Source organism: Nematolebias whitei, chromosome 2, assembly GCF_014905685.2.
Source record: "Nematolebias whitei isolate Nwh7 chromosome 2, NemWhi1, whole genome shotgun sequence".
In the NCBI taxonomy this organism is placed as follows: Eukaryota; Metazoa; Chordata; class Actinopteri; order Cyprinodontiformes; family Rivulidae; genus Nematolebias; species Nematolebias whitei.
The window spans coordinates 3,481,396-3,532,226 of record NC_056499.1 but is presented as its reverse complement, the minus strand read 5'-3'; the positions used below and the strand labels follow the sequence as shown (position 1 = coordinate 3,532,226).

General features: G+C 41.0%; 1 protein-coding gene across 1 annotated transcript; it reads left to right on the top strand.

The window, feature by feature from the left end:
* Nucleotides 1-9,956: 9,956 nt before the first annotated feature.
* lmo1 (LIM domain only 1) lies at nucleotides 9,957-38,819 on the top strand. Its single transcript, XM_037695567.1, has 4 exons — nucleotides 9,957-10,087; nucleotides 24,168-24,381; nucleotides 35,302-35,427; nucleotides 38,476-38,819. The coding sequence occupies exons 1-4, from the start codon at nucleotides 10,066-10,068 to the stop codon at nucleotides 38,579-38,581; spliced, it is 468 nt and encodes a 155-aa protein (XP_037551495.1). The 5' UTR covers nucleotides 9,957-10,065; the 3' UTR covers nucleotides 38,582-38,819.
* Nucleotides 38,820-50,831: the final 12,012 nt, after the last annotated feature.

The window sequence follows — 50,831 nt, the reverse complement described above, 5'->3', positions numbered from 1 at the left end:
CAAGTAATGTTTTCATATTTGTCAAGACCTTTGACCTCCACAGCTGACTCATTACTGTTTGTCATTTAAAAACAAAATGAACACATTTGACAACCATGTAGAGCAGAAAAAGATCAGAGAAAGGAATAGGTTGTTTCAGTTTCCTCAGAATGCCTTTCTGCTGCAGAAATAAACCAAAGGGACATCAAACACTCCTGGCTGTGTCGCTCTCAGAGGGGAAGACAGGCAAAATTATTTGATGCCATCTGAGGCCTCGCCAGTGTTGAGGATTACAACGCAGCAGCTAACACACTGCTGATCAATCATGGGTCTCACACTTATTATTGTGAAGCCACTGAACAATGATGTTCTATAGTGTGAAGTGAACAGTTAGAAGTTGTAACCTGCAACAAAACAACAGTTCTGTGCATTTCACTTAACATGAAAACAACAAAACGGGGGGGGGGGGGGGGGGGGGGGGGGGGGGTTGAATGCAAATGTCTCCATCTCCCTTGGGTGTAGTCTGATTCAGATAAATATTTGTTGCACAGACTGAATATCATACTAAATGTTTCTCTTCTGAAGCTTGGGATTTACTGTAGACATGGATTTCAGTCTAGATGTGATTGTTGCAAAAAATTAGTTATTAAATCATGTGAGTTATATTGCCAAAAGATCTTGGAAAATCATCAAAACAGGCTGTATTAAATAAATTCACAGATATATTGACGGTTAAACACCACAACTCTTAAAACATTAAAATAAACCCAAGGTTTAGTCTTTACTTTTGTGTTAAACGTTTCATAAAACAAGGCAACAAACAGACGGACTGACAACTGGCACCGACAGAGAATCTCAGCACTTTATGTACAGTCCTGCTAAAAAGTTTCCCCTGAATTTCTGCTTACTGACCCATGTCGCTTGTGTTTTACCATCCATCAGACACATCCATCACCATGTCCAGAATCATATCAATACTTGCCCATTTCCCTGTTTGGGGCGAGTGGAGTAGATCAATTCATTTAAAAGGAGCCACAGCCAGACATCCGTTGTAGAGATTAGTGCATATATTGGCCCGTCATCTGATGGAGGACTGAAGGTTCATTAAGTCAATGGAATCCTTAATCAATAGGCAAACTTTACGTCTAGCCTTTTATGGCAGAGTTTTGCTACACGTGTAGTTGTACTGGAAGGGCATGAAGCCATGTAGAGCCTGTTTCTCATTTCAATGACATCTGTATTATTTTACCTTTTGTGTATTTTGTCCTTGGGATGGTCTCACAAAATGCTTAAAATATTTGTAACGATCGCACTTCAAGCTAGTATTTGATTTTTTTCCGTTTCATAACCTTGGTGATGCTATGAGAGTTTGAGCTTCTCGAAGTCTTGACAGAGATCGCATTCCTGTTCCATGGTCAATGTCAAACTGGTAAACTTGGACTGTTAAACACACTCGATAAGCTCAGAGTCAGTCATTTTGCTGCAGCATGGTGCGAATGGTGACGGGTATGAAGTCATCTCAGTTGAAGGGTTTTTGTAAATCTGGAAGCTTCAAGTTTCTTGTGGTTCAGCACATCCCTCTCCAGTTAAATCATGGGGCATGCTCCGGCTGTGATTCTTAAGTGTCACTTGTGTCCACCTGAATTATTGTTTGTGTGTAATGCAGGGAAAGAACTGGGATGCAATGAGAAGTGGTTGTGTCCTCTGATTGATTGTTAAGTGTTGTCCAGGAGCCATTGCCAGACTTCACTTAACGGCCTGCACAGCAGAAAGCAATCAGTGGTTGTTACTAAGGGTCTCGTGGGGACGGCCCCGGTCATGATTGATCTTCAGTGGATCTCTAAAGATGTCTAAGAGAGCTGGCTTTCACTAGAGTGGTGCTCAGGTCAGAGGGAATGCCCTCCAACATCTCGTGTGCAAACTTTTGCTCAGCTCGACACAAATGCAACTTTACTTTTACTGATTAAACTTTGCCTGTGTGGGGAAAGCGAGACGTGTCACGAGTGCTTCAGCCGCATGAGACTTTTTAATTGGCATGACAAATGGGGAGCATTTGCATACATCATTCATATGGTATGTTAACTGCAAATTACCGCATGAAGCAGTGGATTATAGTCAAATACTAAACCCCAGTGGATATAGTGAATGTCTCTAGGCACAACCTGAAGACACACACACACACAGCCACCTCTAGTAGCAGGCAGTAGAGCCGTCTGCTCTCTGGTGGTGTGTCAATGTGTTCAGTGACCACAACGCCTGGTGTTAGTCTCATTACAGAGGGATCAAAGGGACATGAGCTTCGTCGCAGCGGGGACTCTCTTCAGCCCCCCCTGGAAGAGACTTCTCTAATCTCAAAGGTCACATTTAGTCATTCAAATATAAAGCAGCATCACATCAATCACGCTACTGTGACAAATGTTCAGGGGAAGTGGTGGACAACAAAAATACATACCGAATAAATTTGGTTAAAAATAAATAAAAAATGCAGTTTCTGGGACTAATTTTGAAGCTAGGGTAAATAGACGTTAAAAAAATGCGTGCCCCGATCTTCTAAAATGCATTTTATAAGGAGTTTCTTGATTTATGTTCAGTTTTATTTGCACATATGCTGATGAGCACAGTGGAGGATGGGTGGGGGTTCAGCGTTTTGCCTAAGGACAGTTTGGCACAGTGAGGGTGAGGATGAAACCCTCAGAATTCTGAAAGAGCCACTCTAAAACTGATCCACATTGGACGCAGTTACCTTTAGGCCCCCACTGAGCCTTTTTGGGTGCCCCTGGTTATGGTAAGGTCTCAAAGTGTTGTACATTTCACTAAACCTCAGCGGTGGAAGTAATGCGTCACAGTGGAAGGGGAATCAGTCCAAGTGAAGGTTTGATGCATCACAGTGACAACTTTTTACAAATTGACATTTTATAATTTACTAAACTTGTAAATTGCATAATAATTGGGCTGAATTGAACCGTTTGTATTTGATTTATATGACTCTGACTGTATTGGATTTAATGGTATTTAGAAGGATTCAGACTGAGCTGGATCGTTTGTAACTTGATTTGAATTGGACGAGTTTCTTACCGTTTTGTAAATAAAATGAAATGGAAGTGCCATTAGGACTATAAATATTATAAATGACAACTTTGGGCTCTGTAAAATATCAGTGCTACAATAAGTTGAGTTAAAGCATAAACCTTGTAATTATACATCACCTCATTTTTAACTTGCACAATACTTTATTTCAATATCGTCTCCCACAATGAAGATATTTAGGCCTCGTACTTGTGCCACTGTATGACCCCGCGCCAACAATTAAAGTCACGCCAGTGATTTTGATGATGAAATTTAGTCCTCATTCTTTAAATGACACAGTGAAAGGACAGTGATGGTGGCAGCTAATAACGCGGCAGTGCCAGCAGCACTTGCTCTGGATGTGAACAGCTGTTCTGCAGTCTATATTGGTCTGTTCTTCAAGTGGAGGAAAAAAGAGCAACCTAGATGAGAATTTTTTGCTTCAGTGGCTATTGAAAGATGAGGCAATAAACTGCTAAACTTGAGTAATCACACGGTCCCCCAGGAATTCCTCAAATGGGGATGGTCAAAAACCTTGAAATTTGAGCCCCCCCACCCCACACACACGGCTCACGCTTTAACATTTGATGAGATGCATTAATGTACAGAGCTGAACAAGTGTCTTTGATTACAGAGCCCATCATTATAAGTTCCTACCAGTGTGCGTTTCCATGCTAGAAAGTCAATGGGATTAAAATCTTAATTCATTCCAGTCAATTCTCCTACAACAAGATTTCATTAAAAGCAGGCTGAGAGGAAAATGGACTGGGAGGCATGGAAACAGCTGGACTATAAATTATAAAGATGTGCTATCTGCTAACTGAGCACACCTTTAGCTTGCAGATGCATCATTATTTAATGTTCTGAGGAGTTGGTTTTATGTAAATTGTGGTCTTCTGTTCTCTTCAGCCCCCTTCTTGATGCCAGGTACTTCCAAACCAAGCGCAGACAGAGATTATGCAAAGCAATTAACATATGAAAATAACGTATTAATATACTGTCTCTGAACTGTATCCAATCAGTTCCTTTTCACTGGCGTGTGTACAAAACAATTAAAATTAAATTTATACTGCTCTTCCTTAACATATTCTGGAGAAAACGGAATCAGTGAGCAAATGCTGACAAAAGTTTACAGGCCTGTGTTTTTCCTTAAAGGCACACTGACTTGAAGAATATTTATAAGAAGCCGTGCTAATAAATTCCAGTCTTTGTTTCTCCCTAATGATGTGTGCATCTGAGACAAAGCACTGAAATCCATAGCGGTAGCCAGGTGCTAATGAATGGCTTACATTATGCTGTCCACTAATTACTACTGCACCATAAATAAAACACAAGACAATCAATTAGTGGTAGGCGTGTGTTTGTTAGTCTCGGGCAGCAAGATCCTCCAGGCCAAGGCTTTGCAACAAACCAGCCTCTTCAGGGTGTACTTCTAAAACAGATCGGATGAGTGCAGATAAATGGCTTTTTAAATGTTTTCGAGCCCACTTCAGGCATTTTGCTCGTACAGATAGCACATGAATTAATATCAACTGATAGATTAGTTAAATGTTAAATGCACACCAAGCAGAATGCCCCTTCATCTCTGAATTAGGCTGAAGAAGTCCAAGGACAGCTGCCATCTTTCTGCCTTGTGAACAACAATCTCTAAAAATGGCTTTTTTTTTTTCCTCCACCCCGTGAAAGCTCCTCAAGTTTTCCAGACACCAATCGTTTGACGTGTCGCCCTTTATTTGAACCAGAGCAGGAGAAATCAGAGTGCATTTACACTGCATGTAGAAGGCAATAAGTGAATTATCCCAACATTATGTGGCCTCTGGTCCAGCCTCCCTGCGTCGGAGGATGCATAATTTGAGCGTTAATGTAATTTACATTTTAACACAGTCCTAAAAGTAAACCGATTAGTTGATAGTTATCTGCTAATGTGCCAAGAGGACCCACATGTTACTTGCATCCAGAGAGGGGGACAGGATTACACATGACAAGGTTGGCCTTGCAGGAACATAGACAAAGAAATGATGCCTGCCAGAAGGACAGACAGCAGAGAGAGACCGTGCACACGTAAAAGAGTCTCCAGCACAAAATCTTTTGAGGTAAATGGTTGTCGTTTAGGTTTGGTAGTGTTGCAATTCCCTCAAACAGGATCCATTTTTCTTCTTTATTTTCAAGGACCTTTAAAAATATAATGCCAATAAGGAGAGAGAACCGTGACAATAAATCTGGGGGATACAACAGTTGATGCGTTTTCAGTCTTTACACCAACATCAACGAAATCCATGTTCGTGACGTGATTCAAATGCAGCTGACTTGAAATTTAATCAATTTAAAATTCAAATCAAAAACCTTAAAGTGTTTCTGGGACATTAAATGTCTTTTTATCTCTGTCCCAGCAGAGTTTCATCTTTTCATGGGACAAATTTCTGTCCCTGTAGATGATAGAAGTGCTTTTTATAAAATAAATAAAACTAAAAAGCAGTGCGCCAGAGTTGCAGTCCCATGATGCAACCCTCCCAGTGGTTACATCTGCTCCATTCTTTCATCTTTCTCCATTGTTAGGTGGGAGCTGTCACATTAGGAGGGGAATCGTGGCTCCTTCCCACCCCCAAGTACCCCCTTTTTCCCATTCCAGCAGTTGGCAGGGTGGCAGGCCTATACAAAGGAGCATGCACCAGGAGCGCGGAGGGGAGCACCGTTAGAGGAAAAACAGTTTGGGAATTAAGGTCATTAATTTTCCACTTTCAAGGGCTGCCACACAGACGGAGATAAAGTCAGCATAAATATTCTGCCGAAGTTTCTCCTGTTTTTCTCCTCTCCCCATTTTCATCGGCAGCCCATTTATCTCCATGCTGTCAATTAGAGGCAAAAGCAAAGAACTAATTAGGAACTGTGCAATTTTAATTAGCTGTTTTGATAATTAAACTAATTGGTTCCCTTGTGTTTCTGCAATGTGTGCTGAGAACTTTTTGATATCTGGGCAGCAGATTTTCTATCCGCTGGTTAATTAGTCACTTTTGCATTAAAAAGGAGCCTTCCTTAATAGCCTTAATTTGCAGTTGAAAAGAGAATCTACCATCAATAATTTGTGTAATTGGTAACCGTTTGATTGTAATTTAGAGGCACGGCCGGACAGCTCGGCATGTCTAATTCCTAATGACTAGGATTAAAGTTGGATTAGCTATTTGGGAAAGGGATTCACTCTCCCCTCTTCCCTACCCACCAAGTGACACCTTGTCTACATTTGATTGGTCATGAAATTCAAATTGACTAGGTGAACAGCAGGGCTTAAACTGGTTTTATTACTTTCTATACGCTGAGCCTGTCAGGTCACATCAAAAAGATTGCGATGATTCTTATTTTCCACCCACCCGGCGAGGCGCTCCATGAAGAGAATGAAAAGTGGTTACAATTTAATATGTGATGTGTTAAACCGCTTCTATCAAAGCCATTTGTGTACATCTGGAAGGGGAAACGTAGCCAAGTTCAACCACTAGGAGGAGCAGATCCTTAAGTTTGTTGTCTGTTGCATGAAACCATTTTTCTTTATGGGATTTAAACATAAAATCACAAAGAACAGCCACATGTCTGACTTGAAGCTGCATATGTGACCGCTTCTATAGGTACACATGTGTAAAATGTTTTGTACAGTGGCTTTCTTTGAAGAAGCAAATGTTCACAGGTGTCCGAATGGGACTAAAATGCACGTGAACGTAGGTGGAACCTGGAAGGCCTGGACATCTTAACCATCAGGCACCACCTCTAGATTTTTACAACATGCGGCCACATCAGTAGTCTGATTAAAAAGCATCATTCATCCCACTTAGGCAGAATACAATTAAGGGACATGGCTTTTAAAGCCCAGCCCTGAAGCCTCTCCCCCATTTCACATAAAAGGAGCACTCTCCATCGAGGCTTGCCTGTAAATATCATGTTTGATATGAGGTTTTAATCTGCTTAGCCATTCTGAACCATAGAATGGGCTCATCGTCTCCCTGAAACCCCCGTCCAACGGCTGTGCGCCTGAGGACGAACAGGAACACAACACAAGTGTGCTATCTGATTAGGTGGGGTTAATTACAGTGCACTGTTTTGTAGTGGCTGCATTTGAGAGCCGCCCATAAATAGATGGCCATGGCTAATGCATGCTCAGAAATGAATTCTAATTAACTGTGAATCAGAAAGGCCCGCTCAGGGGCTTGTTTCTAGTATTCACTGACCCAGGTGTTGGATGTGGAGTGGGAAAGGGTGTGCACCCAAGACACTTTGAGGGGGCTTAGATGTACATCCTGACCCACAAAAACACAACAAGCTGTGACTTTACACACGGCTCATGTGTGTTGATAAGTTCTTTATTAAGAGCCACCAAAACTTGTTCATATTCACACAAATATAAAAGGAGGGTCATAATATAATCGTGTTAAATTTCTTTCTGTTAGCAAAATATCTAAACAAAATGATGGATTTTACTGAGACTCCCAGAAAGTATTTATTAAATGTACATCTACAACTGAGTCTACCAGCTCAATATGGCCACCGCAGATAATCAACGTCAGTAAACACAAAAGTGGCTATAACTCTGTCAGTTTTACTGATATTCAGCTCAAATTTGGTGTGGTAGTAGCTGAGACTTATTCTCAACACACACTCTGAATGCTAACAGACAGCACATTAACTTAGTTTAAAACTTTGGCATGCACGACAGCAATATAAATACAGGTGACATGTTGATGACATGTTGACTTTAACGGATTTTGTGCAGCACGTGATTTACCAGAGATGTCATTGTTGTAAATTCCCAGCTCCTCAAACAAACCCAATTTACAGGCCCCCATTGAACGGTTTCCACTTTCAAATGTTAAATGGCTTTTTGAAGTAGAGCCCTGATGATATCAAACCATTCTCCATCCTTTCTTTGCCATTTTCTGTGTGATTGAATTAATTATGTGTCACTCACTCAATTCTATAGGTCAGCAGACATACATTCTTGGTCATAAGTCATCAATCCATGTGACCGTGGAGACGAAAAGTCAAGCATGTCAGCCAGAAAGCTGGCTGGAGAGGGATCAGACCATTGATTTCAGGGCCAACCCAATCTTACCGCAGCCTGCTGCCTTGAGAACTGAAATTACCCGTATGGGCACCATGCAGCAAGCTTTTAAATGCTACATTTGTGGCATAAGATCAATTAAGAGGGACCAGTAAAATGTTCATTTTAAATGCAGAACAGGATCATTATTAAACAGCAAAGTTCATACGGGGAAGTTGAAACAGAATCCATAAAAGCATTGCAGTGTGGTTTGACTCAAACTAGTCTCACACATATGCTGAGTTCTAATCTATTTTTAACCTTCACCCTATTAGTGAAATTTAGTTCACAGATGTGGTTCTAAAAACAAAGGTTTGTGCAAGTCTTGAACATTTTGAGCACTCATAACTTTATTTATCACAATTGTTTGGTTACGGAGAATCAGTGAGGATAATGAGCTTAAAGGATGTAATATGTGGTGCAAAATGTAACAGAAGGCAGGGACAGACTGAGCACGCTCACACCACAGACAGCCTGCTGGCTGATGACAAACCAGCATTATTGTAGCTGTTCTCCGCTCCACTCTCCTAAATGGCTAATCTTTGTTGGATCTCACCCTTAATTGGTTAACAGTCTCCGCAGGGCAAGCGAAAGTGGTGCTATTTAAGGCTCTACCATGAAACAGCAACACTTTCATCTTGGCAATAACAGGCAACAATTATATTACCAGATTCGAAGCTGAACCTTCTATCTACCCACTAATCAAAACCGCGGCCCATCTGTTGTGCTCCTCTCTTTTGAAACCCACTGTTTATCTGCAGCCTGTATGATAACTGTGTCTGGACACTAATTAACAGCCAAATAAACCGCAATTAGATGGTCTCAATTCTGCAGAGGGAAAGGAAGTAGAGGAAGAAAACAACAACAAGCGCGTTTTATGTTTGCTCAAAGTCTACCAGGAACGGATGGAGCAGCATCACTCTGCCTCGGCGCGTGCGCGCGCGTCAATACAACCCCACGTGCGTGCGCGCGCTCTCCCGATCGCGCACGCCCAGACTGGCAGGCAGCCTCGTACGCGCGCGCGCACTCGCGCGCACACACACACTCACTTTCCCTTAGCTGTGCTTTTGTGTTTTGTCAGAATTAATGAGAAAAGTTCCCGTGCCCTAGGGGTAATTAGTGTCCTTGGAGTTAAATAAGCTAATACTTAGACACCTCTGGCACAAGCAATTATGTTTGTGTATTGAATAATTGATTCAAAGAGGGGGGGAAGGGCTGCTAATCAGATCTGAGCATAATGAATTGATTTAATTAACAGGGGAATCCGAGGGTCTCTGGAAACTGCGCGCATTTATTCAGCAGCGGCGGAGACGCGAGCGCGGCACAAACTGGAGGCGAGAGGAGGAGAGGCGGCGCGACTTTGCTCTTAGCACTTGACAGATTTGCAATTGGATTTGTTTGAATTTAGTTGCCGTTTCGGAGCAGATGAGCGCGAGACAGGGAGAGCATTAGGAGCAGGAGCGAGGAGAGCTCAGCCGCTCACTTCGAGCGTCTCGTCCGGCCGTGCGTGCGCTCTTCACCCGCAGAGATTTAAACCGCTTTTTATTGTTTTTGCTTCACCTCCTACCCCCACACATTTTTTACCCCTCGTCTTCTTTCTCGCATGGAATCCATCAAAGGCAACAAACGCGGCGCGATCGCGATTTATTTGCGTCCCAGTTCAGCCCGGAGGGGGGGTGCTCGTCGTGTTTGTCGCCGCATTCCGCGTGTGAATTATTTTTGATAATAGGAGGGAGGCAAAACGTGCAGAAAACAGTCCATCTTTCCAGGGTTGGAGTGGGGGGGGGGTGTCTTTTTTGGGGGGTAGGGGTGTCCGTCGAGGTGCAGGCTAGTGAGCCGCGCGTTTCAAAGCCCTTTCCAGGAGCAGAGCGACGCGCGCAGCCCTGCTGGAGCCGAGGACGGACCGCCCGGGGAAGGACTCCTCGTTCCTCAGGACGATGGTGTTGGACAAGGAAGAGGGTGAGTACAAACCGCAACAACCAGAGGAAAACGCTGACATCCCCCACCTTTCAGGGCTCCCTGTCACCCCTGGACCCCGCGCGCTCATCGGCTTCCCTCCAGACGGGATTCGCCGATTTTTTTATTGTTTGGGAGAGAACGTCGCGGCTGCATCGCGGAGTTCTCCCACAACGCGCTGCCCCGCAGCTCAGTTCGGGAAGAGTCGCGTGTTTGTGCGTGTGTGCTGCGTGCTGGTGTGTAACAAGCCGGAGTTGTGAGGAGACTGCGGTGCTCCTCTCTGCTCCTTCCCTCCTCTAAGTGCTTTTTGCGTCTGAAGTTGCGCCGCAGCCCTTTGACATCACGCGATGGGAGATGACAGCAGAGCTTTTAACTTGATTGCAAATTATGGATAGCGCCGTTGCGACGTTCACTCCCTTCCCGTCAAAATAGGCCTGCTTGCATTACTTATCTGTTTCAATGTATTTAGGTTAATGGGTGAGGCAATCTAATTAATTTTAATTAAAATCAAACTCGCCTCTAATGACGTTCCATTTTGGATTAAAGTGATGCTCAGATGTGCACTGCATTCATCATGCTCACCACATGCAGGCTGACCAAATGTTTTATGTGGTATAAAAGAAAGTATTGGTTCTTTTTTTTAAGTGCACGTAGACCACCTGCTGGCATACACACAGTGACAGTCTGCATGCGCCATATGACGTTTTATTTCTCAGTATAGCCTGAAGTTCAGCCAGGTCTCTCTCTTCACATGAAAAGTAATGGATGCATTTGCAACCCATTATTTACGATTGAAAATGGATGTTTCATTTGTCTTAGTGGTTCATCCTTACACTTACACATCTAAAACCAGTAAAAGGATTGAGGCGGAGACATAAATTGGTCTGCCTGGCTGCAGCCATGTTGTGCTAATGTACTCAAATTAACTCAACTGTAAATTGCCTTCTTTAGATGTCTATCTTGCTAAAAGTTTCCCATATGATTCATGATTCAGATTGCTTTTAACAGTTATTGGCTAAGCAATATGGTAAATGTACAAGGTGATGCAAATGGCATTAGTGGGAAAGGATGCACAGGAGCATGTAATGCAGTCAATACTACATTAACTACTGATGCCCAATTACAGAAGCAGGGAGAGAGGCTTTTAGGAGCATTAGGACTTGCAGAAACGCTGAGATCACCTGCTGCTCATTGCCTAAAAGCTTCACCCTTTATTTGCTGGGCCCCAACTCCACAGCTCCAGCATTTTGGCCAGGTTGTCGTCAGAGCAGCTTGGCTTGCTCTCTTCCACTGTGGTGCCCTCTTAGCGTTTATTGGCTCTAAAGTTATAGGCTTGTCAATTCTTGTCTAATGTAGCCTCTAAGTGCCCAAACAGAAGTACTGTATATGGCACTGGGAAAAGGTCTGGGGTTTGTGTTTTGGGTGCCACACAGGTGTGAGATCACTCTATTTTTCTTCATCGATTTACTCCTATACCTGCGTGTGTTTGCACGGGTAGCCAAAGTGTTTATATTTCAGTCCCTTTGTGGTCTGGATAGCAGATATTATCAGAGTTTCTTTATTGTCATTCACGCCTCATGTGGTACATGTGGTGGAGCGAAGTTATGTACATATTATAGCAGACATTGAAGCAGATCTTCAGCTGTGTGCCTGCGGTGTAACTTGGCTACAGTGTAATGATGCTGCTTGACTGACGGACTGTTTTTGAACACTGACGTCTCTTAAACAGCTCTGCAGCAATTTGAAGTGAAACAGTCATAAAGAAAAGTGATGCTTTGTCCCAGTCTGCATCGCACATAAGCATTCCTAAAGCACAGCTGTCAGTTCAGGCGCTCTTCACAACTTTGAATCATATTTGAAACTTTTTGAATCAAGAGGATTCGTTACTTTTAGTTGGGCATAAACGTGCACTTTGCACATCTTTCGCACCACAAGTTGGGTACAAAATGTAAACTGTCTTTTTAAAACGTACCAAGAACTACAAAGGAGTGCTCTGCTCTTTAAAACGACCTAATATGCAGGTTATGGTTGATAATGAACAGCAACACATGTACTGAAATATTCTGTGTCAACATTTTGCCTCACTCTGTGATACAAGGTTCCAATTTGTGTCTAATTTGAGAAGGGGGGAGAAAAAGCAACTCAGCCGTTTTCTCTCTTAACTAGAGGAGAAGAAAGTGGGTCCGTGCTGAAGGCATATTTTTGCTGAATATAAACATCACTACAGTTTGTTCCTTATAGAATGGAGCAGAAGGAAAAACCTCCACCCCGTGATGCATTTCTGGTCACCTTTGCTGGTTAATTTAAGATCCCGTTATCATCCTGTCTGGTGGAATTTGTACCTTCATAACATGTGATTGAAAAGCAATGCTTCAGCTGAATGCAGACTGGCAATCTGTCGGCTGCTGTAATAAAACCTGGGCTCCGGGCTCCGATATTTATTTTGAAATAATAAGAATTGCTTCATTCTTTACCAGTGTTACCATGGCAATACTGTCTTGTAGCAATGTTATATTGATTTAGAAAGTGGACAGTAATATTTCTTTTCTGTTATTCAGTTTCTGAGGGTTGATTTCTAATTTCCAGCTGGAGATTACTTTTAGATGTTCCTTAAGTCTTTTCACTTTTACAAAGTATTTACCATTTTCTCAGCTTATTGGTTTGCTCGTATTTCAAAATTAAACTTGCCCATTTCAAATGCTGAAATTGCATCTTGTTTTTGCGCTCTAGGCCTTGAACAATATTGCAAACAAGCTGCTTTGTGCGGCGTTTCTTGAAACAGGATCTTTATTTATTTGTTTCTTATATGGCTTTTTTTTGGGGGGGGGGGGGGGGGGAGGCACCTTCATCGCCCCTGCTGTACTGTAAATGAGTCTCACTGTGTGTTTCTAACAGGTGTAACTCGTGCAAATCTCCCATTTCTGCTCACATTATGAAACAGAACCAGTATTTACATATTAGATACAAATTAAATGTGCACCATTCATCCTGTGAATACACATATTAAAGAAAAAAAGCGCCATAAAATCATATTAATGCAATTTTTAACTGTGAGTGTTTAATTTCATCTAATCTGAGTCTGATCTTACAGTTGCAGAATTCCCACCAGAGACAATTTTGTCTGTTGCCACTAAAACCTCTAAGATCCCTATCAGCCCTGATCATTTTCACATTTACAAGCGCTGCAGATCTGTATCGTGTTCATGATCCAAGTGGAATTCAAAGGGACCAAATTGAGACATGAGAGACCCTGTTTTAGCGAGCGCACCCACCTACCTTCGATGTAAATGGCTGCACTCATCAGTGTGGTGCACAAACTTAATTATGCGCTCTTGAGCTGTAAGAGCATCCCTTTTATTACTGCTGGAGGCCACAGGCTCACCATGTTTTCCTACATGTTCCCGGTAACAAGATGTATGGTTGCAACACACATGGCAGGGCGCTGATAATCCCTGCTGGCATATTAAAATCTGACCCACAGATTTATTCGCTCTAAAACCATCAGATCTGGATACTGAGTCAAGTTGTGCACGTTAAAGTAAAGCCTAAACAATCCAAGAATGAACAGGTAAACATTAGAACAAAATCTGGTTTTACAAATATACTATATTTTCTGCCGTACACGTGGCACCGCGGTATAAGTCGCATCAGTTCAAATATGTCTAATAAAGAGGAAAAAAACAAAAATACGTTGCATCTATTATGAGCCACCGATGACGCGTCGCGTTTGTTACGCATCACCGTCGACAAAAATCGATTGGCTGCAAAATGGCGGCTGCAGGAGCATGCACGGGAGGACTTTAACAAGAATTTAACAAGATTAACGCCTAAAAACAATTGTTTGTTTGCTCAACATTATAGTAAAGGTGTGTCTCAGTCTAACTTTATTTAATAAAATGCACTTTGACGGTCAAATCAGCTGCATTTCAAGAATAGATTTGCAGTAGCGGGAGCGCAGAGGGCGACTCGCTGTGCATTTCTTTGAAATTTAACAAGATTAACACCTAAAAACAATTATTTATTTGCTCGACTTTACAGTAAAAGTGTGTCTCAATTAAACTTTTACTTAATAAAATGCACTTTGACGGTCAAATCAGCTGCATTTCAAAAGTATTCTGTGCCTCGGTGCTCCGGGAGAGCGCAGAGGGAGGGAATCTGGAAGGAGGAATGCTGCACATTTCTCAAAATTTAACAAAATAAACACCTAAAACATTTTTTGTTTGCTCGACTTTATAGTAAAGGTGTGTCTCAGTTGAACTTTTACTTAATTAATGCACTTTATTGGTCAAATCAGCTGCATTTCACTGAGGCGGTGCAGCAAAATGAAGCTGATTTGACGGTTGCTCCAGGCGAGCTGGACGAAGGTGGCAGGCTATGGCAAGAAGATTGCATCATTAATAGCCACTTTTACCTATTACATGACACAACGGCATGCCATACTACTCGAGCGCCATCTAGCGGCTGAAAATGGTAGTGTTCAATATTTTCATTCAGAATGAATTAAAACGGTCACATCTCTGCCAAAAATTGGTTCCAAATATGGGAATAAAAGACATAAATAAGTCGCTTCAGTGTTTAAGTCGCAGGGCATGAAAATTATGCAAAAAACTGTGACTTACAGGCTGAAAATACGGTACTGGAAATAAAGACGTGTTTCTACAAACACACGTTATTTCTCATAATCCCCGTTATTATTTACTCTGTTCTGTTATTTGCTAAATACTCTACATTCTGACGTTTTGTTAAAGTTACTTTTTGCCTTTAACAATATTTTTTATGTCATTACAGGCTGCAAAACGAAGGAATAAGACGTGAAAAAGAAAAATGACTTGTAGAAAAACTGATTATCTGATGAGCAGAGGTCAATCAGGAGTCCTTTGTTTTAAGAACAAAATAAAACGTCTACTATCTATATGAATAAACTAAGTGTTGAACCATATTTGCACTGATGTGTCATCAAGAAACTAATTTACCTGCAGCTCTAATCACTTATTAATCAAAACCAAATGTGCATGTCTTTCAAGTATTGAATACACTGACGTCCACGCTCAATAATCCAGGTATAAAATCCAACAACGTTCAGTCAGGTCATCTGGATGGTTTCTTTTTTTGTGCTGAGACGTTTCACCCTCCATCCAGAAGGCTTCGTCAGTCTGAGGAAACACCAAACAAAACTTTTTCCTCCGCCTGATGAAGCCTTCTGGATGGAGGGCGAAACGTCTCAGCAGAAAAAAAGAAACCGTCCAGATGACCTGACTGAACATTGTTGGATACTGAATACACTGATGCAGGTATTTTTTATTTATTTTTCACCACTGCCTATTTAAACTGACATTATTGTAGGCAAACATTTTGAAATGTTGCCAGTGGGGATACTTTGTATTTAAGAAAATATACTGTATGAACTAATGTTGGTTTTCTTAGTGGAAGAAAGTGTCGAGCAACAGTGGAAATGTCCCACAGTTGTTGATGTTTACAGAATCGTCTGTTTTTGACAGAATGTTGCGATTCGTAAAGATTTACAAATGAAGCTGCGCAGTTGAACCACAGCTTTGTTGTCCTTTCTCTGCAACTTCTGCTCACGTATCAGACAGTGAGAACAAAATGGACCAGGTGAAGTTACAACCTGTTAATTGAGGCTATAAAGCTTTTTATCTGGACCACATTTTTAATACAATTAATTAAATAAGACTTGAGCCGTTTGAATAAAACAAAGTTTTAATATTTAATGTGGGAGGCAGATCTACACCCTGTTGTTTATAATTCTATTAGAATATTCTCAAAAAAGTTGAGGATGGACATTTGTACCAACGATGATTAGAATACATATAAACCAGCTTCAAATAGCAACAGTGTCATGGATCTAAATCATCTGTGCAGCAATATGCATCTAAAACAAAAATGTGACGATGAAAGGCTTTGCAGATATCACGTGCAGTTTTCTGTGATTTGATCAACAGTAAAAACGGCCTCTGCAGAAACAGTTTATGTTTCAATCAGCCGGTCGGGTGTGTTCTGTCTGTAAAATGTGTAAAATGTCTGACCTCCCCTTGGTTTTCATTTGTTTCTCACTGTGTGAGTGAGTGGCTCACAGAGTGGCAGTGTTGATTAGGTAGTAACACTGAATGTGCGTGTGTGTGCACGCATGTGTTTCCAGCTAACTGCCTGTAGGGGGCGCTACTCAGGCTTCAGGTGCATAATTCCATATTTCAGTTCATAACTCATTTCTCTGCTTTGCTCAGATTTCCAAAGACTAATTGTCAAAAGATTCACTTTAGCTTCTGAAGTAAGACTTTGATGATGTTTATTTATTCCCACTCCCAGATTAATTTAACTTCTGTAACTCTTTTACTTCATTACACTTTAAAAATACAACCAATGTAGAAGTTGCAGTTTGACCTTTTTTTTTTTTTTGCTAAATGGAAAAAGTCAATTTTAAATTCTTTACATCATTAAAAGATGGATTAAACACTTTGACAATTTTTTATACCTTTTAGTTTCTTTGGAAATTGCAGTTATCTGTCTGGTAACTAGAAAAGCCTGAGGTGCTTTAGGAGCTGAGAACTAACCCCTCATTCAATGACCTTCAGTAAATAAAATCTTAAATATCTCATTAAAGCCTGTGATTAAAGAGGGTTGTTCTTTATCCCTGAAGGCTAATAGATTAGGTTCTGGTCATTGAAGCTGATGATTTAATCAGCGCTAGAGTATATTTGTTGCAAACTTCAGAAATAAATGGTCAGTGCCATCCATGCACATTTACGGTGAACTTAACATGAACTTAAGCTTGTTTCATAGAACTACCCCCACTTTCTGTTCACACTGCTTTTCATTTCATTCCATTTCATATGACCGGTACTCCGTGGTTGAATGGCCATTTGATTTTAGCCAATAACAAGAATTGCTCCTGCAGGACAAACGTAGGGTCGTTTCTAATAATACGGACAATTTAAACAAGTTAAAAGAGAATTCATTAAAGCCATATTCATAACGACCAACTGAATGCATCAATAGTATTTCTCTCTGGAGAGCTTTAAGACAGATAAGTTTACCATCCCACATGAATCACTCTGAATCTTTATAACAGCCTCCAAACCACCCTCATTATTTACCCCATCAGGTGTGGGAGTAGGGGTAACTTGAATGACACGCTGCCAAATGACTGCCTCCTGCAGGGAATTTGCATTATTCAGGATTAAAGAACCTCTCACACAGTGCATCGCAGTGTGATGTTCCTTCTGCCCCTCCATTTTCAACACGCCGAGGACCCTGAATGGCACACCTGTCTCCTGGCATATCCTTTGAAATAATAAGCGTGCTGTAATTGCTGGGGAGTGGGAAGTATTTTTGTACATCACTTCCTGACCTCATGAGTGACAAACTTTAGACGGCTGCATTTATTCCTCTCCAAATGCATTTTTAATGTAGAGTGAAAAAGTGTTGGTGCATTTTGTTCCTGGTGGCGGAAAGTGGCAGTGACAGGTCTAAAGGCTTTTATTTTGAATCATGGGGCTGCAGATAAGACCGCCTCTTCTTTGAAAACTTACAAGTGTATAGTTTTGAAACAAATTATTATTTTTTTCTTCTTTTGGTCGATCACGTATCCACACTGCAGGAATGGCAGCTTAAATACACAAAGACCAAAGATGAAACTGAATTCACCTTTTTCAGGTGATGATGGCTCCATTTTGAATGAAAAGGAGCAAAAATTGCAGGTTTCTAGATGTAAATATCTGGATCAACATGAATAAAAGTTCTCCTGCACATTTACAAATAACTAGATGAAGCTTTTTGGTCTACGGTCTGATGATCCTCTTTCTTCACTGCGAGAGCTCTCGTGGGTTCATTTTAGGTAAAACTGCATGAAAAAATCTAAAATGTTTTGTGCTCCGTCTCCTCCTCCTCCTCATTCATCTCATTTACTAATTTTCTTCCCATCTCACTCCTCCTAACACCATTTCTGCAGTTGACAGCTTACCTTGCAGTTCTCCAACCTTAACCTACCACTGAGCAACCAAGTACTGGAACACGTCGCCTTCTGTAATAACTTGGAAACTCTGCCAGTTTTTGGTCTTAAAAAAAAAAAGAAGCAGGAGCAATGAATTTAATTAGAAAGCTGTTGCCTATCTCTGTGATACATTTCTTTTAATTAACCCCATGTGAATAAATTAAAAATAATAGGGGGCTGAAAAGTGTGGAAAAAAACACCCTAATGAAGTTTCCCGTTAATTGGGATGGAGTCTGGAGCCAAACCACAGTGAGCACCAAAAGCTAACAATGCCTTCTGTTAAGCTCAGAAAGGGACCCAAGGCCTTCGTGCTGACTTCAAGTGTAAGAAATGCACCTCTGACGTGATGGAAATGACCGCGGGCTGGGAGAAAAGGCAGCCCTGTTCTAGGCTGCTCTGCTGAGACTCCCCACGCCGCGCTTGAAGCTGGGCCAGTGTTATTGCAGCCCTAATGCGGCCGACTCATTTGGAGCGGATCAGGAGTAATTATAGTAAGGAAAGTGGCTGCCGACCATGGGGGTCAGGACACTTGTAACATGTGAAAAGAGCAATTATTCCAGGAGACAAAACCCTCCCTTATCCCGGCCAGTGCCAGGGTCAATGCAAGGGACGGCTGGGCTTCGTTTCAGCGAGGCTTATTAGCTGCAGCAAGCTGCAAAGTTTGAGCGAGTGCATCTTGTTAATGAACAGTCCCCTGCACCCGTTCTGTCTGCGCTCTCTCCCACTTACTGTGGGTGTTAATTATGTCATAATCATAGCAGGCATACAGTCTCAGAAATCACCTCACAGACCCCAGCATTCATACAGAACCATCTGGAAAAGCAGCATGCTGTACAGTAATACAGAAAGCTCTTAGTGCAAATTATAAAGAGAAACACACAGCCAGCTTGAAATGCAATATTGACTTGGGTCTTGTGAAAAAAATAATAAAACGAGCTACCTAATTTGAGAGGAGGAGTGTGTGGACATGTCTCTTTCTGAGAGTGTTTGTGTTCATGCATAGCTTTTCTGCTCTTTCCATATGCTCCTCCAAACGACAGGAACATGAATCAGTGGTCTTTGTTTATCACTGAGAACATGCTCATCAGGCTGCTTCCAGCTGACGTGTATTCCAGCTGATATTATTACCAGATGTCGTGTATTTTGTCTTGGCGACAGAAAAACACGTCTTTGGATTCAAGTGGGCTGATTTCTGCACACAAAAGCAAGACTTCTGCATCAGAGGTCCAGTAACCTTCGTGGAAGACACTTTGACCTGCGGACAAATGATATTTGGAATCGCCTCGACCGCAACATTTACAGTTGCGGCTGCTTGTGCAAAGCAGCACCTGAAGGTTATAAACTCATGAGAGGCTGTTGTAGTTGGTCTAATTTGAAATAAACACATTGACATTTCAACCATTCTATACACGAGTTAAGTGTATATGTGTGTGCAATTAGTTTATGCAAAGTTGCATTTGATAAATAGGTCATAAAACGTGGCCGGTGTTTTTGAAACACCACTTTAATGATGACAAGTGTTCCAGGTGCATTCATTTGATGGTGCGATGAATCATCAACATATCTGTGTATTCACCGGTAGCTAGCATTTTTATTCAGTGCAGCTGGGAGCTGGAATTATAGGGGCCCCCCGAGAGAAAGGCCCACCCAGGGACCAGCCTCCACCTCCTTAAAAAGCCCACTGCCCTCCCCATGCGCCAGGAAGGCTGAGCAATTTTCATCAAGATCCTTTACCTCCCTGTGAACCAGCAAAGTCGGCGTCGCAACATGGCGTCGGCGCTGTTAATTGATCAAGAGGCATTTAATGAAACACCAAAGCAGATGCAACTGTTCGTTCTGCCGTGAAAGGTTGACTGCCTGGAAGAGCAGCTGCTCTGCTGGGAACATGGGCGCTGTGTGCCAATACCAGTGGATAACTGAGTCCGTTTACAATTTACAAAACAAGTGGATAGCTTAAAATTATCATTTGGCCTCTGGAGCGAAACTGGTTGGTTGACCTGTCGATGTTGCCAGTTTGAAATAATTGGTATCGATGTCTTCAGAGTGAACTCAGATTATTAAAAAACGGACATATCTGCGAACAGAACAGTGCTGTTGCACGTGACACCCTGCCCTTCTGTCAATGTGCCGGCTGCAACCAGGGCACCTTTCACAGCAGGGGTGCCTTTTTCTGTACAACACTGGCTGACCAGAAAATTAAACTATAACGTGTAAAAAATAAATAAATAAAACGTCATTATCAGGGGAAGTGCTACTACCTTTTTAATCGTTCAGTGAATTATATATTTTTAAACTGAAAACTGCTTTGTCTTTATGTTTGGAACTGCGTTCATACATTTTGGTCAAGTGCAAGCATGCTTCCATCAGAACTAAATTACAGGCATTAATTGTTTAATCTATGTTTCAGTGTGTGCCTAATAAACTGTTGAATTTACCTGCTGAAAAGAAACAACTCAGCTTCATAAATGAGCCATCGGCTTCTCTGATCTCTAAACATCAGAAGAGGCGTTTGAAAGCCACTGTCAAAGTTTGACTTTTATAATTTCTTCAACGTTAACCTCTGCAACTAAACACAAACAGAAGCAGCGCAAAAAGAAACGTGATATCGATACTGCAATTTATGTTGAATTAAAAACCAGTCAAAGGATTGATAAGAAATCTTTTTTTTTTTTATTTGACTGAATAAAACATTTAGATGCTTTAAAAAAATACAGGAGCCAAACCATTCAAACAGTGAACTCAAATAGAGGCCGAGTTCTTTTCCAACTGTATTTTTCTGTTTCCAGACCTTTCCACGGGCGCTCCATACGACATCTTTTCCCTTAAAAACTTCAATGTATATATGAAAAAGGTTAGTGGACAGAGTCGGTTGTTTTGATAGCTGTAAAAATGGAAGCGTAAATAGGGTAACAGAAATCGGATGCTATCTATAATGAAAATACATGCTCCGACAGAGCGCTCGGGCTGAGTCAAAACTAACTGTACATATTCTTTAAAGATATAATCTCAAAGAGAGAGAGAGAGAGAGAGAGAGGACAGGGCTTTACACACAGTACTAATGGCAAATTAAATTCCCCCCTCAGGATGGATATTTGGCAGGACAAGAGCTGTGTTTCCAGTTTTGAGGGGTAAAATGCATCCCTTGTTGGAAGGATGAATTGGGATGTGGAGAGGCATACTTTTGGTGACATCAAATGACACCGGAAGGTCAGCGGCACTTGTATCTGTTAAATGGAATGGATTAAGTGGAGGCTGCCTCCTAGTCTGCTGCTTCCTTTCATAATGCTGCTTTTCTTTCTGGGAGGTGCCAAGAATTGGAGGTTGTGTTCTACTTTACCGTTCTGCGGAGCGGTGACAGGTGCAGGGAAATGTCTCATGGCGTTAAGGAGAATTGAAAAGACATTTACTTTACACAATCACTTTCCTTTTGTCACAGCTGGGTTTTAGTTGTTGTGTGGTAGGTTTTAGGAACAGCTTGTGCAAACCGTTTTCCAGAAGATGCTTTGGTAGAAGACATCAAACTTGTGCTTCTCTTCACGATGGCTTCAAAGAAGAAACTTAAACATCTCTACAACATTTAGGATTAAAGGACCTGCATACATAGAAACAAATGTCAGATTAACTGCAAACATGGAGCAAATTAGACGTAAAGTGTGATGTCACTTCATCATGAATGCTGTGCAGAGCTTCAAACATCCGGAGGTGCCCATGAGCAGCGCACAGCGACTCCACGATCGGTTAAGCTTCGTCCTTTTCAAACGTGATGTAAAACACAAGCAATCTGTTCGAGGAGCGTGTGGCGGGTGGAGGTCTCAACCAGTTAGGGGTGGTTCTCAGGAGGTGGAGGAACGACCTTTTCATTAGTTCTCTTATTTAAAGCAAAGATTTGGAGTAGAATAACTAATTAGGAGCCATAAAAGACAAATTAAAGATTTTTGTGATCCTTCAGGGAATTACAGCAACTTCTTTTTTTATATCTTAACACGAGCTTTGAATCACATGTGTGTACACCCCCCCCCCCCCCCCACACACACACACACACACACTCTCCCCTCATTAAGACTGTTTTTAGTTCTGTAGAAACCTGTCAGGCGAGCGCTGCTGGCGTACCTGCAGAGAGCTCCCCTAACAAGCCATGAAATACAGGTGGAGGAGTCCGCCCCAAGTCAGTGTGGCTTGAATTTGAAGCTTTTTAGCTTCATTTACACTGAACATTGGTATTTATAGCAGGTTTTGTGATCCTAATGCGGCAGCTTCAAGGGGTCTGTTTTGGGGAGGGAGGGAGATGAGGGAGCTGGAGGGCAGGCAGAACACTAATTGATGGCTCCCATCACTAGAACCAGACCAATTAGCCTCTCCTTTCTACTTCTGATAAAGAAATAAGACTGTCCAACAGCACCGGAGCACTTACTCTGACATACAAACTAGAGCCATAAATTTGACTAACAAGCTTTCCCATTTATTTCACCTCTTTTTAAAAAAGGAAATGCTAATTATATCACACTCGTAGCAATATTGATGCAAGGATGGATGGAGTTTCCAGGTCAGATCTGGATACAACAGTTCCTTTTCCCTGTATGTGAGCGTCACGGTTAAAAAAAAGACAAAGGGGGGTTTCTATTCTGAAACAACTTCGTCTGAAATGTGGTGTAAGACTTTTGTGGGAGAGAGCAAACTCAATAAACCTAGCTGAGAAAAGCAGCACAGACAGCAGCGGTCCCTTCTTACCCGCTGAGGTTGTTTTTTTAATCGCTCAGCAAAGCAAAGCCAAATAGCAGGTCTAAACACACAGAACGCCGTTCCTGCGCTGCATATTTTCCTGCCAAAGAGTTGGAAATTAATAAAAAAAAAACGTATCTGAACTGCTCAGAATTTAAAAAAAAAAAAAAATCTGTGCATTTTTATATAAAACTTTGTATAATGTGTCAAATACGTCTTTCCAGCCACTCAGACACACAAAATGTTGGCCTAACCCCCCGCGGAGCAGATGTCCAGCCCATTTTTCCCCTTTCTTTCATTTTTTTCTTAGGAGAGAGACAAATGTGTTTGGAAAGTAGAGTTGCAAGTGGCGTCCACTGTGTGTTCTTTTAGACGGATCAATAGCTCAGTATGTGAGAGAGTGTCTTAAGAGCTGTTGTCTTGTGCTTTCAGCTGTGGCAGACCTGTTAGTGCTACAGAGGGGAGCTACGCACCCCTGCCTCCGTACCAGCAGTGGCCTGAGGGGGGCTTTTAGTCCAAACACAAATGTCAGCCACACATAGACTATTAGTGTTTAGTGCAGTTATTAAATGGACTTTATTTGTCCTTTAGGAGGCTAAAAGGCGCACTTAAAGGGGACCTGCGTGACAGCAGGGCAATTTGCGAGTTTGGTAACTTAGGCTCGCTCATTGCAGACACATGAGTACAGATAAGTGTAAAAGGAGGAAAGGCTGTAATGCTCGGAGAGTGGGGAGCATTGTGTGTGTGTGTCTGAGGTTTTTGTGCTGTTGTGTGTGTCCCTTTATGAAATACACACAGAGTGAGTGTATGCTAAAAGGCACTTAGGCCATAACATATCTCACTGGGGCCTGGTAGCAACGTTTTTGTGGTCAGAGGCTTTTTAAAAGGTTAATGTTAATCTATACCAAACAAAGCCCATGAGGAGCTTTTACAGCTGTGGACAGTTGAGTGAAATGGGTTTTGATGAAATGGTAGGTAAGTAACACGCTACACAGCTTGTTGTAAATACCACAGTAAGCTAAATACACATTGTGTCTTTTGTTCTTAGAAATTCATGACATGGCCCGTCCTTTGACGCCCCCAGCCTGTGATCGTGTAACTTTTGTAACGCAGCGTGTTCTTCTTTGAACAAGCGAGTCAGTGCGGTGTAGTCCAATGTGACCCGGCTGCCTATCTACATGGAAGAGCGTTTTCTTTAATGCATATGAAGCAGCTAGGCAGTGTGCTGTGGCCGTGCGCGAGGCCAGGCTTAGACGCCTTGAGAAGCAGCCAGCTTATCAAAAGAAGAACATGAAAAGTCACTCGTGTTCCCAGGCCGTAAATCACGCGTGGCTGTTTGTCTCCTTATCACTACAGGTGTGCCGATGCTCTCTGTCCAGCCCAAAGGGAAACAGAAGGGGTGCGCTGGCTGCAATCGCAAGATTAAAGACCGCTACCTGCTCAAGGCCCTGGACAAATACTGGCATGAGGACTGTCTCAAATGTGCCTGCTGCGACTGCCGCCTGGGGGAGGTGGGCTCCACCCTGTACACGAAAGCCAACCTCATCCTCTGTCGCAGGGACTACCTGAGGCAAGAAAAACACACAATCATTTTTCTCCACTCACAACAAACACAAAAGCCGTGCCTTTACCAAAGCTGGGACTGGAAAGGTGTTTTCTTTTCATCTTATGTAGATTCATAAAATGTTTGAAGTATTTCTTCTGTGGAAACAAACTCTTTAACTCATGCAACGACTTGTCACTGTGGTTAGGACATCACGACAGAACCGTAATGAATCTGTTGCCGTTCACCGCTTCAACAAGGCAACACGTTTTTGGAGCTTTGAGCACACGCAGGGATTAAAAAAAAATATTCACAACTTTTCCTACAGTTGTAAATCTACTAAAAATATTCTTCATAAAACAATTACAGGTTGTTTTTTTTAACACTCCTAAATGCAACTTTAATGGTATTTTTTGGACGATGGAAGTCCCAATACATCTAAAAACTGTAGATTTTTATTTATTTATACAAACAAAAAACAATTGCCAAACTTGGATATATCCTAGAAAACCAAAACAACATTTACTTTTATGATTTGATACAACTGATATAAAACAAAACAAAAAACTTAGTAATAACAACTAACACAAAGTTGCTGTGTATAATTTTACATCACACTATTTCCATATTTTGGGCTTTAATATTTAGTTGAAATAATTTTAAGGGCGGCACAACTGGTAAAGCCGCTGCCTCTCAGCGGGCAGGTCCCTGGTTCAAATCCCGGTCCAGGGGCCTTCCTGGGTGGAGTTTGCATGTTCTCTCCGTGCTGCGTGGGTTTTCTTCAGGTGCTCCAGTTTCCTCCCACAGACCAAAAACATGCATGTTAGTCTGATTGGTAACTCTAAATTGTCCCTAGGTGAGAGAGAGTGAATGGTTGTCTCGTTTGTCTCTGTGTCCCTGTGATGGACTGGAGACATGTCCAGGGTGTCCCCCGTCTTTCACACAGTGATTACTAATGGACACCGGCGACACCACGTGACCCAAAATGGAAGAAGTGGGTAGAAGATAATGGATGGATGAAATAATTTTAAGTCTTTTTATGGGGTTGTGTCAAATAAATATTTAAATATCCCAGAAGGACAATATTTACCAGCCTTTTTTAGCTGTTAGTTTGTCACTGATGATTAAAAAAGACATTAAACTTTGCTGTTAGTTACTTTGTTCATGCGTGTCCCTGTTTACGTGAACACGAGGACCTCTGTCATGAAGCCTCTCAACATTAGAAGAGCTGTAGGCTGCGACAGTCCTGCAGGCAGGATTGTTGCTTTACCACTAATGCCCCCAAACACACTCACATGCACACACACTCACATGCACACACACTCACATGCACACACACTCACATGCACGCTCCCTCGTCATATGTCCCGGCCATCTGCTTGTTAAATTAAACATGACCATTTCCTGGGCGTTAGGTCACATTCCCCACCGTTTATCTGAGAGGGAATCCCCCAGGGGTCGACTTAGGGATGCCGGTGCCCTGTGTCCCCCCACCACCACCATCCACCATCAACCGCCCCCCCTCTCGTCCTAAACTCTTTCCAGCATTGTCCCTGCCTCACCCCTCTTTCAGGGTGTTCTTTTATTTCGTGTCTGCTTGCCTTTCAGCTCTCTCACTGTTACCGTCGACCTGCTGCCTCCTAGTTAGCTTCACATCAGATGAACGTTTTAATTTGAAAAGCTCGAGGAAACTAAATATTTAAGTCCAGTACCAAGAATCCCAACGAGCTAAAGTATTTTCCTTAAAGAAAACACTTTGGTATTTTCATAAAAGCTGGGAGGAAGCAAGACAGGCAGGAAAAAATCATTGTATATGTTTAATTAATTAATTTTTTTAAGTGTTTGTAAGGGTGCTTTCATACCAGCCCTGTTTAAACAAACTCTAGTCCGTTTGCCTAGAAAGTCCGGTTCGTTTGGGGAGGTGTGAATGTGCAATCGAACTCTGATGTGACCAAAAAGTGAACTCTGGTCCACCTAAATACCTAGGTCTCGGTTCAGTTGAAGTGAACTCTAGAATGCAGTGTGAGTGCAAGTGGACTGTTGACCGTTCCAAAAGCAGGAAGTGGACTACAGTGCAGGGCATTCTGGGTAAAAACAACCAAAACAAACACACATTTCCCTTACCTCAGCCGTCAGCCGCCTTGTGTGAAAAACAACATTCTCCATGATCTTCTCCTCATCTTCCGCTCATGCTGAGTCCATTGTTGAACAATGACAAAACAGAAATCCTGAAACTGCTAAAAATCTGAGGCCACTCCATTTTTGTTTTTATTTTCACAAGAAGAAGAAGAAGAAGCGTCTTTTTCAGAGTTTTGTGTCGTGTTCTTCAGTAGTTCTTGGTGCAGCGCCACCACAGGCGAGCGGGGGAACAGGTCGACTGACTCGGTGCAGTGTGAGTGAACCGCACCAGCTGACATGTAAATACATGTGCTGAATTTTGGTCCCGATCAAACCGAGTCTACCGGACCATCAGGTGTGAAAACGACCTGACTGTCCACTTCAGACGAGTCTGATCTGCCGCTCCATATTGTCCAAAGACATCTTTTCAGAAGAACAAAGTCCTGGTAGAAAACAGAAGTGGTTTTATCCACTTACATTCAGAAAGAATTTTAATTTGATGGACACTGAGGAATCTGTGATATTTTGCTGTAACTTTATTCATTCGTGCATCAGTTGCTCTTAGAAAATCCACCGTGAGAATATAAACATCTTAACATCCTTTAGGCAAATTTTAGAGAAGAAATAGAAGTTACTGCTTTGCCAGTTGATTGTAGATTTTCCTATTTAAATGAATGGTTGACTTGAAAAACAGGCACAAGAGTTTATCTGCACCTCGGACAAAATTAAGGCCTGGAATAAAATTACAAATCATGCAGAAAGTGAGAATAAGAAGTCAAAGCCTGCCTGTTATAACGGGCTGGTGTCTTGTGTAGTTAATTAAATAAAGGCCTCGGTCTTTATCTGAGGTAATACATTAAGATTTTTTCTAGCTCACCTATGGTTTTCAGTGACATTTTACTTTCATCTTAGCTCTTCTTCTGACCTGGAAGGAGCTCACAGCCCACTTGAGAGGCGCTCAGGGACGTTACGTCGAGATAGGCCATTACCATCCATCAGTCCCTTCCCACAGTTAATGCTTTTAAGATGCAGTGAGAGGTCCACTAAGACCTGATGTTGCCCCCAGAAGGGGCAGATGGCACAGATGAGGTTATAATAAATGGGAAAATGACCAAGAGAAGGCAAAAATGATGAAGCTCTTAGTTTCACTTAGTAAAATACATCAGCTGAAAGGACGGCAATCCCAACCCTGAAGCTGTAAGTGCCTAACTGGCATAGTGTAGGGAAAAGGAAAAGCTTTCTCGCACATTAGACCAGTAAGATGTGGAGTTCAGGCAGCGGGCGAAAAAAGGAGAGTGACATATGAAATCAAGAGTTAGGAACACTAAAACAAGAATCACACGAAAAGAGGAGAGGGAAAGAGCTTCCTGTGCCTCTGCTGCCCCAGATTGTCTAATGAAATCCATCCAGCTCGGCTGCTCTTCAGCCTGCGACAAACGCAGAACACTTAATGGGCTGAGATGCTTGAGATGAATTCTATTATGGAGCAAATTAAAAACCTCGCCTTGCGTACAGAGAGAAGAGGCAGTTCAAAAGACCAGAGCATTTGAAAGTAGGTGATGCAGCGTCCAACCGGCTCCAGTTGTCTTTACAGTGCCTCTTTTCTGAGGGCAAGACAGAACCCGGCCTCACCTGCAGTAATGAAGTTGAATTTGTGCACGGACTTAGCCTCCTGCACTTCATTAAAGACGAGCAGTGGATCAAACACACATTTCCCACACTTTGGAACCCTGCCATGCTCACACACATTTTTATAGGAGCTCCATCTGCGATTGTCCTCCAGTAGCATTAGCAGCTCAGAAGGAAATGTCTGCACACACCTCTGCTGCTTTTCCTTCCCTTCATAAACAAACGCCAAGAAGAAAGTTCAGTTCCAACCTACAAGCAACACGCACGTTCCAAGAGATTTTATTTTTTAAGCAAAGTCTTCCATCAGAATAACTAATTAATTATGCTCTCTTGTTCTGGACCGACGTAGTTATTGTGCGATAATCAGGATTTGAAGACTGATATCAAATCTTTCATGTCCTGTCTTTCATTTGTGCTGGAGATGACATAATAGTCATCAACTTATCAAAATGGAGCATAATTAACTGTAAGACGAAAACGTGCTGAAGATAAAGAATATTATAAGCTCCTCACAAACTAATCAAATAGAGGTGGGATGATCGGGGTGAGGATGGTTTTCAAATGTGTCCTTTTCTCACTCTGTTAGGAAGTGGAACAGTTGCTCTTTTTTTAGGATAAGACAGATGAAAAGAGGAAGGTTTACACTTTCAAATGACACAACGGTTGGGGAAGGTCAGAACATGCGCTGCATGCATTACCAGCTTTCCCTCCTATGAAATCTGAAGAAGAAGAAACCTTCACAGGCTGGGATGTCTCAAAGAGCGCAGAGAACAGGTAGAAAACTTCAAGAGCTGCAGTCCAAACTGAGCGAAGCAGCAGAGAGAAGCAGCAGATACACTGCAGGAGCTTTAAGGGTTTGAAGTTAACAAAGCAGCAAGTTGAAAGGACCAAGAAAAGGCCCTCATTCCATTTAAGACCCATAGTAATAAGACAATAACAGACGAAGGAGAGCCGCTGTCTAACTCTGATCACTATATCCACATCAGCACACACACTTACATATTTAGCTACTAAACAAAAACTCTTTCAATGAGTTGTTCTGGTGAAGCAAGCAGGCACGGAGACATGTTGCCATATAATTCATGTTGAATAAGAAATTATATTATTTCTATGCTTTGAAACAAGCCAACAAAAGTGAAGAAACTAGTCCAAAAGCTAAATAGGACAATGTTTCCAAACCATGAACTGCACATAAAATTAAATCGAAGCTGCAGAATCAGAATCAGAAGAATCAGAATAAGCTTTATTATCATTGCACCATAGTACAGTACACTGAGATTATGTTCGTACAGTCGTCTGAAAGATGGACGGAGTGCACGTTGATGCTGCTCCCAAGAGCGTGCCCCCTATTCTTTAGATAGAAAAAGGCCATGAGGAAAGGACGGTGATATTACAAAAAAAGATCTCTTCACACCTTGTCCTTGTCAGGACACGATTTAAGACGTCAAAAACTCTGCCAGCAGTCAGGCAGACTGTCATTTCTCATCAGCCTTGAGCTCTGCTGGTGCTTTTGATCCAAAATGGCCAAATTTGTGGGCTTTCCACTGGTCTGTGCTTACTAGCTCCCTCCAAGGTCGTCCACAACACGCTGGCGAGTCTCAGAAGCCACAAGTGGCCTGTGATTCTCACAAATCGATTCCATCTTACAGATGAACTCGTAAATCAGCTGATTTTGAGTGCTCAAAGCATGAACCAAACCTCCCCACAGGGTCGGCAGCTTTGCCATGGCTGAAACTGCTGCTGCGTCTTCTTTAATAGCCGATAACATACAGTAGGTATCTGACGGTGCCAAAAAGCAGAAACCCTGCTATCATGGTTCCAATACTATAAACCTCGTTGACGTCCTTCTGAGACAACATGGAAAGGCACATCAACTTCCAATCCCCCCCACGGATCCATGACGTATCCTGCCACGTGTGTCTCAGCGGGACATGAGGGCTCTCCAGGACCCTGTTACTTGGTTGAAAAAAATTTATCAATTGCATTGAAAGTCCAGCTGACCAGATCCATGACAGTAATTTTACGTTTCAGAAGATGAGTAATAGGAGCTCTGATACACAGGACAGAGAGCGAAAGAGCAGGAGGAGGACGGGAGAGGGAAGGAAAGTGTCCGTCTTGCTCGAGAGCGAGCGAGGGAACAAAAAGTAGTGATGACCTGCCATCTTAGTGCAAATTCTACCTGAGACTGCAAAATTACAACAACGAACAATGAATATGTGTGTTACGTGTTTATTTATTCATATGTGCAGGAATTAGAAGTGAATGAAAAATGAACAAAAGTTGTCAATTCTGGCTCAAAAACTGGTTTGAGTGGCTTCTTCTTAAACATCTGAACCAAAGAGATATTAATCCAAAATAACAGATAGCTTGCTTAAAATGTAGTTCTGTTTTTACTGCCTGGTTTTCTATTAATTTATTTAATTAATGAATTCAAATGACTGGAGAAATCAACTGCTGCTCTCCTAAAACAAAACATGTCAGAACACAGACATTAATAAAAAGAAGCACTAAAATGTTTTTTTAATGAATCATTTTCAAAAACAGTGTGCAGTCTGTTATTTAAAAGACCATTGATTATAGAATGAAGCTTATTAAGTGTCTCATAATATATTCAGAGCTTTAAAAAAAACATTTATAAAAAGATGTCATGCCATATACTGTATATAAGTCATGCACATCAGCTGGTGAAGATAAGTGGGACACAACCCCATCCAGGACACGTTCTTACAGAACTTTTGGAGCTGTGTTCCAGACTTATGCGTACGATTTTAAAATCAGGAAACAATAAAGTGATCAGTGAAACAAGTCAGCAGCTATGTGCTTTAAGACAGTGAAGCAACGAGGATGATTTTAGAGACCGTGGACCGTGCTGTGCAGAACTTAATGCAGAATACTTCTGGTTCCTCAACGGCATCCAGCTGAGGTTGGAGGTTTAGAAATAAATGTTAACCAGGTTCTGCACCTTAAAGGTTGGAAATGTATGGTCACCAATACTTCTTTTACTGCCAACAATGAAACTATTAAGCGTTTTGAACGGTATATGCAGCTGCAAGGTGACAACTGGACAAAAAAAGTGTCCTGCTGCTTTCTCTGAAGGTAGAATTGACACCAGCAGCAAGCTGGACTTCCCCACCAGGTGTGTTCACAAGCTGAATGTACAAAGTGAGCACCGTGTCTGCAGCTCCACAGGATGTGATAGAGATGGATTAAAATAATCCGTCAAGGTGTTTTAAGTGCGTGAATAACAGTCTGTATAGGTGACCAGCTCTCCGTAGGTTCTCCTAGGGCCGTTTTACCTCTGAAGAGAGAAAAGGACTTCACCGTGGGTGACCCACCGCAGCACATTATAGCTTCTAGAATGAGCAAGCTCTTATAAAAAAATAAAAAATGTTTATACATATGGTCTCAGCGTCATTCAGAAGTCGAGGGACATTAAAATAAATAATCCTGAAAAAATGTCACCCAAAAACTGGAGTTGAGTTTGGATGTTGTTTGGTGCAAATGCAGACTGGTGATGTAAATAATTTGATTATTGATTGAGTGATTGATTGGCACATCTAGAACAAGCACCACAGGGCAATGTGTGGAACACAAGTGTAGATGTATAGTGTTATCAGGCAGTTGCCAGAGCATCTGACAGTCAGTTAAAGCTACGCTGAAACTCACCAGACACAGGATGCCTTGTAGACACATTAGGCAGCTTTACTAGGACTTCCTGGGACCATGGCCCGCCAGGTCCCCAAATTTCCCCCCAATCAAAACTGTGTGGACTCGGATTTGACATCACCACGACCCAGTCAGACCCGTTGGATCTCTTACAGCCAACATGCCACAGGAGAGGAAACATCGGCTGCTATACACCGAACCGCTGCTTGTATTCAGGCCACGCCTACTGACAAGGAACCTTCTGGGCGCCTGTACTTCCATCATTGTTGTGCATGTAGGCTTGAATCATGGTTACATAACCTTTCAACAGGTGAAGGTTCGTTTATTACCACCACTTCGTCTTGGCACTTATACTTTTAGTAAGAAGTGCACTAACAATAAAAACTAAATGGTCTCAAAGGACATTCAAAGGAAACACTGAGTCCTGTAGAGACAATAATATTAAAAACATTAGGCCAATAAGGAAATGCCATAAAGTGCAACACCACTAACAAGACGCATCATCTTCTCTCATTAATTATTTAAATCTTTCCTAAAAGTCAATGTGTGATTAATTGCTAGATTGTGCTCGTTCTGATCGTTGTTTTGAACATCATTGTAAAAGTAATTTAAAAAAAACAAAACTCAAAGAGACATATTTGTCCCATCATTTAAGTATCATCCTTCACAAACGTTATTTTCTAGTTTCAGCAAGACCTTGGAAGTTTCCAGTTATTCTACATTTCTATTTGATACCTTTATACAGATTTTTCTGAGTAGCCACTTTATTACAATTAATAGTAGTTTTGTTTGTTAATTCATAATGGTTTAGGTTTAACTCACTGCTGGAGGAGTTTCAAACAGAAAATTATAACTTTACTGGGGTGAACGGGCTGGAGGATGAAACAGAGCTGTGTTGAATAAAAAAGGGAAATGTGTGAATTCATTTATAAATATTAAGAAACAAAAAGAGAAAACAAACCTTCCTTTTAGAAAAAAATAAAGAAAAACTCTGTAGTTTTTTTTTTTAAATGTGTGTTTTTTGCTCACGCTCGTCTCTTCCAAATGCTGAAAGATAACAAGGTCATTCCGTGTAGCTCTAGTGTTGGGTATGTTTTTGGATCAATACGAATGCTGAGAATTCTTTTGAGATGTCTGACTAAGCGAAAGATTTTGTGCATCTCTGAAGAAAAACACATTCTTGGTGTTGCAGAGCACCCTGTGGGTGGCAGATGCCTGCTGTATGAGAACATGGAGGTTTTTATTTTTTACTGAAGCACTAACCAATTGTAACAGTGTCTCAGTTTAACACTCTGTGAATCCGTCTGATGGAACATAACAACCTTTCTCTCTCTGTTTCTGTCTCGGCTGCTCCTCGGGGGCAGTGGCCCCTAATTAGGAGCAGAGCTGCTGGATATACATTTTCCCTAACAAGGTGAAAGTAACTGAATGGGACAAGCAAAAACTCGGCAGAGTATCAACACTCAGACTCGTCTGTCTGAGCTCTACAAGTTTGGGGGAAAGTGTTAAACATACAACTGGAATGACAATCTGCTGTTGTCTTATCCTCCCTGGCAAAGCTGCGAAACAGTCCTGCTGCAGAATATATAAATCTAGCTGTGCTCCAAAATCTCCAATTTAAACATAGGGGCAGGCGCGTGGAAAATGAAAATGTTAATCTGACTGGGAGATGCATTTGAGGTTCCTTTGCTCTGAGGGAAGAAGAAATATTACCCAGTGGCTCTTTTTCATGTTTATGACTGGTATCATTTTCCTCCTATCTAATAAACCTAAACAGGCTGCAGTGATTTGATTCTGTTCACACTAAAACATTCAGTTTACTCTTCGGCGCTACAGCTGTCGTCTCTACCTAAGGTTTTTCTCTGCGTGGAACGGGAAGATGGAGGCAGAAAGAATGGATCTGAGCCCAAACACTTGCAGCAGAAATCATTTTGAAATAATGGCCACCTATAAATCATTTCTAGATGTTTTCAATGGAAACTTTCAACTCTACCAATGTTTTACAGCGTACGTGGTAAAATTTTCACAAGATTTAAACCTTGTGATTTATATACAGTATTTTAGATCATAAGTCATTTATAGAGATCTCTGGTTACAGGCCTAATATTGCTCCTTGAAGAAACGCACATCACCCACAGCCTTTCATTACACAGCTTTAAACTAAAATAACTTAATTATTAACAAACTGGCATTTTGGTCAAACCTTGTAAACAATTTTAAGCACAATTTCAGGCAATATGTTGAGAACTTCCAAGTTCTGTTAGCACTCACAGATTGTGCTAAGAATGGTTTTTATCCACTAAATCTTTAGGTACTGTATTTTCCGCTGTACACGTTGCACCGCCGTATAAGTCACATCAGTCCAAATATGTCTAATAAGGTTGAACAATCCATAAATAAATCACTTCGCCGTATACATCGCATCTATTATGCGTCACCGCTGACAACCTAGAAATGTGGGCCGGCGTTGTGCCAAAAATCAATTAACTACCAAATGGTGGCCGCTGGGGCGTGCATGGGAGGACTTTCCCAAGAATTTAACAAGATTAACACTTAAAAACAACTGTTCGTTTTCTCGAAATTACAGGAAATGTGTCTCAGTTGAACTTTTCCTTAATAAATGCACTTCGATGGTCAAATCAGCTGCATTTCACCGCGGCGGTGCAGCGAAATGAAGCTGATTTGACGGTCGCTCCAGGCGAGTTGGACGAAGGTGGCAGGCTATGGCAAGAAGATGGTGTCATTAACAGCCATTTTTACCTATTACATGACACAATGGCATGCCATATTACGCGAGTGCCATGTAGCGGCTGAAAATGGTAGTGTTCAATATTTTCAGTCCGAATGAATGAAAACGATCATATCTCAGCCAAAAATGTAGTTATCAATATGGGAAAAAATCCATAAATGCATTGCTTCGGCATACAAGTCACAGAGCATGCAAATTATGCAACAACAAAAAAATCTTGACTTACAGGCTGAAAAATACTATTTTTAATCATCTAGCTGTGGCAGCTATCAAGAATGAAGTTGACTTTAAGTTATTGAGTCGTAGCAGTGCATCCAGTAATTAATTTCTAAGAGTTTCATTTTCATTGGCAGCACGATGGGTCAGTGGTTAGCACTGTTGCCTCACAGCAAGAAGGTCCTGGGTTCAATCCCCGGTTGGACCTGGGGTTGTTCTGTGTGGAGTTTGAATGTTCTTCTCTTGCTTGCATTGGTTTTCTCTGGTTGCCTCCCTTGCAAAAGAGATCAGTGGGATTTGCCTGGTTAAATAAAGATTAATAATAATTAAAATCAGTCTTTTGGGTTTTCAGATATTTTGCTAACACTACAGAAAAGTAAATCCGCATGCACAAGACTATAAAAAGGCCATAAAAACAAAATATATATTTTTTAGTCCCCTTCTGCATCTTTCACCCTGTCTTGTGTTTCGATCGTTACTGTTTCTACACATTTTTGTTAGTTTCTCGTGACACAAATGTGAAAGAGAAAACGGTGGTCTAATCTCTGTCTCTTCTCTCTGTCATTCAGGCTCTTTGGTACAACAGGGAACTGTGCAGCCTGCAGTAAACTGATCCCAGCCTTTGAAATGGTGATGAGAGCCAGAGATAATGTTTACCATTTGGACTGTTTTGCCTGTCAGCTTTGTAACCAGAGGTAAGAATGGGAACCGTAACTGCACAACAACACTGCCATTAACAAATCCTGAATGAAGCTTGATAGCCTAAATATTAGAAGGTGTTTTTGTCTGGAAATGAGGTTTTCTGGTTAATTACATTATAGGAGACCACATCTTGCAAACTTGGTTGTCTCGTTGTGCTGTTCTGTATTTGTAAAACTCTGCTAATTATTTCCACTGCGACATAGTGCCAGCAGTCTGTCTTTGTTTGTGGCTAGATATGTAAATCTTTACAGCTAGCGGGATGTAAAATTAGCTCTTGTTCTTATGTGAGCTACAAAAGCTGCAGAAGAGAAGCTCTCCAGAAGCTTCTCGCAGCATAAAGAGGAGAAAAAAGATCAGCGCAAACATGGCGTCTCCAAAAGGGAAAAGGTTATGGAATTGGTTTGATGTACATAGAATATGACATACCCAAATATTGCTTTTTCTATTACTATATTGTCAGTAATGACACCAGTCTGCAAGGCCTTTGCATGCTTGTCAGGGGTTCTGTGACCCTGTTCCTCCACACAGCGCAAGCCTATTAACCTTCTGCAGGCCAGATTCAGTTACCATAGTGAACACCTGCTGTAGGGGAATTATGACTGCAGCCTCTCGACTCAGCTGGCAGACACAAAGCCAGGCCTCATCTGGCACAGTATCGGCCTGGCTGCGACTGTTACCAGCTTTATTTACCGTGTTACCAGCCTGGCGTATTACTGAAGCCAAGCTATTTTCAGTCATGTTCTTATCGTCACTTTCGTCCAGTCACATTACGGAGCTGTATCCAGAGTCACACCAACAAACAGCAGCATCGAGGGGATCATCAGTCTGTGTTATTTCCCCCTCTTCAATTGACTCTGAGACTTTAGAGGAAAAATGATTTTGAACATTGCAGCCAAAGTGGCTTCTGAAAAGCTAACCCCGTGGCAGTTTCCTTGGAGACTCCCATTCGTTTGACCAAAGAGAGTTGACCTGTGCCAGCGCTTGTTTGTTTGCTTTCACTTGGGATTTAATCTCGTTTCATTTGAAGCCTTCAAAATGGGCTGTGAATCTGACAACAGAAGTCCTGATGTGCAGAATGAAAAATGTCTCAAACCAAAGGTGGATAATCAAATTGAACCATCAATTCAATTCACTTCAAAGATTCTTTATTAATCCCAAAGGAAAATTAAGTGTTGTCTTAGCTCATCATCCTGGTTTCATTGAAGAGTTGTTATAGATGATAGCTGTGGGCAGGAAGGAGCTCCTGCAGCAAATCTGAAGAATTTGGTCACAGATACCGATCCATCCACCCCAATCCAGCTTACTGTCAGATCCGACGGGCCTCTGCGTCCTCCTGGGCAGCAAGACTGACCGAATGCTGGGCAGAATTCCTCTCTGAGCGATGGTTGCTGCTCCCAGCAGTCTGCCGAGCTCCTCGTCACCACGGACAGAGAGCTGAAGGTGCCGGGGGATGATCCCGGTTCTCCCGTTGTCACAAGCGGAGATTCCCACCAGCTCCAGGATCTCGGCGGTCATATACTCGAGCACCGATGTCAGGTTGATGGGGATTCATCCACGATGCCTCCTTTTCAACTCATTTGGGATTTGGGGCTGTAGTTGAGGTATTTGAGCTTTTGAGATGTTGATCAGCTGCTCCTGGTTGTTGCCATGGTTACGCATAATAACAAATGTGCAAAAGTAAAAAGGTTTCAGTAAAAATCCTTCCAGCTGCACAGCATCTGATACCAGAGGAAGTAATCATCTGAAAAGTTATTTACAGCCAGAAAAAAGAGGAATTAAAGTTTTCAAAAGTAATAACTCAGAATGAAAGTAACAGAGCTGCTCCAACTTCAACTGTCATCTAGAAAAGGCAGACAGCACTGTGAGAGTCATGTTCTTGGATTTCTCCAGTTTAACACAATCCAGCCTGATCTGCTTTGTCAGAAACTCCAGAAGACTCAGATGGAGGCCTCAACCATCACCTGGATCAAAGACTATCTGACGGACAGACCACAGTTTGTGAGACTGAAGTGTTGTGTGTCTAACCAGGTGGTCCGTAGCTCAGGAGCACCACAGGGGACTGTACTCTCACCATTTCTTTTCACTCTGTACACCTCAGATTTCCAGTACAAAACAGACTCCTGTCATCTGCAGAAATATTCAGATGACTCTGCAGTGGTCGGGTGGATCAGAGGTGGACAAGAAGCTGAGTACAGGGAACTGGTGGACCGCTTTGTGGCATGGTGTGGAAACAATCATCTCATCTTGAATGTGAACAAAACAAAGGAGATGATTGTAGATTCCAGGAGAAACAGGAGCAGGTCCTACCCTATTTCCATCATGGGAGAAGAAGTGGAGGTGGTGGAGAAGTATAAATACCTTGGGGTTCACCTGGACATCAGACTGGACTGGAGATGCAACAGTGAAGCATCTACAAGAAGGGACAGAGCAGACTGTACTTCTTGAGGAAGCTGAAGTCCTTCAGTGTTTGCAGCAAGATGCTGCATATCTTCTATAAGTCTGTTGTAGAGAGCGCTGTCTCTTCTGCCATCATCTGCTGGGGGAGCAGCACCAGAGCAAGTGACTTCAAAAAGATCAACAAGCTCACAAAGAAGGCTGGCTCAGTTCTGGGGACTCCTCTAGAACCTTTGGAGATGATTGTTCAAAGAAGGATTCTTCATAAAATGAAGAACATTATAGACAACCCTCAGCATCCTCTTCATCAGACTGTCATACAACAGAGTGTCTTCAGTCAGAGGCTTCTTCAGATCCGCTGCAACGCTACAAGAGATCCTTCCTGCCCACAGCCATCAGCGTCTAGAACAACTCTTTAATGAAACCAGGATGATGAGTAACCACAACATTTAATTTCCCTCTGAGATTAATAAAGTATTTTTGAATTGAATTGAACATGCAGCCACCCCGATGTTAACTTTGAAACCAACAAGTTAACATTTTCACTGCTTGAGCCAAACACTCCAACACACGTGTCTTTGTCTTGATGCCGGCAGTAGCACGCTTCGTGTTCACTACAACCGTCTTCTGTTTTTGTCTTCCAACAGGTTTTGCGTGGGGGACAAGTTTTTCCTAAAAAATAACATGATTTTGTGTCAAATGGACTATGAGGAGGGCCAGCTGAATGGGAGCTTTGAAACGCAGGTTCAATAGTTGGAACCTCGAGGCAGCAACAATCGACTCTACACTTCACTCTAGATGGATGTTGTGCTGCACTTGGAACAAGACAAGCGTCCGTCTGCTTGCCTGCAATACTTTTTAAGACCCCTTTATCAGTCCCTAAGGACTCTATTGTAAATGTTCTACTTTTTGCCCCTTCCACCCACCCCCACACACACACACACACACACACACACCTCCCCAAACACTGAGCAGTTACAAATTTTGATGTACAGTTGTGCCTGCTAAGCTGAGCACTGTATTGCTTGTATGTTTTTGTGAAATTTGTTTCATTTTTTTTTCTTTCATTCTTTTAGAAATGGTTCACTGGAGGGTATGTACAGTCTGTTTTCTCTGTATATATAAACTGGAACATTTATTTTATGAAATGTATTGCAATTTTATTACTAGTGTGAATTAAAGATTCTTAAATGTTCATAGTGAGTTTATTTTTCCCCTCGTTACTGGAGCCAAAGCTGTTGAAATTTTGTTTTGATATACTAATATCAAAGAAATACAATCTGATAAAAAAGCTTATAAGACATTCTATTTAAAATTCTGTTTAAATCATGACGAAACAAGTTTTGTAACTTTTTCGTCAGTCTCTGATGGAGAAGGAAACACTGTTTGAAACGAACCCAGTCAGATTTTATTTGGAATAAAAGAGTGATTCTCCAAACTGTGCTGCTGTGAACATGCAGGTGTCATGGAAGTGAGATAAGCATGAGCTACTCTCCGTGAGTCATGCTTCACTAATTGCAAACTGATTATCAGGGTGAATTGGCCTGGAAATGAAATGCAACAGCAAATAAATTAGAGAAAATAAATGCTCGTTGAGTTTGAGCTCACTGAAACTCATCAGCGGCAGAAGCACGGGGCTGTATTTAAAGGTACTTTTCCCAGAGGATTTCGTTAATAGAGATGCATGACAGTGTCTGTTAGTCTGATGAGGTTATTTCTGATAATCACACCAGGATCCAATGCACTGTCAAATAATTATCTTATCTGTCAAGTGATAATAATACACTTCAGTGAGTTGGCGCATTATATCTAGTTGGATAAATTAACCCTTGATCTGATAAAAGTAAGATGTTACTGTGGTACTTTTAAAACCCCTAATGCAGTGATCTCGCTTAGAAAGTTTAACCCAGATTATGTTTTTAGACAAAATCCATAAATGAAAAAATAAAGAATCCTAAACTGTAACTACCGGTACATTACAGTTAGTTCAAAGAAACGGTTTCTACTTTCACAAGACAAAAAGTGTAAACGCACCCCGAAGGTCAAGAGCGGTGTGTGTTGCTGCTCGTGCACATGAAGAAACTACGGCATGTACCTGATGAAGAAATCAACTGGAAATAATTATCAGTTGTTTTGAAACCAGCAGAAACCAGTTTTGACCGTGGAGGCCTGTGCTCACATTTTACTGCTGGGTTTCTTACATGAGACAGTCGATCAACCGACGACCCCAACGAAACATTTTAAAGTCAGATCTGAAATGCTTTTGTTCAGTGTTGGTGGGAATCATGCCATGGGCCTTTGAAGTCAACCTGTTGTCATTGCACCTCTGAGCCACCAAGCAAGGTAATCATAAAGCAGGGTGGGGGGCACAGTTTCTGAGAGCCAGCAGCTCAGGGGCCCGACATCCAGCAATTAAAGTAATTCTGTAAATAAACCAAGTATTACAACGACCTTTAAATGTGTTTGTTTTGTTGCATTGAATCATAAATGCAATAAACAGAACCCAGACCCCCCCCCCCCCCCACCCAAAAATAAAATGATAATGAACTCATTAGTGGGCCAGACTGAAGCCACCTGCGGGTCGAAAGTGGCCCATGGGCCACCAGTTGAGTAGTCCTGTCGTAGAACTTGAACAACTGGTGTGCATGAGGAAAGATTGACGTCATGGCTCATGGAGGACTCGTGTGACCAAAGACAATTCTGCAAAAGGCGTTCGTGAGAGGGTTTAAGGTAAGAACTAAACGTGAACATGAGACCGTGTCATCCAAACATTTTATACTTTGCAGCAACAACAAAACAAGCAAAGCTCAGATAAAACTGTTATTGAAGAAACAAGTACAATTTTGACCTGAATGTTTTTTTAGTGGTAGCATTTGCTCAAAAGAAAAATGCATTATTGATTTTTGTTTGTTTCTGCTTAGTAACAATAATAAAATACACAAATCTGGATATTGTTATTAGAGATCATTTTTTCTTTGGAACAGTAATATCACATGTTACTAGGATGTCTATTTTACAAAACCAAAGCGCATTTCTTTTTCCAATATACCATAATGCAGAGCTTGAACATATAATCAATGCTTGAAGCTCAAATGTGCTAAAAACTGCAGGTGCTCAGAGCCTCAGATCCATTTCAACAATCTCAAAGGGCAACAATGTAAAGACAACCCTCACAAATATGAATACATGTCATGAAATTATACCACATTTTCCAGTCTAGTTGAATACTTAAAGCTTTTTAAAGCCATGTTTACAAAGTCATACCTTTATATAGTAGTTTTTTTAAATAAAACAAATTAAGAATATAGCTCCATCACATACCATCTTCCACTTTAACGGTGTCAAATGTCAGACTTTAAATCAGATGATTAGCAAATGACAGCTCTAACTCTTGAGCCTCAGCCTCCCACTCTTCAAATTAACTTATGTATGAATAATTGTGCTGTCAGGAGGATAGCAAAGGCCTTTAAAATGTTGAACGGCCATTACTTATTATTACCCCGTTACCATTCACTGCAGTGTCCTGCCTTTAAAAAAAAATCATATTTCAGCCCAGGTGTGACATTCTGTAGGTGCTTTCATACCAGCAGGACACAGAATAACAATATAATTCACTAACACATAAATGAGGTGTGCAAAGAGCATTAATTAGAAATTCATTAAAAATTCAGACTCACTGGCAGGTGTGCAAATAAAGGATTAGGCCGACATCAATTATACCACATAAAAGAACATTTTAATTGCAATTCCTGGACTGATTTACAGAGGGAAACAATCAGGCTCGATGCAATATGCCTGATTACTCATTTTCCTGAAAAATAATGAGGAAAAATATCACCAGGTAACACTGTCTCTCACTTTACTCGGATGAGGTTTCAGAGAAGTGTGTTTCCAAAGATGCATGCAGTTTTCATTTGGTTTTTATCATGTAAATGTTTTATGTATTTGTGTCCAGAATTCACACATGTACAATGAAGTAAGTTGCACAAAACTTTTTTTTTTTTTAATAATGGCCTCATTAAGAATCAAAAACATGACCCCCCCTGCACACTCACGAGTATTCACACACACATTTGATCCAATTTGGTGTTCACATCTGCTTGTGTTGGCGGAGAAGTTCTTGAGCAGCAAATGTTGTGCTGTTATGGCTCAAGTTTGTGAATTCTCCAGCCTCTTCCGTGGTTCCGATTACTGCATTATAGCATCTGCTTAATTAGCTTGGCTGGTGTCAAGTGTTGCACACGAGGGGGTGTTAAAAAGTGCCCTTCCCTCTTGCTCATTATCTGCCTCGATTCATGTGATGTATAATCTCTCCTGACAGGCATTCATATTGACACAGGGACAGCTGTCAGCAGAGCGTGGTCATAAAGGGTGCACGTAGAAGAGGAGAGCACGAGTAGGACTGATAGTTGGAAAGGCTGCCAAAATTCAAGGCAAAACTAGCGGTTCTGTGTTTCACTCTGCATCCATCAGCATTGCTGCAGTCCTAATTATACTAAATTTAATTTTATGGTTGAGAGTCCTTAGGAAGAGGAAACTGATAGTGGGCTATGCATTTTGATTACTTCAGGTATTATTGAAAGTAACCTCCTGCTGGTTTATTTTTTTAATTGGAGAGGTGTCCAACTCTTGGCGAGGAATCAGCCTCATCACTGCCATGTGGGAAATGCCGATAATTATCTGCAAAACAGGTCTAGACTTTTCATTCCATCGATTTCCAGCAATATACTAGTTTCTTTAGACAATGAAAAGTTTTGTTTAGAAATATGTTTAAATTCAGTTTTGAAATCTTTCAAAACAACAATACAAAACACTATTTTTTTGCAGTATATCATAATCAATACCAGCATCCTGTCAGACTACTATTGTACAAATACCGCTAATTAAAAATTGTATGGCTTGAAAAAGATATTTAGTTTATCTTAGCAATTGCTACAGTTACTTCTACCATAACTGTTTTACAAGCACACAAACATTTGTCTTGCAGGGCTATATAATACTAGCAAAACATGCAATTGTAATATTATTAAATATTACAATGATGTCATTAGAATAAGCATACATTCTTCTCACGTCTTATCAGATAGAAGTCCATCTGGTTGTCAAATACAGATTTACATCCAGATTTTCTTCTGTGATAATCTTTCCAGTATTGCGCTCACTGATATTGCAATGATTACACATGTTCATTATACTGTGCAGCTCTGCTGTGCCCACTGTGGTGTTTTATATTACAGGTGCTGTGGAAGATGAGAAACTCTTCAAATCCAGCATCAAATGTTCCACCAGAAGAGCAGCAGAGCTACCTTAAAGAGCAGCAGCATCTACAAACCAGCACTTTTATTTGATCTCAAGAGTGCAGTGTTTTTTAACTTTTATTGGATATCCATCCATCCATCCATCCATCCATCCATCCATCCATCCATCCATCCATCCATTCTTTATCAGATATATTTTTTAAGGCATTTAACTTCATAAAAATGTTTCATTCATGTTGGTTTATTTTACCATCTAATATTGAACACTTTACCTTTCAGTGTTACCAATAGAGTCAAGAAGTTAAGATGTACAGACTGATTATTAAAACAATATTAAATGAGAAGCTTTACAGTTTAATTCAGTTTATTTCTACAGCTACAACTCACAACAGAAGTCGTCTCGGGGCGCTGTGCAAAAACATTCACATACATAAAAAAGCCATTTAGTAAAAGTTCTCCCTCTAAAGAATCAGCAGATTGTGTTGAATCGTCACTTCATCACAGTCTCCCATCCTGCACAAGCACAAAGGAGACAGTGGAAAGGAAAAACTCCATTTAACAGGAAGAAGCCTCCAGCAGAACCAGGCTCAGGACGAGCGGCCACCTGCTTCGACCGGCTGAGGTTTGAGAGGACAGGAAGTAGAAACAGACAGAATGACAGGTCCAGGTGGGCTTTCTATTGGACGAAAGACAAAAAACACATTAAGGTAGAAGTAATTACAAATACAAACTGGTAAAGTAGAGCAAGTAAAGACAGCAGCAGAGTGAGGAAATTCAATTTAAAATACTTTATTAATCCCAAAGGGTAATCAAATGTTGTAACTCATCATCCTGGTTTCATTAAGGCTTGTTATAGTTGATGATGGCTGTGGGCAGTGCAGCAGTCCGTCCTGCAGCAGATCTTTAAAAAACTGGCTGCAGATGTTGATCCATCCACCAGGACCCAGCAGGCCTCTTGGTCCTGGGCAGCAGGACCACCTGAATGTTGGGCAGAACTCTCCCTGAGTGGTGGCCACTCGTCTCAGCAGCCTTTTGAGCTCCTCATCATTGCGGACAGCCAGCTGCAGGTGTTGGGGATGATCCTGGTCTTCTTGTTGTCATGAGCCATGTTTCCTGCTAGCTCCAAGGATCTCAGCAGTCGGTCACTCAAGCACCTCTGCCAGGTAGACGGAGATGCATCCACGGCACCTCCTTTACAACTCATTTGGGATTTGGGGTTGTATTTGAGATAGTATTTGAACTTTGAGATATTAATCAGCTGCTCCCGGTTGTAAAAACCACCTTGTTGCCATGGTTACGCTTCATAACAAATGTCCAAACATAAAAAAAAGTTTCGGTAGAAATCCATGAAGCTGCACAGCATCCAACACAAGAAGAAGTTATCATCCAAAAAAAGCCATTTACATCCAGAAAAAAAGGAAATAAAGTTTTCAAAAGCAATATTCCAGAATGAAAGCAACAGCTACTCCAACATGCAGCCACCTTGAGCAGCACAGTTCTAGAACAGAGACGGGTGTGGTCAGTTTGTCCCCCAGCAGTCTAAGCCTATAGCAGCACAACTAAGTAATAGCTCAGGAAACTCAAGCGAACCCTAACTATAGGATTTATCAAAAAGGAAAGACTTAAGTCCAGTCTTAAAACTGGACAATGTGTCAGCCTCACGGACAGAAACTGGAAGTTGGTGTCACAAGAGAGGAGCCTGAGAACTGAAAGATCTTCATCCCATTCTGCAATCTAGTAATGGCATCTAGTAATACAACCTAGTAAGTAATAATTTGTTTACTCTCCGAATCCATAGGTATTCTTTTCTCTAAGTACTTATCAAGTTGTATGTCCTGTACCACTTGTCAAAATCTAGTAATAATTGCTTGACAAACTTTTTAATACCTTCCATTATTCCAACATTATTCAGTCAGGTCATCTGGACAGTTTCTTTTTTGTGCTGGAACGTTTCACCTTCCATCCAGAAGGCTTCATCAGTCAAGGAAACACACAGCACAAAACTGATTCTTCCCCCAACAGCTTACTCCAAAGTGGAACAAACTGGACTTTACCTTCCATTATTGTTTTTAATTATTATCAACTAGCTGCAATTTTCCTTTAGATTTGGACCTACTGTCTCTTTATTTCTGTTTTCATGATAATTTCATTAATTGCACAGTTACCGTTAGCTGCTCATCAGTTTATCTTTGATGAATAGTATAATCATTGATCCTGTTTAACCCCGCATCACGCAGAGTGGAGTCTCGTGGTTGGAGCCGTGAAGCCTATGGATATATTTGGTTTGTTTATTGAACACTTCAGTGTTTGTTGCGTCTTGTTTTCCTTCATGAACAGGATGTGTTGAGACTGAAAGCCTAATGAAAATGTAGTTTTTAATGCAGATACCTGCTCTGGCAATAACCACTGGCACTCGAGGCAAATTACAACATGAGCAATCCAATACTGAAGTAAAGTGTGAAACTGGCCAGCGGCACACACAAGTCTATTAAAGTGCAGGAAAAATCTGCATTAGTAAGGGAAGTAGATTCAATCATTTGGCTAAAAATATTTTCTCACATGGGAATGCTATTTATTTCACTTTATGCGTTTATCATTAATAATGTCAGCTCTGTGTCAAGTGCAATTAATTGAACATACAAATAAATTGACCCTAACTACATCAGGCAAAACCATAAAGGTTTAGACATTAAATTCTTGCGTTTATGTTAAATGGCTTAAAAATCTTCTCAAACAAAGAGACAAGGAAGATGTTTCTTTCCTTTCTAGCAGATTAAAAATAGGCAAAACCTAATTTTTCATATGATGTTTCACACAAATACAGTTATAGCATTTGCACCAACAGACAAAGGCTGCATCACACAACCTGTTTCTTTTGAAAACCATGCCAATGTTTAGATCTCACAGCTGCAGCTACATCACTGCATTTCTCTTTATGATTGATCTTATCAAATCTTTTCCAGGAATGAGTGAGTTCCTTGACTCACATTCACCACACGAACCAGACGAGATGAAGCAAAATGGCTTTGGTAAAAATATGGCACTTTTAAAAAAGCTTATGTATTTGTACTCTTGAGTGCAAAACTGTGTATTTAAAAGGTACTAGCAAAAGGTACAAAAGTGTACCACTGTTCAAGGCACCGTGACTGTACCATTCTACAGTGAAGCTGATATTTTCCACCATGATTTCTATTTGTTAAGAGACCCATCTACACTCCAGCTTTAATTTCTTCTTATCTATCCTGTACCTTAGAGCTCTGAGGAAATGTGAACAAGTCCATGAACGGAAAAAATATTTTGCCTCTTTGAAAAATGTGTCAGGTTATTGTCCCCAGAATACCCAGACAAGTGTAGTAACTTGTAATTCCCCCATGCCCCTTCATTTATCTTGCTGACAAAGCACTGCATCTTAAGTCAATCATATGACTGCAAGTTTCCAATCTGAATTTTAGAAGAGTTTTAAACCAGTGACAGTCAAAGTCAAGTGATTTCTGAAGTATTTTGCTAGGTGCTATTATGACAATGTACACCACTGACTGGTAACTTTCTAGTATTATTGGGTTAATTGCAATTTATGGTGCTTTGCTTGCTTGACCATCCAGTGTGATATAAATAGCATTATCTATGAGTCCATGAGAGTCCACCAAACCCATTTCATATTATTGAAGCCAAACATTTTGAGGTAGTGAAGGGTGTACATGTCAAGGTTACATTTACTACAAATAGCTAATTTTAAAAAGGCATCAAATACAAAATCTATAAGACCAGGAGTACAACTGCACACTACTTCTTTTGAAGTAGTGTTTTACACATTAGAACAATTTATTACTCAGGAAAAGCAAAGACAAAAAAAAAAGTCATTTCTGGTGAAAGTAGTCACTCAACTTTAGCTCCAACCCGTTCAATTGTAAGACCTTACAGACTGGAGTGTGAAACTGTAGACTCATGACTCAAAACCCTGTGGAGCAGATAAATCTAAAATTCATAGTTTAAGCCTTATGCTAGAAAGCCTTGGCACAGTCCAACTCCAACGGGGTCCAACTTATTGCCGGCAATGTCAACCAAACTCTGTTTGTACAGTACCGGGGACTGCCCAATCCATATTCATGGAACACCCTACACAGCAACCCGAGGAACATGGTCAAATGCCTTCTCCAAGTCCACTAAACACATTTAGATTGGTTGGGCAAACTCTCACAACTGCTTGAGGACCCTAGTGAGGGTAAAGAGCTGGTCTAGTGTTCCACAGCCAGAGTAAAACCCACAGTGTTCCTCCAGAACCTGAGGTCTGACCTGATGTCCACACGATGTCACAAAGGTATGCCAACCAAGACAGTCAAGTAACATCCAGAGCCTTGAGGAACTCGGGGTGGATCTCATACAACCCTGGAGCCCTGCAGCCGTGGCGCCTTTCAGCTTTCTTGGCAACCTCAGCCTCGGTTATGGACAGACCAATAATGTTACCTCTCATTTGGACTATTGGAACTCTTTGTATATTGGTTTAGATAAATAATCTTTACATCGATCACAAACTGTCCAGAATGTAGATGCTCATCTTTTAACAGCAACTAGAAAGCATGAACACACAACTCCATCCTGACTTCTCTCCACTGGGCCTTCCTGTCCACTTCTGGATTTATTTTAAGATTTTATTATTTGTTTTTAACATTTCAAAATATGTATGTGATATTAAAACCTACACTCCAGTAAAAGCACTCTGGTCTACTAACCACTTTCTCTTATATGTCCACCGAGCCAAACTGAAATGCAGAGGACCAGATTGAACTTTTTTGAATTTTTCTACCTGGATTATTGAGCATGCATCAGGATAATATAAATGCTTGTTTTGCAACATTTGCATCCATATTATAATGAATGGAAACACAATGGAATATTGTGTTTATTTCCATACTGCCATGATGTCACCAAACCCTCATAATCATAACATTTTGTGAAACTTAAACCGATAAATTATCTTTCATTCACTCAAACTCTTATTCCAACTCAAAAGGTCAAGCTACTGCATTCGTTTGAAAATTTGATGAACACAAATAAACACATGAGCAAAGATGTGCACTATGGTCAAGTCATGTATTTCCTTAGAAACTAAGCAAATTTTAATTGCCAAACCAAAAACTCCAACATATGTTCTTTCGATGTCTAATGAACGTGCTTGTGCTATGAGCAAGAGACTGGAGAGGGCAATTAGCTACATGTGGCTTTGATTAGCACCAATTCTACAACAGACCTCAAGGGAGTCAGGAAAACAAAATACAAAATTACTGTTGAAGCTCTTTGTGACAGAACGCAATAAAATGGGGGAAACTATTTAAATTCATGGTAATAACAGGTAAATGTGAACACGTTAACTATAGCGTTGTGCCCGTGGCTAAGATTATGCATATTCTACCTACGAGCAGCTTGCACCAAGCAGTGCATATAAAACTGAAATAAATGGCTACAGATGCATGAACTTGCCCTGAAAGAGGTTTGCTTACTCTGTGATCTCATTCTTAAATGAAACCAATTTGCCTAGAAATTGGTTCTAAGGCCTAATGTTGAACTCTGCACATCAGCTACACAACACACACACACACTCACAGTTGGCTTTTTTTTTTCACAAACACACTTTCACAGTCACACTGCTTCCACCCTTTCCCTCGCTGCAAATCATGTTTGACTTTGAAGTGCTAATTTTGGAAGTTTAGCCAATTTTTATTTGCTGCTTTGAAATGTATCCCCTAAGCTGCTGCACCAGCAATGAAATATACAGACCTTTACAATGAGGGATAAGTGACCAAAATGAGAAGCGCCTGGTTTTCTTCCTAACATTATATAACTGTGAATAATCCCCACATTGCATTTTCTCCTGTGCCATCACAGCCTCAATTTATTTTTATCTGAAAGATTATGCAGTTTTTACTTTTTTGCTTATTCCTCCATCATCCCTTCCTCAAGTTGGAGCTAATTTAAGATAAGTACAATGCAATGCTTTTATTTTACTATGATTCTATCAGTTTTTACTACACGAAAGTGTAACTACAATAGTAAGGGTGAAAGTAATCAAACACATTGTCACATGGTGCCGAACACTGTGTGTCAAACAGCAGAAATACTGTTGTTAGAGCATTTATCTGCTGGTGAGGAAAAAATGCACAGCTTGTAAAATGCTAATTTACTTCAGTAGCACATGGATCTGATTATGAATTCATACTTTAAGATACATCAGCTGTTCATGAACGTTAAAGTGACACTGGAGCATTGAGTTCTGTTGTGAGAAAATTTAACACTAACTTTGAAAATGGCCTATTTTCGCTAATAATACAATTATTATTGTGATGGATATGAGGATGACCTCAATCACAAGCCTTTGTTAGTCCTGTCAGTGAGAGCTGGGGTAACGCAGTGAAACAAGATGATCAGATTTGGTTTCGAGACGGACAGCTAATAACACGGCAAGCAAAGAGCTAGAGGGAGAAAAATTGGGAATGAGCCCCTTTACTTTCCAGCTCTGCTCTATTTTAACATCATCCTGGGCTTGGCAGTAGATTGTTTTGATAATCAGCTTTCTGAAAAGATTATTTATTGCTTGTTTTGTGTTTATTGTAGTTCTCAGAATCAAAAGTAAAATTGGGTTCATTACATGGGCAGTTTTCCTTTCTCATAAAACATTGGTAGAGTGTGTGTATGACCTTGTTGAGTACCGGTGATCCATAAAAGACACATAAAGGATCATTATTTTGGTTCTGCTGTTGTTTAAAACTCAAACAGACGGTTCGGTGAGACTAGACGGGATCATTTCATCAGTAAATTAAAAGGCTTAGCATTACTTCTAGAAATGCATACTGCTCCCCAGCTTCCATTTAATTTAAGTTCATCTTGTGTTGTACAACAGCGATGTAGCCACTTTGGTCAAACCTTGAAAATAAAATTCACAAAAATCTCAGACAGTATTGCAACATCTTACCTAATCTAGCATGAGCCGTTACTGCTTGTAATATTGTATATATTGTTCTGTCAACTATTATTACATCAAGTTCTAGCTCAATATCTGTAAAAAGATCAAATCTTTGAGGACATTTTTGAGTAGGCTAAGGTTGATCAGTTGTAGTCACCATCTTGAATTAGGTTCACTCACAAAGTAAATCATAGATACACAACCAAATTATTACTTTATGAAAGTTTCATTAAAATGTGTTCAGTCATTCATAAGATTCTTTGCAATGGTACAGACAAACACACACAAACACAAATATGAGCACAAACATTATCACTTCACCACCACCTTTGATAATTGTACTTAGCAAAAAGAAAAATGTTTATAAGTGATACACATACAAAACAGAGCACATAAGCAAAAGGTAGACTTAATTGCAAACATGTCTTAGATAACATAACAAATCTTTACCTTGTTGAGAAGATGCTGTGCAGTTTTTACATTTAAGTCTAAAATAAGTTCCAAATAAAGATCTATTCATATTTTACAATTACTGTGGTGGCCCACAGTTACAATGAAATCCAAATTAGATCTCTGTAGCGCTGACATACTTTCTGCTACCAACTACAGGATGCCTCATATATGATTAATTAATTGCGGCAGCCTGCCATCTGTGTTTTAACTGATTAAATAGCTCACAAAGTGTGATGCACCTTTTGATGTGAACCTTTGGGGAACTGCTTCTGCCTTTGTATTTCTACCTTGATTATGCACAATACTCTGGCACTTCCATGAAGCTTCACTTTCA

Bases quoted from the DNA above. Each gene is read 5' to 3' on its own strand.
- lmo1 (XM_037695567.1), top strand. From the start codon at position 10,066: ATGGTGTTGGACAAGGAAGAGG. The intron at 24,382-35,301 runs GCAAGAAAAACA...TCTGTCATTCAG, and splicing joins TGTCGCAGGGACTACCTGAG to GCTCTTTGGTACAACAGGGA. The intron at 35,428-38,475 runs GTAAGAATGGGA...GTCTTCCAACAG, and splicing joins TGTCAGCTTTGTAACCAGAG to GTTTTGCGTGGGGGACAAGT.